Source organism: Ailuropoda melanoleuca, chromosome X, assembly GCF_002007445.2.
Source record: "Ailuropoda melanoleuca isolate Jingjing chromosome X, ASM200744v2, whole genome shotgun sequence".
Lineage (NCBI taxonomy): Eukaryota > Metazoa > Chordata > Mammalia > Carnivora > Ursidae > Ailuropoda > Ailuropoda melanoleuca.
Genome location: NC_048238.1, coordinates 110,405,146 through 110,476,493, shown reverse-complemented (window position 1 = coordinate 110,476,493; position 71,348 = coordinate 110,405,146). Strand labels below are relative to the sequence as shown.

At 44.0% G+C, this 71,348-nt stretch overlaps 2 protein-coding genes across 10 annotated transcripts; one reads left to right on the top strand and one right to left on the bottom strand.

The window, feature by feature from the left end:
• Nucleotides 1-18,208: 18,208 nt before the first annotated feature.
• On the bottom strand, nt 18,209-48,894 carry NSDHL (NAD(P) dependent steroid dehydrogenase-like). 7 transcript variants are annotated; one of them, XM_034648954.1, is made up of 11 exons: nt 48,751-48,879; nt 44,125-44,208; nt 41,091-41,131; nt 40,634-40,757; nt 38,859-38,970; nt 35,269-35,427; nt 27,488-27,634; nt 23,828-23,956; nt 21,505-21,647; nt 20,307-20,409; nt 18,209-19,219 (listed from the first exon to the last, which is right to left on the bottom strand). In XM_034648954.1, exons 5-11 carry the CDS (start codon nt 38,928-38,930, stop codon nt 18,887-18,889), a joined length of 1,086 nt encoding a protein of 361 aa, XP_034504845.1. In that variant the 5' UTR covers nt 38,931-38,970; nt 40,634-40,757; nt 41,091-41,131; nt 44,125-44,208; nt 48,751-48,879; the 3' UTR covers nt 18,209-18,886. The 7 variants fall into 7 exon arrangements, with proteins under 7 accessions (XP_034504845.1, XP_019648451.1, XP_011215106.1 ...); XM_019792892.2 differs by lacking the exon at nt 44,125-44,208 and having other exon boundaries at nt 48,751-48,894; XM_011216804.3 differs by lacking the exon at nt 44,125-44,208 and having other exon boundaries at nt 40,658-40,757; nt 48,751-48,894.
• Nucleotides 48,895-49,003: 109 nt separating this feature from the next.
• On the top strand, nt 49,004-53,114 carry CETN2 (centrin 2). 3 transcript variants are annotated; one of them, XM_011216812.3, is made up of 5 exons: nt 49,004-49,132; nt 50,002-50,160; nt 50,486-50,614; nt 51,945-52,082; nt 52,537-53,114. In XM_011216812.3, the coding sequence occupies exons 1-5, from the start codon at nt 49,130-49,132 to the stop codon at nt 52,624-52,626; spliced, it is 519 nt and encodes a 172-aa protein (XP_011215114.1). In that variant the 5' UTR covers nt 49,004-49,129; the 3' UTR covers nt 52,627-53,114. The 3 variants fall into 3 exon arrangements, with proteins under 3 accessions (XP_011215114.1, XP_011215113.1, XP_011215112.1); XM_011216811.2 differs by lacking the exon at nt 49,004-49,132 and adding an exon at nt 49,139-49,526 and having other exon boundaries at nt 50,020-50,160; XM_011216810.2 differs by lacking the exon at nt 49,004-49,132 and adding an exon at nt 49,139-49,526.
• The last annotated feature ends 18,234 nt before the right edge of the window (nt 53,115-71,348 follow it).

The following is a 71,348-nucleotide window of genomic DNA, read 5'->3' as shown; positions in this document are numbered from 1 at the left end:
GTGTGGGCCAAGTGGGAAGGTACTTTGAGTTTTCTCTTTATTTCATTCTGTACTCTTTGATTTTTATGAGAGTGTATTACTTTCATAATAAAAAAAAACCACTAATAAAAACAAAAAAGAAAAGAGAGTTATTCTTAACACCCAAGCCAGCCCTGCCAGCCCCTGCTGCTGCCAGCACAGCCCAGCCCAGCCCAGCCCACCTAGCTCTGCTGAGGCTCCAAAGACTTCACAAGGAACCCACTTAAATTGTGCCAGACCTCCTCTGGCCAGGGAGCTTTCAAGCTGTGGAGCCAGGGCCAGTCATTGGGCTGCCCAAGAAAGAGTTCCTACTGCTTCTGGGTGCTGCCTTGAGCCAAAAGCAATGTGTCACCCCCATAAAGCCTGTGGCTGTGGGCTCCCCCACCCTTTGTGCTGGAAGGAGAGGCCAGCCCCTTAGAGGGCCCAGAGAGAAACCATTAACACAGCCAAGGAGCTGACTGTCAAAGGTGGGCAAGCTCCAATAATGAAAACCTGTGTCTCTAACAAAGCACTTTTAAGTCTAAAGATCAGAGGTAGGAAGAAATAAATTCTACAAAATCAGAAAGATGTAGAGATGGTGAACATGAACTCATCTATAGCACACTTGGATGGCAGAATCAGAAATCATCCTGAACTGAGAAATAATTAATTTGACCTAAAACAAACAAAGACTTCACACAGGGACTGGATCTACAATGGGACTGTCAACAGTTGCAGTTTCTTGAAAGCCATCAGAAGGGAATGCTTCCTCCTCATGGCAGCCCCTCTGAGCTCTGCGGGACTAGCACGTCAACACATGTAGCTCCGTCCCTCCATGGGGTGTATCATGTGGTCATCGTGTGGTTTTCCTCTGTCTCCGTCACAGCCCACAAGCTCCAGAAGGCAAAGACCAATCCTCTCCTGACTCTTTGTAACAGGCATGGGACCTAGCACACACTAAGCATTCAGTAACTGTTGGGGCAGTGGAACAGGATCATCTCCAATATAGAAAGAAAACAAAGGGTCACCTGGGTGGCTCACTTGGTTAAGCGTCTGACTCTCGATCTCAGCTCATATCTTGATCTCAGGGGTTGTGGGTTCAAGCCCTGTGTTGGGCTCCATGCTGGGTGTGGAGCCTACATTGAAGACGAAGAAGAAGAGGAGGAGGAGGAGGAAGCGGAAGAAGAAGAAGAAAAGAAAGAAAGAAAGAAAACAAAGATGCCATTTTGCAAACACCCAAATTCCAAAACTCCAGGTAGACAAGTCATAGCTGGATACCTCCCAGCATCACTGCCCAATCTGCTATGGCCCAGTATGCCCACCAAGCAGGTAACACAGGGGCTTGTCTCAAACTGCTGCGTTATAGACTGAGACACCTTCCTTCCTTGGACAAGTGGATCCCTCTCCAGGGAGTGGCTTGGAGGAGGCAACACTCTTGAATATATACTTTCTCCTTAATGAAACAGCCATACAAAACAAAAACTGAAATCCAGTGGTTGAACTTTATGGTGAGCCCCCCAACCTCCACCAGCCTTTAGCTGTCCTTCCATGATTACATTTGGCCACTCTTAACATTCGTATGAGGATAATATTTGTTCACAAGTAGGAGCCCAGTAAGTACTCGGTGTGTTTTTAAAACAGGTTCAATTGTGCTTGTAAAAAGTTCTTTTAAAAGTCATACATATTTGCCGTAAAATATCAAAATTATATAGCATTGTATGAAGTCACCCCAGAAGGTGCTCCCTGAGCTCCATCCCTTGCCCCTCTCCGCATGATATAGGACAGAGGGAAATGAATCCAGGGGCAGGTTTCACATGGCCACACATATGTCCTTGAGTGCCTGCTTTGGGCCAGGCCCTGGTCCCAGGTGGCTCTGTCTGGTAGGGGATACAAAAGTGCCTAAGGGGCTTAAAAAGCCACTGAGTCCTGGGGCAAGACTAGGGCAAGGATGTGGTGGGAGTCAGTGGGGAGAGGAGAGAGGGATGTTTGAGGAAAATGGAGAGATGGTGCTAGGAAGAGTAGACTGGAGGGGGAGCCTGGATGTGGCAGGGACCATACCTATTTAGAGCCTTAAGCCTCAAGGGAGGAGGAGGCAGAGGTAGAAGGTGAAGTCATATCTTCCCGGGGTAGCTAAGAGCTCCTTCAGGTCACAGGTCTTAGCCCCAAACTGTGCCCACAGGGGACACAGGTTGCTCTGTCAATGTTTGCAAAAAGAGAGAAAGGAGGGAGGGAGATTGGGAAGGAAGGAGGGAATCTCCTATCAGTGAAATGCCACCCTCAGATCAAGGTTCTTTGCAGCTTATTCCCTACGTGTAAAAGTTGGACTCAACAGCACTTTTTTAAGGATGAATAAATCTTTATTCATTTATTAATTTCCCCAGGGAAAAAGGCAGGGGAGGGAGAGAGGGTCAGCATGGGCTTCAAAATAATAGAAGGAAGAAAAAAATGATAGAATATATAAGAATCTTAAATGCCATAAAACAACCCTAAATGGAGGTGGGTGAGAGAGGGGGCCTCTTGCTCCATGAGCTTGGGAAGGAGAGGAAGGGATCAGGAATGGCACAGGCAGGGCACCTCCCTATGAACTCAGGACTCCACATAAAGCTAAGTAAATGTGGACTCACATTCATCTTCTATTAGTTCATCTGTGGCCACTCTGATGCAGGTTTCTTGCACCAGCAGAAACTTTCCTATATCGTAGTGATGTACTTTCATCTCCCCTTTCCTTGGCTGCCACTCCCAGGTTCGACAAGGGAGTTCCCCACTAGCCCTTTCCTCCCTCGGTTTAGAGGGGTTAAACTGTTAGGCCTATGCACAAAGAGGATGTCTGTTGCTCATTAGAACAAGGAATGGGCTTAACCTGGAGGGAGATTGGGCTACGAATGAGAAAGAGAGAGGGTGTCTACTTGCTTCAGTTATTTGGACTAATATTTTACTTGGAAATTAGATTTATTCATGTGAAATAACTGAGGAAGGGAATGGGGTAAGAATTTAGTCTTCAGGACTTCCGTCCTGAAGGGCACATAATGAAAATGGCTTGGGAGATAGTGAGACTGAAGGGCCCATGTGACAGCCAAGTGGAGAAGATGAGCTGACAGAAGGATATGATGGGGCTGAAGCTCAGAAGGATGGTCCAGGGTGGAGGCCTGATGGGGCAGAGGCAATTTTCAAGGAACTCTGGAGGCCACAGAAGCCATGGCATCACCTAGGCAGTATGATACAAGTAGAGTGCATGTAGAATGACAAGGAAGGTCAGGGAGGAGCCCTGACCAGCTTCACCAAAAGGAATTCTCTATGAGGAAGGAGGCTGAGAAGAAGAGGTCATAGATCAGGCATCAGCAGTCACATTTGCCAAGACACATCTTGTTACAAGGAGCAGAAACTTGATCTGGGAGGGAGTATGGCAGAGAGGGAACAGGATGCCCACTAGGTTTCACCTGCTTGCTCCCAAAATGGCACCAGGAGCCATTCCCAAATGATTTGTTCCCACTAAGAGCCAAGCGCTATTCTAGTCACCAGCTAAAAATGCCCAGGATGTACAAAAGATGGCAATACAGGCCTTGCCATTGTCACTAGCCACTGCTGTAGCCCCTCCCCTCCCACTCCTCAACCCACCAGGGAAGGAAGGAGAGCAGGAGCTGGCTGGTGCATGTAGGGGACTGACAATGGAGCGGCTCCCAAAGAACCCCCCCAAAGAGTTCACAACTCTCCCCTGAGCCAGTGTCCCTTAACTTTCTCAAAGAGGGTGTAGAGGCAAGCGGACCTCAGAGAGGCTGCACTGGGGGAGGGGATAAATTAAATTGAGTATGAGATTGGCATTTGAATATGCTCTCAGTTTTAATAATTGAAAGAGAAGAGAAACTTCTGAAACCTGCTCAAGACGCTGTTAATGGATGGGCAAGTCTTGCTTGACATAGCTCAGTTGAAGAGAGTGATTAGTGGTACACAAATAGCTGACATGCATTTAATGCCTTTTATGTTGGACACTGTGCCCAGAGCTGTACAGAAATCATCTCAGTTCATCCTCACAGCAGCCCTATGAGGTAAACACTACGATTATCCCCATTTTTTATGTGAGGAGACAAAGGCCCAAAGTCACACAGCTAACAAGTGGTGGAGCTGGACTCCTAACCTCCACTTCTATTAGCTCAATTAGCCAGCACATGCAGAACCAGGTTGGGGGCATTTGTGGGAGCTGCACTAGTCATACCAATAGTGATACTAATATTTACTGAAGGGTTACTATGTGCCAGACACAATGCTAAGTGCCTCTGTTACTAGATGTTCTTGGAAAATCCTCTTGAGGGCCTTGGCTTCCCTTTTTTTCTGCAACCTTGTAAGGAGACTTTCTTCCTTTGCTCAAAATTAAATTATTGGAATTGTGTGGGCCTTAAATAGAAGAGAGGCTGATGCACCTTGCTGCTTATACCAGAGTTTAAACATCTGTGCAGAAAGCCACATTTGAAAGAAAGCATGTAATTGGCTTTTAGCAGGATATTTCTAGAAAGATCAGAGGATGATTTACATTTGGTCAGCCCAACCTCGACCATCTGGCTGCTTGCAAGGAAAGAGAGATCTACACGTGGTCCAGATGGGGACACTGAACATCATAGCAATGAGGTCATTTGCCCAAGGCCCCTCCACTCAGGAGTGAGTGAGCCTGGTGAGCAATACAAGGTAGCCAGAGCCCTTCAGAAAAACATCTCTCCTGGGTCCCACTAACTTTCCCCAGGAGACTCAGCTGCCTGGCTCTGAAAGCCCTACAAGGGACAATACACATACATGGATGCATACCTCTTGCATGGGTGGGGTGCCGAGAGACTTTGTGTTTGACAGATTCTTCTTCCTCTGTTAGACTAAAAGTCAAAAGTTATCTTGAGAGGAACCTTTCTGAAGGTGCAGGGCAGGAGGGGCAGGGACAACCTCTGAAACATACACATGTCCAGGCTCTATTCCCAGAGCTCCAAATTCTTTGAGATGAGGTTTGACTGTTACATTTTAAACAAATGTCCCCAGAGACTCAGGCGTACTCCAAAGATTAAGGACTGTTGCTCCTGAGTAAGGCACCAGGGTGGGGTAGGGAGTTTCAGGAGAGTAATGTAGGGGTGGGGCTGGAGCAGTTACAGGGCTGGAAACCTTCCTCAACCCAACTTGTCAGCCTTAAGTCCTGGGGCATGAAGGTGTCAGGGATACCAAGCATATGAAGGTAACTGAAGGATGTTATTTGGGATGCATTTCATTAGAAAGTTTGACTGTTGGTTTGTTATTGTTCTCAAATTGAATTTCATCATTTACATTAACATGAGTTGAACCTGCACAACTTGGTTTGCAATTGCAGGATAATCTAGAAGTTTGAAACAAAAGACAAATTCACAGAAGAAAAATGCAACTTAGAAAGGTCCAAGTAGTTTTATAACCTTTTACAAATTGAATCAGCAATTAAAAGTCCTCTATTCCATAATGGTTGATTTTACATGCCAACTTGACTAGCTTACCTTCCCCAGTTACTCAATCACTCTTCTAGGTGTTGCTGTGAAGGCATTTTATTGATGTGATTAAACCCATAATCAATTGACTTTAAGGGAGATTACACTGGATAATCTGGGTGGGCCTGATTCAATAACATTGAAAGACCTTAGAGCAGAAGCTGGAACTCTCTGGCAGGAGCTGAAGCTGCCATTCCCAAGAGGCCTGCCCTTCTTCACAGCCTGTCCTATGCATTTCAGGCTTCCTAGTCAGCCGCCACCATGATGTAAACCAATTCCTGATAATAAATCTCTTTATATAGCTACTATTGATTCTGTTTCTTTGGTTGAACACTGACTGCTACACCTCCCCTCAAACAAAATATTTATATGCAGTATTTAATGTACTAAATATTCAAAGTATTTTCAACTTTCCATTGTGACTTTTAGTTATTTAGAAGTATGGTTTTTTTTGTTTTTTTTTTTAATGATTTTTTATTATATTATGTTAGTCACCATACAGTACATTCCCGGCTTCTGATGTAAAGCTCGATGATTCATTAGTTGCGTATAAGACCCAGTGCACCATGCAATACGTGCCCTCCTTACTACCCATCACCGGTCTATCCCATTTCCCCCACGCCCCTCCCCTCTGAGGCCCCCAGTTTGTTTCTCATAGTCCATAGCCTCTCATGTTTCATTCCCCCTTCTGATTACCCCCCCTTTCTTTATCCCTTTCTTCCCCTACCGATCATCCTAGTTCTTATGTTCCATAGATGAGAGAAATCATATGATAATTGTCTTTCTCTGCTTGACTTATTTCACTTAGCATTATCTCCTCCAGTGCCGTCCATGTTGCAGCAAATGTTGAGAATTCGTTCTTTCTGATAGCTGAGTAATATTCCATTGTATATATGGACCACAGCTTCTTAATCCAGTCATCTGTTGAAGGGCATCTCGGCTCCTTCCATGATTTGGCTATTGTGGACAATGCAGCTATGAACATTGGGGTGCATATGGCCCTTCTCTTTACTACGTCTGTATCTTTGGGGTAAACACCCAGTAGTGCAATGGCTGGGTCATAGGGTAGTTCAATTTTTAACTTTTTAAGGGACCTCCACACTGTTTTCCAGAGTGGCTGTACCAACTTGCATTCCCACCAACAATGTAGGAGGGATCCCCTTTCTCCACATCCTCTCCAACAATTGTTGTTTCTTGCCTTGTCTATCTTTGCCATTCTAACTGGCGTAAGGTGGTATCTCAGTGTGGTTTTGATTTGAATTTCCCTGATGGCTAATGATTTTGAACATTTTTTCATGTGTCTGTTAGCCATTTGTATGTCTTCATTGGAAAAGTGTCTGTTCATATCTTCTGCCCATTTTATGATTTGTTTATTTGTTTCTCGTGTATTGAGTTTGAGAAGTTCTTTGTAGATCTTGGATACCAGTCCTTTATCTGTGGTGTCCTTTGCAAATATATTCTCCCATTCCGTGGGCTGTCTCTTAGTTTTTTTGACTGTTTCCTTGGCTGTGCAGAAGCTCTTTATCCTGATAAAGTCCCATAAGTTCATTTTATCTTTTATTTCTCTTGCCTTTGGAGATGTGTCGTGAAAAAGGTTGCTCTGGCCGATGTCATAGAAGTTGTTGCCTATGTTCTCCTCTAGAATTTTGATGGATTCCTGTCTCACATTGAGGTCTTTCATCCATTTGGAGTTTATTTTTGTGTATGGTGTGAGAGAGTGGTCAAGTTTCATTCTTTTGCATGTAGCTGTCCAATTTTCCCAGCACCATTTATTGAAGAGACTGTCTTTTTTCCACCGGATGTTTTTTCCTGCTTTATCAAAGATTAGTTGCCCAAAGAGCCGAGGGTCCATTTCTGGGTTCTCTATTCTGTTCCATTGGTCGATGTGTCTGTTTTTGTGCCAGTACCATGCTGTCTTTGTGATCACAGCTTTGTAGTACAGCTCGAAATCCGGCATTGTGATGCCCCCAGCTTTGTTTTTCCTTTTCAACAGTTCCTTGGAGATTCGGGGCCTTTTCTGGTTCCATACAAATTTAAGGACTATTTGTTCCAGTTCTTTGAAAAATGTCCTCGGTATTTTGATCGGGATAGCATTGAAAGTGTAGATTGCTCTGGGTAGTATGGACATTTTAACTATGTTAATTCTTCCAATCCATGAGCATGGAATATTTTNGGCAGAAAATATGAACAGACACTTTTCCATAGAAGTATGTTTTTTAATTTCCAAATGTGCCAAGATTTTCCAGCTATGTTTTTATTATCACTGTGTACCTTATTTGCATTGTTGTCAGAGGGTACACCCTATGTGATTTCAATCCTGTTCCCTGTAGATATCTTTTGAGTTTTTCATTCATTTCCTGAAACATAGTAAATGTAGTTCTTTTATAGTATGTGTCTGATAAGGAATGGTGTCTCAGGTGAGCCTGGGAAAGTGACTGACTGCTGAACGGTGGAGCTAGTGTCTCCCTATGAAGCTAGGACATGTTACCAGCAGGTCAGTATTCCCCACCCATTAGTTACTTGCATGCTATCTTCACCAATTTTTGCCATATCTAAGTACCACATATATAATTATTTACTTAAAATGTGTTAAATTGACTCTCTTTAAAACTTACATATATTTACATAAAAGGCAAAATTTATATTGCTATTGCAAATAGAAAACTAGTTATTTGTCATAAATTGAAGGTAGCCATAAAAAGAAAAATTATAATAAAAAGAAAATATGACACATTATCTAAAATATTGTAGGTTTATGAATACTTTAAGGCTGAGGCCTGCTCTCTTATTGTGATAATAGAAGATTTACCAAGTGTTGGAGGACATAATGAAATGCTAGCACCACAGGAAAAGGATGGACTTTCCAATAAACACTATCTATAAGATGATATTAAAAACACTTTTCTTGTCATTTTGCAGTCATCATTGCAAAAATCATCAATGAATGCTAAATCTAAGGGGAGTGGACACGTTTTGTGAAAATTATTTGCATGGGGGGGAATATAACTATGCAGGGGAGAACTTGGTTATCACTTTGACAGCGTGATCAAAATTAACATCATCTAGATGATACCCTTACAGGGACACAACATCACTTCACTGGGTACTCAAATTGAAAAAATGTCCATGGATCCTGCCACATATCATACAAAAAATTAGTTGCAGGCAGACTGCAGATCTAAATGTGAAAGGTAAAAACCACAGAGCTTTTATTTTATTTATTTATTTATTTACTTACTTACTTACTTAATTTATTTATGTAGGCTCCATACCCAGTGTGGAGCCCAGTGTGGGGCTTGAACTTGAGCTGAGATCAAGAGTTGGATGCTCAACCTCAATCGACTGAGCCACCCAGGCGCCCCAAACAAGATTTTAAAAGAAAAACAGGAGGTTGGTAGGGAGATGGGGTAATTGGGTGATGGGCATTAAGGAGGGCACTTGAAGTGATGAACACTGGGTGTTATATGCAACTGATGAATCACTAAATTCTACCTCTGAAACTAGAAAAAAAGAAAAAGATGCCAGTAGAAGGATGCTTTCTTAAAAAGAAAGAAAGAAAAAGAAAGAAAGAAAGAAAAAAAGAAAGAAAGAAAGAAAGAAAGAAAGAAAGAAAGAAAGAAAGAAAGAAAAAGAAAGGAAAAACAGGAGAACATCTTTGTAAACTTGGCGTGGTCAAAGATTTCTTAACTATGACACAAAAACTGATAAATGTAAAATAAAAATTTGATAAACTGAAGTACATGAAAACAAAGAACTTCTGTTTTTGAAAACACACTCTTGAAATGCAAGGCCACCCCAAATATGAGAGGAAATTTTCACAATATGGAAATTCAACATAACACTCATCCAGAATACATCAAACAAACAAACAAACAACTACTATAAATCAGCACTAAGGGTAGTCAAGCCAATAGGAAAGCAGGTAAAAGATCTGAACAGGTGCTCAGTCTTAGTAGTTCTCAGGAAAATGCACATTAAAGTTATAAGAGCTAACATTTAAAAGACAGAGAATACCAAGTGCTGGCAAGGATATGGGGGCAACTAGAACACTCGCACATTGCCAGAGTACAACCACTTTGGAAGATTGTTTGTTCTTATCTATTAAAGGTAAAGATACGTGTTCTCTGACTTTTCGTAAGGAGAGGAGATTAGGACACAGACACGGATGGAGGGAAGACCATGTGAACCCACAGAAGAAACTGAACCTGCTGACATCTTGATCTTGGACTTCTGGTTTCCAGAACTGTGAAAAACTAAATTTCTGTTGTTTAAGCCCCCAGCCTATGGTACTTTGTCAGAGTAGCCTGAGCAAACTAAAACAGGGATATACTCGACACAATTGCATATATATGTTCGACAAAAGGCATATACAAGGAATATCCATAGCAGCACTATTTATTAAAAAAGAAAAAAAAGCAACCCCAATGCCCATCATGGTAGAAAGAACAAGTCATGGTATCTCCACATATGAATGTGCACATACTGTGTGGTTCTGTTTATGTAAAATGTAAATCTATGTTTCTTGATCCGGGTGCTTTTACACAGACATGTTCTCTTTGTGTCTATTTTGCTTCACTACAAAGTTTAAAAACACAAGAGCACCAGACTTGGAGGGTTCCCCCAGCCCCCCCCATAATCTGCAGGATTGGAAGAGAATTAAACAGGAATGGCCTGTCTTTATTTGTTGTAAGTACCATTGATAATGTTCTAGACTACTTGCTGGGACACAGAGGGTTAGGGCAATGGGCAGCCTTTGCCTGGCATTCAGTGAGAGATGGCAAGAGCAGACTGCCTGGCTCATGGAGCCCCTGGATGCTGGGTGGAGGACAAAGGTGAGCCCAAATAGAGTGAGGGAGACCTGGGACGAGGCTGTTAACATCATCCAGGTAAATCAGGGCATAGTTGAAGGCAGGACTCCAACCCATTCCCCTGATTCTGTACACCACAGCATACCCACTATCTATCCATGGGGGATCCTGGTGTGGTGGGGACAGCCCCAACCCCTGCCCCTCTGCACCATGCCTGGCAGTCCTTGGTCTGAAACTCTCCCCACTCTGACTTGGAACGGGCTCCTGTCTCCAGGCCTTGCAAGCAGCTACTTGCCCAGCTCAAGTACTGTTCTTCTGCTGGGGTCCTGAACATAAAGGGTAAGGGGATTCTTCTCCTTGGTTCTACAAGGAAGGGGGTACACAGGCCCCAGGGGTTAAAGAGCAAGCCCCACAGGGTTATTTTGTGGAATATCTGAAGATACATCTGACTTTTTGTACGCTTTTGTTTAGAACTTCCATTAAGAGAATTTCAGTGCAGGGGTGTGTAGTTCAGACACAGACACAGATAATCACAGAAGCCATTTGTGTCACATGGTCATTTTCTGAAGCCCACGGAGCTGAGGAGGGTAGAGGGCCCTCCCTGATCAGTGTTCTGTGGGACAGCTGTAAAAAGTATAACATGTTAGCACAAGACGAGGCTCACAGCCCAGCAGTCACCAGACTGCCTGTGGCTAGATCTGGGCACAGACTGGAAATGATGTCACTAGAGCTTTACATTATTTCATCCAATTAACTGAGAGTTAATTAGTATGGCCAAAGTGCTTTGAAGCTGAGGAGCACTGTTTGTTCACAATTGGGGTGAGAGCGGCGAGCTCAGAGAAGTAGCACGAGGAGTGCGGACATTAGCATGGGAAGACGGGCAAGGCTTCTGCTCCTGCCTTGCCGTGAGGAGCTCGAAGACATTTGTGCCAGTGCCTGCAGGAGTGGCCTGGGGCTGCCCCAATCAAGTGCCACACACTGGTGGTGATGGAGGGACTAAGACAACAGACGTTTACTGTCCCACAGCTCAGGAGGCCAGAAGTCTGAAATCAAGGTGCCGGCAGGGCCACGCTCCCTCTAAGAGGAGATCCTACCGCGTCCAGCTTCCAGCCTCCAGCCTCCAGCGTTGCCCTGGGCATTCAGTCCTTGGCTCATGGTCACATCACTCCAGTCTTTGCCTCTGTTGTCCACAAAGCTGTCTTCCCTGTGTCTGCGTCTCTATTTCCTCTTCTCATAAGGGCATCATCATATTGCTTTAGGACCCACCTGAATGACCTCACATTAATGTAAATGATAAAAATCAATTTGAGAACAACAGTAGCACACCTAGAATCTTCTGTCCAGCTCCTTCTGGAAGTCTTTGGCCCTCTCAGTCATCCCTAGGTTCCTATGCTGAGGAAAAAGATTGGAGGGAAACTCACAGGCATGAAGCACTCATTGGCCACTAGAGATCAGATGGGCACTGTTATGGGTTACATTATATCCCCCCAAAAGATATGTTGATGTCCTAATTCCCAGTACCTGTGAATGTGACCTGATTTGAAAATGGGTCATTACTGTTTTCTCATTGTTGCTGGGTTCTCTCTGGCTCTGTGAAGCACTCCTGCTGGGGTGGGGACAGGTGGGCTCCAGGGTGCCAGTGTCTGTACTGGTACTGCAGAGGTCACAGGGTGGTCCCAAGCAGGCACTGCCTTGGAGGACTCCTTAGCGTGGAGGGAGGCAGGTACAAGAAGCAGGAATCTTGTGCTAGTGTCATCGGCGGAAGCAGCCCTGGGCAGGCACCAGTGGGAGCCTGGGAGAGCACATCAGGAGCTTCACCCAGTACACGCTTGTAGGAGTCAGCCAGGCAAAGAGGGCGGGAGGCATTCCAGGGAGAAGCCTTCGCATGCTGCCACTAGCAATGGGCTTCCTAGTCCAGTGGGACTCCCTTTAAAGCTCCTGAGCCGACTGCCTGTGGAGCCCCTGACCCAGAGGGGCCCTAGATGTCAAAGGTTATCTTGGGCCCCTCTACACTGAAAGCAGCTTCTTAGCATTCAGTGGTTTGGCCAGAACTGACTTCAGAGAAGAGAGCAATTAGACAATCAACTGTTAACAGGATGAGGACCTCAGGACCCTTGGTTCTGTGGTAGCATGGTGTGCCCACTCCTGTACAGCCTACAGTGACTTGGGGCCTTGCATCTAGTCTCTGCCTCTCTTGCACGTCCTAATCTCTGCAGGCTTGGTCTCAGCACCACCTGGGCTCACATTGGGAGCCCCTTTGATTGGCTATGGCTAGATGGTCTTTGGGTGGCCTTAAGCTTCGTTTCTGAGCTTCATTTTCCTAAACACTAATCCCAGTCCCAAATAGAGCACAAAGAGGCAGGTCTAAATCCTACTTCCTCTCCTACCAGGAAATGAGACCCAGGCCTGGAGGCAGTGTTGGGACTTAACACTTGCTCACCTGGGCCACTAGATTCTCAGGCCTTTCTAAACCCGCCCTGCAGATCCACCCACATTTCTCAGCACCTTCTAAGCCAGCACCATCCTATTAGTGACCTCTGTACAGGTTTTGCAATCATCAGGTGAGCCAAACTAGCCCAGTGAATTATCTGAATAGTATTTAGCAGACAGGGCTGCAGGGATCCAGCAGTTTGCTTAAAGCCCTGGGCCTGTCAGAGATAGGTTGGAGCATTGGCACTTTACCCAGGGGCCTGCTTCTCCCTGCCAGTTTGGTGAGGGGATGCCCCTCCCTAGATTCATGACTGTTGAGCCTATTGGGACTTGCCTGTCCTCTGGCCCCCTTCCAGCTGGAGGCCTGCCTTGTACCCAGGACCCAATACTTTCCATGCAGGCTTCAGACACAATTATATCTGGCCAATGCCTTAGTCATCTCACTACCTTACACGTGGGTTCAGACAGAACCTCACACTTGACTGGTTTTGCTAGGCAAAACTTAGAGGACCAGGAAACTCCAGCCCTGCTGAAAAGCCCTGAGCAGTGCTTTTCTAGATCTCATGTACCTTTTAGCTGCTGTGGTAGACTGAATAATTGTTCCCCAAAATGTCCACCTCTTGAGGAGATGGGCTGATGGAAGTGGAGACTGAAGTGATGCACTCTGAAGATGGAGGAAGGGGCCACAAGCCACGGTTTTATAGTGGTGCCTGCCCCTGGTCCTTCTCCTTGAACTCTTTCCACCATCCAAACACAAAAGCCACCATATCACTCTTCAGAGGGCAATCAAGTCCAACTCCTTAACCCCTACAACCTCATTTCCTACCATTTCCAGTCACAGACCATGGTGGCTCCCTTGGCCTGGAAGCTGGAATGCCATTCCTTATCTTCTCAAGCTGGCCAAATTGGACTCATCCTGTTTTATTCATTCATTTTTTGAAAGTAGCCATCCTCATGAGTATGAAGTGGTGTATTATTATGGTTTTGATGTCTATTTCCCTGATGATGAGTGATGTTGAACATCTTTCATGTGCCTGTTGCCCTATCAGTCACTCTTAAGCAGAGGTTGGCAAACTTTTTCTGTAAGGGGGAAGGTAGTAACTACTTTAAGCTTTGTGGGTTACATGATCTCTGTTCATAACTGGTCAACGCTGCCATTGTAGCATGGATGTAGCCATAGACAATATATAAACCAATGGATGTCGCTGTGTGCCAATAATATTTTATTGACTAAAGAACAGGAAAACAGGATTTGACCAGAAGTTCAGTTCGTGGACCTTTGTTCTTAAGGCAAAGAGCACTTGGGTTATTACTTTCTCTGTGGGACTCTCTGAGGGTAAGTGCTCTATCTTGGTCACTTCTGTATCCCTTTGGACTTAGCAGCTGCTCAGTTAAGATTTTCCGAATTGATGGTCCCCACAGAGAATAAAGCCAGTGGTGTGTGTGTCTCCCAGTACTCACTACAGAAGGTGTCTCATAACAGTTGCAGTACAGGGAAAGGCTGAGAGGCATTCACCCTCTTTCCCCCTTTTCTCTCCTACACAGGTCACTCAAGAAAGCTTTCTGGGCCGAAGGAGCTAATATGAACACACCTCCTGGGGGCTGAATGGGTGAAAGACTGACCTGACAAAGGGAAGGCTCTAATTTGGGTCCACTGTGGTTTGGAGTCTTCCATAATTGACAACTAGGCAGTGCTGGGGAAAAGGGGTACATGTTACTGATGGAAGGTTCTAGTGCCTCTCAACATGCCTCTTTTTTGTCTCTATTCCTAACTCTTCTTTGTGTCCTTTCAGCCCTTTATGTTGCAAAGCCTGAGATTAGAGCCTGTGTCCCTTCCTCCCCAGATGAGCGCCATTGCTGTGAATCTAGATGGGTATGTGCGGTGCACTGGCCTAGGGGATAAGGAGCTTGTGGTTTAGTCCTGGCTCTGCTAATTGTCTGAGTGCCCTTGGTCATGACTTCTTCTCTCTGGGATTCCCCCAGTTGGTCAATGTGGGTGTTAGTCGCTTTGTCCTCTTAATGCCCTTTCAGTCTGGTCACACTTACTAGGTAGAGAAACAAATCAAAAGCCCCTGGCCCTTGAGGAATGTAGTGGCTTGTTGGGAGATCTGGACAGCTAAGCCAGTGACTGACGGCAATGCAGGGTGGGCTCTGCAGGAAGCCAGAAGAGAGAGACCATGGGGGGAAGCTGTGAGGAGGAAATGATGTTGGAGATGAGGTTTGAAAGAAAAGGAGGCTGCAGGCCCAGCAGGACCAGATACCCTGAGGTGAGCTGTGCAGAGGAGAATGCAGCTGAGGAGCCACGGGGAACTTACAGGCTAGCCTGCTGGGGTTAGGTGCAAAGAGGGCAGGCAAGGACCCATAGACAGGACAGCTGGCCACAGCCACCCCTTGGTCCATGACCACATGCAGATGAAGATGCTAATGAAGCCTGGGATCCCTACTCTGGCCTCTTCTCCCTCTGCTTGTCTCCCTTGGACCCTTCCTCAAAAGCAGGCTTCCCTACAGCTGCTGGCGCCCACCCCACTGGCTTGAATTTTGTATTGGGCCGCAGTCATCTTTGAAAAGGTAACCACGGCTCTGTGCCCTCTCCCAACAAAAGATACACATGCATGGATGTCCCCAAGGCTGTGTCCAATTCCTGGGGTTCACAGAACTCCCAAGTCCACACACGAATACCAGGCCTGGAACCTCTGCTCCAACCAGTCCCACTGGCTCTTTCCTTTTGTTGCTGCTGTTACTCTAGGATTTCAGGCCACGCAGGTCGTTACCCATATTTCTTGAGCACCCACTCTGTGGGGACACTGGTTGGCTCTGCCCTCAAGAAGCTCCTGGCCTGTTGAGGGTAGGAAAAAGTACACCAAGGGAACACACTGAATACAGCAAAGACTGAGAGCTACAGCCTGGGAGCCCAGAACAAGAAGATGATTTCCAACTGGGCAGATCAGGCAGACTTTTGTGGGGAAAGGGATCTTGCCATTCTGTATTTGGGGACATAATGAGGAGAGGACACGGCAGGGAGCCAAGGCAACCTGAGTAAGGGGATGTCTGACAGGTCATGAGCAGTTTGGCTGGTGCACAAGTGTGAAGCCCAGTGGAAGAAGCTGGAAAGGTGGGCTGAGACCAGGTTGTGATAAACTGGCTGCAGAAGGTGTTCAAGAGAAAGTTAGGACCTACTGAAGTGTTTTTGACAGAGGAGGGACAGATCTAGGTCTCCTTTAGGAAGGATAACCTGGAGATACATAAAGGCTAGATCAGGGGAGGCAGACAGATCAGTTTGGCTGTTCCAGTACACCTGACCCAGGTGCAGATAGGGCCAAGTGCTGAACTAGGTCAGTATCAATGGGGAGGGGAGAGGGACTGAAATGAGAGACCTCCCCAATGAACATGCAGAACTGAACATGGACTTTCAGCTGTCCTCAAACTGGCAGACAACTGCCGTCCCTCCAGCCCGATTCTACAGATGGATGTGCCACAGGGCGGGGGAGGGAGGTGCAGGCCTAGGTCAGTTCTCCAGGATGTCATTTTAGGGAAGTGTGCTGCAAAGTTATCAGCCATCAGAAAAGGGATGGGTTGGAGTGGCCTGGGGACTTCGGATGGTGAGTGGGACAAGTTCAGTCTTGCAATGGCCGGGGCAAGGTTCTAGATGGACTTGGTGGCCTGGTGGGAGTCCACTTTGGTGGTTTGGAACTATGGGTGGGGCCTGTATACAGAGCGGCAGGCCCACTGAGTCTCTGCTCAATAGGTCTGAGGTGGGGCCCTATCATTTCTAACGAGCTCCCAGGGGGTTGCAGAGGCTATGCCTTCTGGGCAGGCAGACTTTCTCCAAACAGATGGGGGTGACATAGGTCTGAGTCAGGACTGCAGGGCAGAGCAAGGAGCAGCCATAAAAGCTGTCTTGGGTAGGGAGGGTGTTCCCACTGCAATATCAGCTCCAGACTGTGAATAAAACAGGCAGCGCCCAGCAAACGTGGCATACCTGGACAGTCATGGAGCTGGAAGGATAAAGCTGAGGGCACTTTGGTCTGCCAGCCTCACTCTTTCAGGCCTGAGAGTCTCCTCCTAGCAGCTCTGAAAGCAGATCTATCAGTCCTACGCCCTGGCCTCCTCCTCCCTCCCACTCCTCATAGGAAATCAAGCAGCAAGCTCTGAGTCCTTTCCAGGTGCTTCCGCTAAGTCCTCATTTCTATTTCCATGGCTGCACCATCACTCAGACCTTTGTCACTTCCTATCTGATCTCCCAGGCTCCACAAAGGGTGACAACAATAAGTTTCTTGATTTTTGCCCTCCACTGCATAAACTGTCAATGGTTTCCCATGTCTACAGGAGACAGTTTAGCCCTCTTGGCTTGGCATCCTCAGCCCTGCTTATGTCTTCAGCCAACCTGACCTCCCACTACCCCACACCCCCAACCCCAAGCCAGGCTGGTCACTCCTGTACTTCACTGAATCCGAGACAGACAACACACTGCTAATAAAATTATAACAAGCCACTGACTCTGAACCTGACCTTTCAACCTGAAGTGCCACCTACTGACTCTTTATCCATTCCTCAAGTCCAATTCAGTGCTGTCACCTCCTCACTGGAAGCCTCTTTGATGGTCTCCCCTCCTTGAACTTACACCACCTTGTCTCAGGTATGTACATCATTTTCTGTCTGCTTTACAGGGGCTTCTGAACACATCTTGAGCTCCTCCATTCTAAGTACCTTAAGGGCAAAGGCCATGTCTTACTTCTACTTGTGCTCCCCTGCCCCATTAGCTTTGCACAGTCTCCTCGCAAGTTGGCGTGCTGTCCCTAACACACAAACCTCATGGCATGTATAACATCTTCACTTTATTCCAGTGTCCTCGGCTGCCTCTCTACCCCTGGACAAAGGCAGAGAAGAAAACAGAAGTCTTTAACATTACATTTCGACTAGTCTGGGAAAAAACCAGGTTCTGCAAGCAGAACATCACCAGAAAATAGAGAACACTGAATCCTATGTGCTTTGCCTTTTGGAAACTGGCCTGAAGGGTTCTATGAGTGTGAGCTGCAGAGAAATAGCCCTTTCTGCATCATCTCATGGAGTTTCTGCCCAAACTCCAAGCAGATAAAGAATGCTCTTCTCTCTGACCTCTTCAATGGCTTATTGTCAACCAGCCCCGTGTCCCATGTTAGAAGAAGAGCTACATAGCTGAAATGGCAGGCCGCTAGGGCACACTATCACCTTGCAACTAAAAAGGACAACGGGGCTCCACTGATAAAGAGAGAACTGTTGGGGTGGCTGGGTGGCTCAGTTGGTTAAGTGTCTGCCTTTGGCTCAGGTCATGATCCCAGGGTCCTGGGATTGAGTCCTACATCAGGCTCCTTGCTCAGCAGGGAGCCTGCTTCTCCCCCTCCCTCTACCTGCCACTGCCCCTGCTTATACTCTTTCTCTCTCGTGTGCACACACTCTCTGGCAAATAAATGGATAAGATCTTTAAAAAAAAAGAGAGAGAGAGACATGTCCATGAAAGAATGTTTTATGAAAAAACAATACAGGCAGGCACACCAGGTGTACTGAAGAGAGAACGTGGAAACGTGTCAGGCGGTGACCAACCAGAAGTCTTTTCCCTCTAGGGACCCGTGGGGGGAGCGGTGACAATTATTTAAGCTTTTAAAAAGCTTTTGATTTAAATTGTGTCTATTTGAAGTTTCACCATGTGTTTAAAACTTCTGCTTTTCTTCTAGGGTATGTGTAATATGCGGCTCCTTGAATAGTCTGTGGCTTCTACTCTGGTATTGGTTTGCATGGAAGTATAAATCTAGTTTCCCATCATCGATTAGCAAATGGATTGTTTTCTCCCTACAGCTTCCTCGATTATGTAGAAGGACGCTGGAATGATAAGTAAGCCAGGAGACAGGAGGGGTGAGGGTGGGGGGGAGGGAGAGAGAAGAAGAACACAAAACAGTAGGATATGAAGCTGCCTGCTTTAAGAAACTGAAATCTGATCCGACAGATGGGAAAAATGCCTGCTGTTTCCTCCACCCTTGTGGTCATGGAACAGCTGGGTGTGCTCTCATCTAATTGGCAGGAGGAGACCTAAGCCCAGAAGAAACTCACTTGAAGGAGGTTAGTTTGTTGGTCCATAGGGGAGAGTTAGTAGCCCGGGAATGCACTGAGAGGGCCCAGTCTCCGGGTGCATCACTCGACCTTCCGCAGGTAATGAAAACTCTGCACGGTCCTTTCTATGGCGTCATCCATGGTGACCAGTGGCCGGTAGCCCATGACCTTTTTGGCTCTCTCACAGCTGTAATAGTGGAATGTGCCAGCCAGTGCGACACGCATTGGTGTGAAAGTGGGCTGGAGCTGGATGACAGGACTGATCACCATCACCAGGAGGGACAGCAGGAGGGCCAGGTAGTAGGCCACCCAATAGGGGATGTGGTACTTGGGGACCTCGTAGCTGAGGCCTGTCAGGATGCGGGACAGGAATGTCCAGAAAGGGATGGGTTCGTCATTGGTGATGTGAAATGCCTGGAGAGAGAACAAGAAGTTAGAAAATGCTCCCCAGCTGGAGAGGTGGGCAGGCCACACTTCGAACTTGGAGCTCAGGCATAAGCTGCTGGCTCAGCCTGGAACCAATATTCTGGGAAGCTAGTGGCCTCTCCCTGCCTGCCCACCCAGCACCTCCAATCTGCAAATGTCAACCAGTGGCAAAGATGCTTTTTTGATTTGGAGCTATGGGCATCCTTAAGGTGTAGACAGGAAAGGTGAGTTTTATCTATGGGCCAGGATTTTTAAGTGAAGCTTAGATTGCACTCAGGAAGGTATATTCGTTAATTTAATTTAATAATCATGTTAATCATAGTAAAACTCCTTATCTTCAGATGCAACAACAGGTCACATGCCATTTCTCAAATGTGCTGTATTTGGTCTAAAGCAAAAGCCATATACCCACCTGACCCCCACCACCCTAAGTGTTACAGGAGTGTGAAAACAGCAGAGGTCCAGGAGAAAAATGAGACCCAAAGAGGGGGCTCCAAAGGTAGCAGTGAGAAAAAAGGAAGAGGAGGACCTTATGAATGGGAGGAGAGGGTGAGGGGACCCTACTGTGCTCTCCCCTCTCTGCATGAGGGCTCACCTCCCCTGACTTGTCCATCCTGCCCACCAGGTGCCAGATGCCAGGAGACTGAGATACGTCCACCCCTCCAGAGGGGTGAGAGGCATGAGCAAGGGTGGGCAATGGGGGACAAATGGAGGGATTTCCAGAATGACTGGGAGGGAAGATGAGTAGCAAGCACCCCACCAAATGTACATGGGACCCTCTGGGAGCAGTCACGTCCACAGTGGGCATCCAGGTCACGTTACATGGAGAACCAGGTCCTGAATGCTTGGTCAATCCCAGCTCACTGGCTCCAAATTTGGGCTGTCCCAAGGGATTTGGCACTGCAATGTCACCACACTCCTTACCACAGGGGATCAACCTTGGACCAATGGGATCCTAAATCAGATTAGCCAGGACACAGGATCACAAAGGCAATTTGCCGATGAATCCAATCACAAGGACACACAGTCCAAAGACGGGCAAACGTGCACAGGGCAGGAGAAGCAGGTGCCTTACCTTCCCACTCACGGCCGCATCTCGGGAGAGGTGCTCTGCAGCCAGGATGTGTCCGTGCACCACGTTCTCCACAAAGGTGAAGTCCACCAAGTTCTCCCCATTTCTGCAGGCATACGGGGCATGGTTCCACTGTTAAAGACGTGCAGGGGCCAGGATTCCTGGGGCCCTCAGAGGCAGTGGGAGATGTAAGGGCTGAGCGAGGAGTCTGAAAGCCCAGTGCCCTGTCTGCCCCATCCTGGCATGGCCCACACAGGTATGGACTGCTCTAGGCTTCTATTTGAGCAGTAGCTCTTTGACTCCCCATAGGACACTCTGGGCTAAGGGCTTGCTTTGGCCTCACACTTTTCTACCATCTCTTTCCAATCCCTCAAAGCAAGCAGACAGGGTAGTAGGGAGGCAAAGCAATAGGCAGGGAGGCAATGTGGCAAGGTAAAAAAAAAAAAAAGGGAGGCAAATGTGTACTGGGGAAACAGCCACAGGCTGTCACCACCCACAAAGGCCTTGCCACCTGCACTTTCCTTGAGAAGGAATGTGAACACCTCTACCAGCCTTCCTAGATCCAAGGAGAGTTGAAGGTCTGGCCCTTGAACCTGTGCCAGTCTCCCCCCTCCCTGAGCCTATTTCCTCAATTTCCAAAAAGGGACACAAATATTTTCCCAGGCTACGTGATGGTGTACTAAGTTGAACAGTGCCCTACCCAAATTCACGTGTCCCTCGAACTTCTGGATGTGACCTTATTGGAAAATAGGGTCTCTGAAGATGTAATCAAGTTAAGATGAGGTCATACTGGGGTAGGGTAGGCCCTAAATCTAATGGCTGGTATCTTTATAAGAGGGAAATTTGGATATAGACACGCAGAAAAGATGCTCACATGAGGGCGGAGGCAGAGATTAGAGTGACTTGTCTACAACCTAAGGAATACCACCAGAATTGGGGAGAAAGGCCTGGGAACAAGTTCTCCCTTAGTTTCCAGAAGGAACCCCCTTGCCAACACCTTGATTTCGGACCTCTCGCCTCCAGAACTGAGAAAGAATAAATCCCTGTTGTTTTAAGCCCCTTGGTTTGTGGTCATTTGTTGTGGCAGCCCCAGGAAACCAACACATAGGGCAGCAGAGAAGGCGGCATTAGAAAAGAACCAACCAAACAAGACTGATGCTTGTCCGGGGTCAGGGAGAAGACCAACTGTGGGCCAACTTACCCAATCATGAACTTCATCTTGCCTTTCCTGGCTGCCTCAATGAGGATGGGGACCAACTGGGGGTCCCTTGGGCCGAAAATACCATGAGGGCGAATGGCCATGGTTAAGAAATTCCCCTCAGGATCGTTGGCACCCAGGACTGCCTGTAAAAAAGAGCAGAAGGGGCGTGTCAGCAGGGGACACAGAGCCTGACTTCTGCTCTGGTATAACTGGAGGCTACTTCTCTATCCCTTCCGCCCATACCACCCAAATCTGAAGACACACGAGAGGCAGCTGGGTCAAAACCAGTATGATCAGAGGCCCCTGCTGGCTCAGTCAGTAGAGCATATGACTCTTGATCTCAGGGTTGTGAGTTCAAGCCCCACATAGGGCATGGAGCCTACTTACAACCACCACCACCACAACAATATGATCAAAGAGAAAGGCCTGGGTTTGGGTTCAAAGACTAAAATGCACAAAGATGAGCCTTGGCAGCAGTTTGTGGAAAAGATCTGAGGGTTCCAGTTAATGAGTTAGCCATGAGCCTCCTGCCCCTCCTGCCTTAAGCTCCACGTGCTTGTTTCCACCAGTCCTGAGCTGTCCTGATTGGTTCTGAGTACCACCTCCTAGGAAGGGACTCGGACGAACCCAAGTGGGCCAGGAAGAAGGGACGGAGAAGGTAAAGGGCCTAGGAGAAACAGGTCAAGTCTTTAGATGTGTTCTGTGTGTACAAAGTAGAACCTAAGGGCTTAAAGTAAAAACAGGGTTTGCCTCAAAAGTAACAAAACATCCTGAATCATTTGTTATGTTATTGGTAAAAAGGGGAACATGACAGTTCCCACCTGGATGGGGCTGTGCACTGACTAAATGAGATGACTCTGTCAACTGTTTCAGGAAGTATGTGCTTGATAAGTATACTTATTGTATTACCTCACCTAAGGTTTCTACTTTATAGTGGTAAAATTCCTGTATACATTTTGGTCCCAGTGACTTTAAGCTACTTGATGGAGTTTATTATCAGTTGAGAGGTCTGAAAGCCAACAGCAAGTTGTGTGCCAATAGTGGCTGCCAAGGGGCTCCAGGAGAGTTACTGTTGCAGGCATTTACAGGCTTTGCTTAGTCGAGCACCCAAAAGTCAATGCAAGTGAGACATCGATGGTCTGAGCCATGGCTGTCACTTGCAGCTCCTGAGCACAGGAGGTGGGAGTCTCAGTGCCTTGGATGAGGGTACACAGGGCCCAGCTAAAGCACCAGCGCTTCTTGGATTAAGTCCTGGCGGTGGGAGCTCTCGGTGAGGCTGGCTCTCTGTGCTCCAAGGAGCAGGGTGGCAGAACCTGGAAACAGGACTCCAGGTTACAAAAGGCCAGGCTTCCACCCATGGATTGTGTGGGCACTTGTGTGTCCTGCAGACGAGTTCTCTTGGAACTTTCTGACCTGGAGCGATAGCATACAGATGGGAGGCAGCTGGCTCTCAGGCAGCTCAGTAGAACTCACACCAATTCAGCACTAAGCTCTAGTTCAATATGTGCTGACTGCGAAACGCAAGCTCACTGGATGCGACATGCTGCAAACACCTGGGAGAGGTGCTTACAGCTTTCCCAGCTAAGGCAAGCTGTCTGTGGTCAACGAGCATCCATGGCCTTCAAGTGACTATGTCCTTACAGTAATATTCTCCCTGGACATTAGTCCTGGCGCTAGTTGCTGTCAGGGTCCCTAGAGCCCTGGAGTTCAAAGACTTAGCCTGTTAGTCAACACAGACTGCTATTAAAACCAGGTGCTCCCTGGCAAAGTTGGTTTGCCAAGTGGAAATCAGTACCTTATCAAGTACATTTCCTTAAAATAAAGCAAGATCCTTTCACTGTTTAATTTAAATAAGGGAGGGGGGCAAGAGTGCCACTAGGAAGACGTGTTCAAAGGAAAACACTTGTGTGTTAAGCTCGAGTTCTGCCTGTGTGCTTGCGATCACCATAAATTAACTCTGATTTCTATGGCAACTGAGTAACCTTGCATGGCACGGAGGCTGAGTGTTGCACGGCATCAAGAAGAAACTGAATCTCTGTGCATCAACTGTCCTCATCTATAACCTGATGATGATAATAGCATCCACCTTATGGTGTCACTGTGATGTTTAAACGAGGCAGTTCCGTAAAATACTCGGAGCAGAGTCTGGTCACCTTAAGCTATTGTCGTTATTTTTAAAATTGAATTTCAGCACAAATTTTACTTCCCAAGTTAGGTATGCAGGCCTGAGAACACTAACTTCATAAATATTTTTCTTAAAAATCTAAACCATCCAGATATTCATGGAACTTGCTTGTCACTCAACCAGTTCCCAGGTACATACTCTCTCCTGTAAGATTTTTGTCTCCGTGTAATAGTCAATGGGTTTCATGGCATAAGGGAGGTCTTCAGTTCCATTCTTGATGTTGACACCCTCAAAGATGACACTGGCACTACTGGTTAAAATGAGTTTCTGGCAGAGGAGAAAGGAAGATTAAAAAAATACAGGTAAGACATGATCATTGTTTAAACAAGCTAATGGTCATACATAAAAGAAAATCAAATGGCACCTGTTTGCAACCCTCACATGCAAGGCACACTATAAATTATTTACTGCAATGCTTTGCTTTTCAGGCCTTCTTAAAATAATTCAAAGACGGGGCGCCTGGGTGGCTCAGTCGTTAAGCGTCTGCCTTCAGCTCAGGGCATGATCCCAGAGTCCTGGGATGGAGCCCCACATCAGACTCCTCCGCTGGGAGCCTGCTTCTTTTTCTCCCACTCCCCCTGCTTGTGTTCCCTCTCTCGCTGGCTGTCTCTCTCTCTGTCAAATAAATAAATACAATCTTTTAAAAAAAATTCAAAGATCACCATCTTCTGTAGCTATGTGGATTCAAGACACATTCTATTACATTCTAAAACAGTGGATTTCACCTTTTTTCTGTCCTATCACTACTGAGAGATGGAACAAACTTCCATTATTTCTGGTATCTCAGGATGGGAATGATTCCCCAAGGGAGAAGGATAGCCCACAAACTCTAAGCGAGATGTCTGTCTGAAAGAGATGCCTTGTGATCTGAGACCAACCCTGGCATGTCAGAACATGTACACACACCCACTTGAGAAATGCTATTTGAAAGGAAATGCTTTCTTACGAGGGTCCCAGCTTCCAGCCCTCTGGCTAAGGGCAGCACATGCAACACTGAACACCATTAGCTCAAATCATAGCTTTACTTTTTATTCAACATTGTACTGGAAGTCCTAGCAAGCGTGGTGGGTTAAGACAAACAAGAAATAATTTGAAAAGAAATAACAAAACTATCACCATTCACAGATGTTGGAAATGTCTACACAGAAAACATGAATATACAGAAAATATTACAGTTAGGGTTCAGCGGAACTGGCAAGTACAAAATCAATATACAAAAACCAACTGTGTTTCTATGCATTAGCAATTAAAAATGCAATATGAAAGATATTATTTCAATAACCAAAAATTAGGTACATAGGGATAAACTTAACAGAAGATGTACAAAACCTTTCTAAAGTAAAGGATAAAAGTACTGAAAGGCATCCAAGAGAGAGATTATATATCTATGGATACAAAAAAGACTCAATACCGGCAAGGTATCCATGCTCCCAAATTGCCTCTAAATTTGATGCAATTACAAGAACAATTCCAACTGGAACTCGACGAGCTGATTCTAAAATTTAGATGGACGAGCAAAGGGCTAAGAATAGCCAAGCAGATTCTGAAGAACATGGTTGGGGGAGTGACTCGTCCTAGCAGTTACTGAGATTCATCCTAAGGTTTGCTTAGTGAAGGCAGAACACAGTGGCATGGGCACAGGCGGAGGCTGATGGAACGGAAGAGAGAGCTGGGAACAGACCCACGCAAGGCACCAACACCTGAGATGTGCTGGATGGGGCACTGAACAGGAGGGAAAGGGTGGATTACAGATTAAATGGTGATGAACAACAAAAATTTAATAGCTACCTCGGACCATATACAAACACAAATTCCTGGTGGATTAAAGATTTAAATGTGCAAAGTAACATTTTAAACCTTTGGGGAAAAACCCCCACGTTGAATAATCTTTTGATTTCAGTGTTATGAAATGTTTCCTAAATACAACATGAAAACCCATTTTCTTTTTTATTTGAGAGAGAGAGGGAAGGAGGGATAGAGGGAGCGCAAAATGGATAAATCTCAGAAACATAATGTTGGGGGAAAAAAGCAAGTTGCAGGAAGATATATTCAATATATCATTTCTATAAAGTTTTAAACACGCAAACTGGTAACTTACATTGGCGGCACATGGAGCAAACTGCAAAGATAAACCCGAATTCAGAACACGGGTTCCCCGTGGACGGGGAAGGACAGCAATGGCATCGAGAATGGATACACGCAGAACTTCAACTCTACTGGTAATGTTACTTAAATGCTGTGAGTATTTTATAAGTGTTATGTTATTCTTGAATCTTTTCTGGATAATTAGGTTACTCCATTTAAAAAACAGCAGCAGTGAAATTCACAGAGCTCTAGTGATACAAGCATGGAATAGACTAAGGAATCTGGGATTTGGCATCAGAGGGTCTGACTTGAATCCCACCTTTCATTTACTAGCAAAGAGATATCACTTAGCCTTCCAAATCTGTTTCCTCCACCGTTAAGTGACATTAGTAGCTCCTGGTTACCTATCGAGGAGCAAACTAGGTGACAACTACAGGGCAAAGTACCTTGTCATTTGCAAAGCATAAGGGGTGGTTTTGACCATGATCCATCCTTTCCAGGGCACTGAGCCCTGAAGAGCTTCTTCCCCACTTGTTCTTGCTGGGCCAGCCGATGATGCCGAGTGCCCCATAAAGGTGATCCTGAGAACCAGCATTTATAACAAAGCAGGGATCTATGACACGGTGGAAATTTATATCCCCTCAGGTCTGAGTTATAACAGGTTTCTATTGGTGAAAAGTAAATAGTTTATTTTTCTTTGAAAAGAGAGGCAAGGTCTGGAAAATAGAATGGCAGTTCCTTAAAAGGTTAAACATAGAATTATTGTATGATCCGGGAATTCCAGTTCTGGGTATTTATCCAAAAGAACTGAAAGCAGAGACTGGAGCAGATATTTATATACCTATGTTCCTAGCAGCATGATTCACAATACTTTTTCAGAAGTGGAAACAATCGAAGCGTCCACTGATGGATGAATGGCTAAACAAAATGTGGTCTATCCACACGATGTTATTCAGTAGTAAACAAGAAGGAAATTCAGACACATGCTACAACATGGATGAACCTAGAAGACATTATGCTGAGTGAAAGAAGTTAGATATAAAAGTACAGATACCACATGAGTCCACTTCTTTGATGTTTCTAGATTCGTGGAAACAATATAGGATGGTGGGTGCAAAGCGCTTAGAAAGGAGGGGGTGGGGAGCTGTTCCTTAATGGGGATAGAGTTTCAGTTTGGGAAGATGAAAGGTCAGCAATGTGAATGTACTCGAGCCACTGAACTGTAAATTAAAAAATGGCTAAGGGGCACCTGGGTGGCTCAGTTAGTTAAGCGACTGCCTTTGGCTCAGGTCATGACCCCAGGGTCCTGGGATCAAGCCCCACATTGGGCTCCCTGCTCAGTGGGGAGCCTAGTTCTCTCTCTCCCCCTGCCTGTGCTCTCCTGCTCTCTGTCAAATAAATAAAATATTTAAAAAATGGTTAAATTGGCAAATTTTGTGACATTTATTTAACCACAATAAAGAAATATAAGCAATATCGACATTTTATGGCTCTTTAACCAAAGACTAATAAGTCTTAGGGTCCTCAGATGGTCTATCGAGATGCAGCTCAAACTGGCCCAGCAGCAAATGCGATTCAGTTTCTAGGATCTCCACAACACTTTAGGAAGCAAGCCTGGCTAGGCCCAGGAAGAGAAGAAGAATCTTGGCTCCCACACACTTAGAAAGGGCCATGACATGCTCCTGACAGCACTCACTCCAGTTTTCCCCTTACCTGAACCCCAGCCTCTTTGCAAGTTTCAATGACATTCTTGGTGCCAATATAATTCACTCTATAAAAGAGTTCCTTGTTGTTACTGGATGGTGGGGGTGATGCACAGTGGAAAACTGTGCTTACGCCTTTCAGAGCTGGGTACAGATCCTGGAAAAGCAAACAAAGACAAAAAAAAATCACTCCTGCTTTAGACAAGTAAACAGCCTCCTCACATTCCCACTCTCCAATCTGTGCCATGTAGGTGTCTTGCCCTTTTAAAATTCTGTAATTAACATAAAAATCCATCTCATTGTAAAAGTTTCAAAAAATACAGAAGTACCTAGGATGGAAACCATGTTGTCCCTTCAATTGCCCCCCCCCATTGACTTGTACCCAATAAACACTGGGTTAGGGTATGAGAAACCTGTGCGATGCAGAAAACGGCAATATCTGTACCTCTGTGCACCATGCGGGTGGGGGTGTGTGACAATTCAGGGCACCTGGAGGTAAAACTCCTGGGAAAATGAGCTCATAGATATAAATTATGAATCATATGAATTAGTCCCACATCATTAAAGACAGTGAAAATAGCCAACACACAGGAGTATTCCTTTCTGTAAAAATAGATATAGGAGAGCAAGCTGAAAGGGAATGAAAACACGTCCGTTTAATTTACTGCTAAAAGGAACCAGAACTCCTGGGAGCAATGGCTGATTACAGATCTGGCGCAGAAAACAGACAGGAAGAGCCAGGAACACCTTGTCAAACCAGAAAGTAAGGAAGCTAGCCAAGACTCCTGGGGTCCTATTAAAAGGACTCAAGAGTCAACCGGAAGAGGCTCTCACGGTCAAAAAAGGGACAACTTGATCATGAGTAAGAATAAGAATTCATTCTATAAACTAATGAGTAAAGGGAAATGGTCAAGCAAAGAACTGAATTATGAAACAAAGACAGAATGATAGCATGTCATCATTTTACGAAATGTTCACTAAGTAATAAGATCTAGGAATGATCATCAATAGATTAACGTTACCAAAAGAAAGACAATCATGAATTATGTACCTAGATTCACTGATTATTAATATCTTGCCATAATTTTCTTTGTGTAGATACACAGACATATGATTTTTTTCTGAAACTATTCGAGAGTAAGTCGTAGGCAATGTGCCACTTTGCCTCTAAACTCTTCACTGTGTATCTTCTAACAAAGACATCCTCCTAAATCCACTAAACAATGATCATACACAAGGAATGTAACAGGATAGGACACTCTTATCCAATAATTAGTCTATATACAAATTTCCCCCATTGTCCTAATAACGTCCTTTAATGGCATTTTTATATTTGGATCCAGGATCCAATCATGGATCATATTATATTTAGTCCTCATATCTCTTCTGTCTCTTTGAATCTGGAACAGTCAGTGATGATTCTTGCCTGGAACACTTACTAACATACTGGTTGCAAAATAGTAAAATCCTAATTCCAGCATTCTTTTTACTTTTATTAGTTGGCATTCCTCTGTAATGTAGATGTTCCCCTTCCTCTAATTTTTCTTTTTAGCATTTCCACAGACACATGGATTCTTATTTTATTCAATGTATTAAAATCCACTACTATTGTCTTTTGTGAGGCTTAAAATGTCCCAAATTGGCCAGTGGGGGTTCTTGAAGTTGGTTCCTCTGTCCTTTTGACATATTCCCATTAGTTTCTGAACACTTTTTAAGTAGGCTCCATGCTCAGAGTAGAGCTCAACGTGGGACTTGAAATCACAACCCTGAGATCAAGACCTGAGCTGAGATCAAGAGTCAGACGCTTAATGGATAGAACCACCCCTGAGCACTTTCTTAATTTTGTCCTAAGAAAACGTCTCAGGCTCACCTGGACTACCCCTGCTCAGAGTCCTGAATGGAAGCCCTGGTTCCTTTTATGGGCAATGGTGTCTAGAAATCAAAATCTGAGCAGAGTCAGATCCAGCTTTTAGTCCACTAGAAATATACAAGGCACAGATGTAACTTTAAATTTAGTAGTACCCACATCAAAAAAGTAAAACGAAATAGATGAAAATAATTGTAATGTATTTTAATATATTACCCAAAATATTACCACTTTGACATGTAACCAATAGAAAAATTATTAATGAATTATCTATATTCCCTTTTTCTACTCTAAGTCTGCTTTACTGGACAGTCTTAAAGGAAACACTAGAGAACAGAGGGCCATAGCAAACAAACCATGGGCATGCAATCTGCGAAATCCAGTCCATGGGAAATGCTATAGGAGAATAATCCAGTTTTAAATAAACATCAGTTATTCAACAAACAAAATGTGAAGGGGAACTTACAGAAGTGATTAACTAGTTCTTAATGAAGCATCAAACTTTACATCGGAATCTGGGGATGTACTGTATGGTGATTAACATAATATAATAAAATAAAATTAAAAAAAAAGAAGTGATTAACTAGTTCAATCAACTTCAATATCTTAACCTTTTTGTTTCCTTATTTGGAAAGAAATCTACATAAAAATACTTATTAGACATTCAGGGATATTTGAACATAGGCTGGAAATTAAGGAATTGTCGGTATTTTTAGGTATAGTCATGGAATTGTGTTTTTAAAAAGGCTCTTTTAAGTCTTACAAAAAAGGGGGGTGGCACCTGGGTGGCAGAGTCAATTAAGCGTCTGGCTCTTGGTTTGGCTCAGGTCTGATCTTGGGGGTTGCAAGATCAAGCTCCACGTTGGGCTCCATGCTCAACATGGGAGTTGAGTCTGCTTGAGATTCTCTCCCTTTCCCTCTGTCTCTCCCCTGGTTCGTGCTCTCTCTCAAATTAATAAATACATCTTTAAAAAGCTGCCTTATCTTTTAGACACAAATACTGAAATATTTATGGAAAAAAGGATAATGGTGCCTAGGATGGGCTTCAAAATAATCTGAGGGTGGGGTGGGGATATAGGTGAAACAAGACTGTCTGTGAGTGGATATGAAACAGAGGAAATCTATAAAATATTACAAAGACAGAAAGTGAAAGAACACATGAAGGAGAAACTAACAGGCATGTAGATTACAATGAAAGACTCTACTATATGCCTGGTAAGGCTTTCAGAAAGAAAGCAAAGAGAGAATGGAGGTAGAGTCAATATTTGAAGAATTCCAGAAATGAGGAAAGGCATGAATCCTCAGATTTTAAAGGTTCACTAGGTGTTGAGTGGCTTTTAAATACAAAACTAAAACAAAGACCTAGATATATTCTCTACAAAACACACAGGATGAAAAAGAAAATCCTAAAAGGCATGAGAGGAAAACCCAGTTGACCCTCAAAGGAATGATGATCAGATTGAGTGTCAGGAGGAATAATTATGAACCTAAAATTCCGCCCTCCAGCAAATCAGCATTTATGAGAGAAGTGAAATAAAGACATTCTCAGGCATACGAGGACCCAGAAAGTTTAGTGCCCAGATATTCAATGAGGGATGATAAAGGAAATGCTTCGGGAAGAAGAGGAAGGAGGAAGGAACCTGGAAGAAAGAAATGGGAAACAAGAAGTACTGATGAATGAATTTAGGAATATGGCACAAAACCTAAGCAGTGACTTTCAAACCCATTTCTAAATGTCCTTCACCCTCTTCATGTCCTCCTTAGCTTGGACTTCATGATCCATCATAGCAATCTTGGCCTTGCCCATGTCTATCTTTATCAAGCTGGTCTGGCAAACTCCAGCCCTGGTTAAGTGCAACTCTCTCCTTCTTCCTGCTGGTGCCTGAGAACAACGCACCATGGTGGCGGGTCTCACTTTAAGTTTGTTTAAAAAAAAACCTGTAAATAAATACCTGGAACATGGGAGTTAGTAGAGAGTTGGGGGAGCAGTTTGGTGGGAAGCTGAGTTTGCTAAGGAGCCTCATCTCCTTTGAGGGGTCACAGCAATGATCAAAAGAGACAATATCCCTGCCTTCACGGAGCTTACCTTCTATGGGGGTGGTGGGCAGAAAACCAGGAGATACAGAGTACGTCAGTTAGTACCAAATGTTATACAGAAAACTAAGGTAGAATAAAGGAGATCTAGAGAGGCTTGTTGCTTAGCATAAGTTGGCCAGAGACTTAAACAAATTTGGGGAGCAAGCTCTGTGGCTCACAAAGAGCATTCTTGGCAGAAAGAGCAGTGAGTACAAAGGTCCTGAGGCAGAAACTCAGTTGGTGAGTTTGTGGAGTAGTAAAAAGGCCAGCACGCTGGGAGCAGAGCAATGAGAGAGTATAGGAGAGGGTGAGGCCAGAGAGGCAGTGAGGGCAGATCATGCAGGGCCTCGAAGGTGATGATAAGGGCCTACATGTTTGCTCTAAACAGAAGTGGACCACTGGAGGCTTCTGAATCAGAGAGGTATCATGATTTGATTCATGCATTAACAGGGTGGTGGCTTGGACCAGCATGGTAACAAATGAAGGAATGAGAAGTTGCTGGATTGGGGATCTATTCCGAGAGTGCAGTCAACAAAATCTGCTGATGAATGGGATGGAGGGTAAAAGAGAACGGAATCAAAGGTAAATCTAATGTTTTTGGTCCAAGCAATTGGAAGGACAGAGTGGGCCATTTACTGAGATGGACAGGACTTTAGGAGGTTTGATGTAGTCGGGGAGGGGACTTGCAGCAGGGAACCAGGAGCTGAATTTTGGCAAGTCCAAAATGTCTATTATATATCCAAACAGAGATGTCCAGCAGGCAGCTGGGTTTGTCAGCCCCTAGACTGTATTTCATCTGTGAACCAGGGGAAGGAGGGATTTGTTTGGACACTGAGTGTGCCGGGAGAAGTAAAGAGATCTAAGCAATAAGCTCTGGAGCCTGCCACATTTAGAAATTATAGAGATAAGGAGACAGAATGGCAGGAGGACAAATGGGCAAGTGGGGCATCCTAGGCTTGGCCACTGGATCTGGTCGCCTCCAGGTCCCTGGTGGCTGTGACAGGGGCTGTTAGTGACAACCTAGCTGGAGGGCTTGTAAGACACAATGGAATGAAGCAATCAGAGGTGGCAGGTGCAAATGGCTCTTTGAGCTCTCCTGTGACAGCAGAGAGAAGTGGGACCTCACATCAGGGCATTTTGCTTTGTTAAGACGGGTAATCCTGCAACATGTCTGTGTGCTGTTGGCTATGACTGGGTAGAGAAGGATCCACTGCTGATGTGGGAGAAAAAGGCCAGAATCCTTAGTGGAATCACTGAGTAGGAAGAGGGACGGTTCTGGGCGGCTCCTGGAGCATTTGCACGGGTCTGTGAATACGGTGCCAGGAGGTACCATGGGGCCGTCTTGAAGGCCGTGGCTGTGAAGAAAGAAGCAAAAACCTTTTATTTTCTTCTCCAGCCCCGTTCAGCTGCCTGAAGGCTCACAGGGACGAGGGAGGATCACATTTAAACAGGGATGGGGTTATACCTAGGAAGTACAGAAGTTTATGTGTCCACTTGGTGAGGCTCCAGTCCCATTAGTCCATCAAACACTGGTCTAGGTATTGCTGTAAAGGTATCTTACAGCTGTGGTTAACATCTGTAATCAGTTGACTTTAAGGACAGGACATTATCCCCTGTACTATGGGTGGGCTTCATCTAATCACTCAAAAGACCTTAAGAGCAAACCATGGTTTTGCCCTCTTCTTCTCTGTCTACACACACACACACCTTACTGGTTGTTTCTCTGGAGAACCCTGACTGATAGAGACAAGAAGAAAGAGGCAAGGAGGATAAGTTTTATGTAAGAAAGCAAGTCAGTCATGGACTCAAAGGCAGTGAGGACACAAACCGGGTGAGGGGCAATGGCAAAGAGCCAGACGGCTGGGTGTGGCTTCAGAATTGGTACAGTGCAGATATTAAAGGGCCTCAACTAGAAAGACAGGAGGTGGTGCTCAGAGTGGAGGGCCTGCAAGTAAGATCATGGGGAGGACACATTTACGGGTGACAACAAGCTCTGGGGCAGGGGATGACAACAGGCCTTGGAGGCCAAGAGGAGTGAATGAGAGGAGGCCAAGGAGAGGTGAAGTGAGGGTACCGGCAGGGTCATCTATGTGAATACTGAACTCATCAACAATCATGACAAGGCTGACCTCGGCCAGGAACTAAAATCACTAAGAAATGAGATGGAGCCACCTGGGAAAGGCAGGAAAGGGAGCAGGTGCCCATAGAGGACTGTCACAAGGAAGGGCACTGGGGTATGTACAATCTGCTGGTATCCCCTGCACAGCCAGAGGGATCTTAGGGCAGTGAGGAAGTGGCAATGACAAACAAGGAAGACTTCCACCCCATCTCCAGGCTCAGAGGCATGGGCAGTGTGGGAGAGAAAACAGCCTGCAGGGGAAGCTTTGTCCTTAAAATTCAAAGTAACAAAACTATAGTAAACGATGCCAAAGCCAAGAATAAGAGGACACTGACAGGCTGTGGGAAGCTAACTGATACAGCATTCCACATAGGAAGGAATTACAGAGCCATAAGAAAAACAAGGTAAGCCAAACACAATGGACAAAGGTCACCAACAGGCAACTTCACAAAGGATCAACAAAGAGCACAGTGCCTGGAATCCTGAATAGGGAGGGCACATGACTGTAAGCCTCACCAAGGTACCATTCCACACCCTTCAGAATGGCAACACCAAAAAGTCTAACCACATCAAGTATTGGCAAAGACATATAAAAATGGTGATCCTACCCTACTACACTGTTGGTGTGAATGGAAAACTGACATAGCAGCTTTGTTGAGCAATCTGGCAACATCTAATAAAATTCAAAATGTTAATACCCTTATGACACCGGTAAAGCTTGCAAACATGATGTTCATTGAAAGAAGCCAGTCACAAAGGGACAGATATTGCATGATTCCACTTAGATAGGCACACACATAGAAACAGGAGACGGGTGGTTGCCAATGGCTGGGAGGGTAGTAGAGGAAAAGGGGAACAACTGCTAATGGGCCCAGGACTTTCTTCTGGGATGACAAAAATATTCGGGAATGAGATAGAGGTGATGGTCACACAACTTTGTGAATATACTAACAACCACTGAATTGTATATTTAAAAAATGTTAAATTTACAGAATGTGAAGCATATCTCAATTTAAAAAAAAAAACAACCCTGAAACTCAGCAACTGCATTTTGGGTATACAGGTGACCCTTGAACAACATGGGTTTGAACTGTACCACTTACGTGAGGTTTTTACATAATTACAGGATAGTACCATGAATGTATTTTCTCTTCCTTATGGTTTTCTTTTTCAAGTTTTTGTTTAAATTCCATTCCTTATGGTTTTCTTAATAACATTTTCTTTTCTGTAGCTTACTTTATTGTAAGAATATAGTATATAATACATACAATGTACAAAATGCTTGTTAACTGACTGTTTATGCTATCAGAAAGGCTTCTTGGTCAACAGCAGGCTATTAGTAGTCAAGCTTTTGGGGAGTCAAAAGTTGTACACAGATTTTCAACTGCATGGGAGTCCGTGCCCCTGACCCATGTTGTTCCAAGGTCAACTGAATTCTCTGGAACAGTAGTAGGCACACCATAGACTGTGGACAACTTTGTTTGTAAATAAAGTTTTATTGGCACACAGCCACACTCATTCATTTATGTGTGGACCATGGATGCTTTCACACTACCATGGCAGAGTGGAATTGTACTGACTGAATGTGGGTTAAGTTCTTTCCTGCAACTTTAAAATTTTTCAAACACATTTTTTTTTGAAACAATGTGACTGACCTCTGAGCACAGGAAGCCTGGTAGTTTCCTTTTGGGGGCCTATGGAAAACTGGCAAGGCTGGGTAGTCCGTTACCTGTTGGCTGCAGAGGTCTCCCAGAAAGAACTGCACCCGGGGATTGTCAAACCCTTGCCGCATATCAAATACATTGACAATGTAGCCTCTTGCCAGCAACTGCTCCACCATGTGCTGCCCCAGGAATCCAGAACCTCCGATCACTGTGCACTTATTGGCCTGCAGAAAGAAAGGGGTGGTAGGTGGTACATGAGAACTGGAAGCTCCAAAGAGGCTCGACTCACATGTTCACGAGCCACATCCATCTGCTTGCTTGAAATTCTTCTTGCATCCAGTTGGAAGCTTTATATAATTCTGGTGTTCTATCGCCAGTGGCAGCCTCGTCTCTTGGGATCAGTTAAGGAGGAAAGAGAGAGAGCAAATGAGACTGAGATAGATTTTGGCCGGGTTGGATAATCTCGTATGCGCACACCACATGTTTAAGGAAAGGAGCAGGAAATATCTCTGAAAAAAATGAAACTACCAATGATCAAAACTGGACAATCCAAAAAACCCCAAAGTGATAACTTCTCGCTCCTAATAACTGATCCCTGAGCACTTCTAAGGCAAAACAAACAGAAAAAAAACCAAAACACAATACAACATGCCACCCACTCAATTGATACTGTCCACTTAAACTATCAGAGAGAAGAAAGCCGAGTCTCTGTACTCTCAGGAGAGTCAGCTCCCTTTCCTCTTCAACCATTACAGGGCTGGGCTGTGTGACTTTAGGCGTGTCACCTACCCTCTTCCTGCCTTAGTATATCCAAGACTGTTGCTGTCTGATGGAATCTCCCGGGGGGTTGCAGGGAGGATCAGTAAACTGTTAATCAGCCAGGCCCAGGGCTTTGCTTTCCCTTCTGAGTTCTGTGCAAGTTGAGGTATCAGGGAAAAGTTATAGTGCTTACATTTCAGCTTTTGCAACATGCGCACTTTCTTGGCTAAATTCCAATTCTGGTAACTAGGGATAATGGAAGGACAGAGCACCAGATGCAGACACTTCAATATTCTGACATCAGGGAGGCAATGCAAAACTGTGTCTATTGCATACTGATTAAGCTGGCTCTGAGTGTCTCCAAAGGAGGACCTGTGATATCCCTCCTCCCTGGGGTCTTTCTAAAACCATATCTGGGCTTCCTGAAGATGACAAACCCCCATTCTCCCTAAGCTCATGTATAGTCAATCAAAGTTGGGACTGTGGAAACAAAAGATGTTAAAGAAATTCTGCTCCTGATTAGAAAGCAATCAACCAATCCCCTTATTTATTCCTTAAATACCTACACAATTGAGATATGCAGCAGACTCAAGAGGTGCCAGGGCCCCTTCTACAGATTCACCCTTCAACCTGGTGTCCCGTCTAGACTGGCATTTTTACTGGAGCCCACTAGGCCACCTGGAGATGGCTCTGGAGCTTTGACATCATTGGTTCAGGCATGCATAATCTACTGACATAATCAACCTTGCCATTCCACTCCCCCCACCAAATGATCTCTTCAACCCGTTTCTGTCTAGGTTTTGTTTTGATTACTCCCATTTACGTGTAATCATACCATGCTAAATAATTTGCACTTTAACCGAAATTTCTAAGACATTCTCAGGACACAGGCAAATTAAATATGCAAATTCTATCTGATCCTCATTTGGGCTAGCCCTTCTCCTTTCCTCAAGTCAGCTGTACAGGCAAATGCAGTTTTTAAGAATAACTCCAAGACTCCCTGCTCCCCAAACTGATTTTCCATGGTTTGCTAAAATTTTCATGGTTTGCCTGACTCCAAAGAGGTTCAGACGAGACATGTTCTGATAGTACCCCAAAGGATCTCAAATTCTTTTGTTTATATTATCTGGCATCTCTAGTTACAGTTGTTTCAAAGTTTGATAGTCTAATTTTTTTAAAAAATCAAATAACCTTTCTATTATGTCCAGTGTAATTTTATTTCATGATTTTAAATGTAGGCAATTCTTTTTTAAAAAAGATTTATTTATTTATTTGAGAGAGAGGGAGAGCGCACATGTGCGCAAGCAGGGTGGAGAAGGGAGAGAGAGAATCCAAGCAGACTCCCCACTGAGAGCAGAGGCCAACTTGGGGCCCGATCCCAGAACCCTGAGATCATGACCTGAGCTGAAATCAAGAGTTGGAGGCTTAACAAATGCGCCACCCAGGAGCCCCAAATGGGGGCAATCCTTAATTCTTCCCTTTGACAGAGTGGTGTGGATTCCTTTGTTATATTGAAATGCGGCACCAATATTGCTTGGGATAAGCAGGCCAATGGCTATTCCTCAGAGTTTTTTATAATCATGAGAACTTAACTGGCATTCACCCCAGAGAAGTCAGGTATGTGAGAGGATAATGTCTTTAATCACACCTGTAATACTACATGGTTAGAGATCACGTGAAATAACTACTTGCTTTTTATGGCCAGGAAAGATGATGCAGAGAAAGGGGGCACAGCAGACAAGAAGGAATATGTACTAACAAGTAAGAATAAAACTCCAAACTAAAAACAGGTAGTGAGACTCAAGAATGGGTTACTGAGGGGAGTTATAAAATCAACACCTTGGAGAGAGTTTTAAGAATAGAAAAGAAAGCCATCCAAATGATTTCAATTGCACTATGACCTTGAGCTAAGAGAATGGTCTAGGCTCCTGGGTTTCTTTTAACCTGTTCTGTTTTCCTTTGTCTCTAGCAGTGGGCCTCTTTTCAGAGAAGTCTTACACAGAACATATTATAAGGTAAGATGAAAGTGTTCTTTTTATTTTAGTAGTTTAAATTTATAACTTATACTTCTTATAAAGTCAACCAATGAGAAGGAACACCATTGATACAACCATTGAAATCTACATTTTTTTGGCTACTAGACTCTCACATTAACCTTTAACTACAAAGGCACATTAGAGGCTTTATTCTGAGCTACACACAAAGACCAGGATGATCTGGTGGTCCAGAAAACCTCCTGGGCATCTATAATTTATTAACATTTGATATAAACACATTTTACCTTGGTGTGATTTCATTTCTGAAGTGTTAGCATTCATTAAAAGTGAATCAAAGAATCAAACCCAACATTTGCAGATCTACCCAAAGAATGTCCAGGGGGCCTGACAATTCCTTAAAATCCTTTCTGACACCTGCAACACAAGATCATAGGAGTCCTTGCTGGGGAAGCCTTCTACCAAGCCTAGTCTAGCCTGCTGGAGGCCACACGAAGGCAAACTGAGGCACCCAGCTGACAGCCAGCAGTTACTGCCAGGCATGTGAGTGAGGCTGTGTGGAACACACACCTCAGGGGGTCCCCATGACTGCAGGTGTGGGGGTGAGCCCAGATGAGATCAGCAAAGGACCCCCAAGCTGGGCCCAGCTGGAATCACAGAATCATGAACAAAGAAATGGATGTTGTTTTAAACCACTATGTTCTCACATTGTTACACAGCAATAAGTAACTGATACCTTAAATAAATACATGTATCTTACATAAAAAGTCATCACTGATTAATATAATAAACGTACCAAATGCAATTTTTGACCAATAGCTAGTATCAATGGCTTGCCGGTGTATGTGTGCTTGACTTTCCCCTTATCTGTTTTGGTTAACCGTTTTTGTGTCAGTACTCACATTTGGAATGTCTTCTGTCAAATGTGTCCGTGTGACCTGGTCTCTCATTGGCTCATCAAATGCTTGTTCCATTTCAGCTCCAAATACAGTTATGTTTGTGATGAAGTTTTCTCTTCATAAAGACATATTTAGAGACAGACATTTGTGTTATATAAACTGAAACATCTTTTAGGTGTTTGTGTTTTTGTGTGGATGCCACTCCTGGAGAGTTTTCACAAAGAGCCGAACTATAGCTATAGCTGTTAAATGAAGCCCTCCACTTAACACTCCTGTAACAAGCTTCTCTCTGACGCAAGGGTACAACGGGGCCCACAACTCACCATACACTTGGATTAGAGGCAGAGTGGAAAGCGAGTTAAATGATCTCATTCGTCATTTACAACAAAAGGAACATCTATGGCACTGTAGCTTTTTCATGGCACTCACATGCTCCATTGTCCTGTTTCTCTGTGTTATCATTACACTGTGGTAGTACGGTGGGAAAATGCACAGACCTGGGAAGTCCCAGGTTCTGGTGCCAGCCCTACCACAAACTAAGTAAATCTGCTCAAGTCCTGTCTCTTTGCTGCAACCGAGTTTCCCTTAAATGGACTAAGTGCTCATCCCCACGATGCTAGGGCAGGGGCTGCTGGGAGTGCAAGAGTGTAATAGGAGACAGAGCTCTTCTTCTTGGTGAAATTAAAGCCACCCTAACTATGTATGGAAGAACTCAGTGTCTGGGGCCATCAGAAGCCCTCAGGAAGTGATCCCAGTGTGGTGGGGACCGAGCACTTCACAACTAGGAGACAGTGAAGTCTATCGGCTGACAAAGACACACAACGCCAAACAGAAGAGTAGTTTATAAGAGAAGCTTTTGTGACAGCCCTTAGGATATGCTCCTCTCTTCATTCACCCATAATACTGACTCACAAAGAGCAGCGTTCAATTTTGGGTGAGATGTATTTGGTCTTACATCTGTTTTCTTCATAGTGGTCAATGTACTTAAGTCATGGATCTTGTAACATCTGGAGATGGTAAAATCTGTGACAAAGAAAACAGTCTAACTGCTTGCAAAAAGCTAGACTCAGAGAACACTCATTGGCGAGAAGATGGCTGCCAGGCAGCCAAGACTGGGTCTCAAACACCATGACTGCTCCAATCCAATTCCACACCTGTAGTTACACACACACACACACACACACACAATGTCCTTGTAGGAAATGATTTTGTGGGTGGATGGAAAGGCCTTGAAATGGATATTATGAACCTCTAGGTCCCATGGGGACCGTTTTAGGGAAACATATCTCTGAAAGCATAATGGAAGTTATCAGGAAAATGTATTTCAAAATTCACTTTTCACGACCTTTTCAGATACATATTATGAATAAGCAAAGCTGACCTGTACTTGTATGCCTATCCCATCCCTCTATTTCATAATCCTCTTTATGCTGGCAAGAGGCTCTGTCACCTGTTCACTCTAAACATATGTGATTGGTGAGCTTTAACTCATTTGGCTCAATGTGCATCAGATGGGGAATGTGGATTTGGGCACTTTTGGGTACTTGCACCAAGGCTTAGCAAACAGGTCTCAGAATTCTGTCTGTCTTGTTCACCACTGTATTTTGGCGTGAAGTGCAGGGCCTGGTACAAAGTGGGCACTCACATATCCACTGGACTCATGAGTACACGCTCATGCAGACCACCTTCTGCTCTCTACCACACAGACACCCATCTAAAATGCAGGAGTTTCACTGAGGGCCAATGGGTTTATGATATTTTGGCAGTGCTATACTCACAAATACCCATTGCTGGTTTCTTACTCTGTTTCCAGATACTTGAAGAAGCATGAAGAAATGAGAGGGCAGATGGCATTTGGAGTGATGTGGCCATGAGCCAATGAACACCTGGAGCCATGAGAAGCTGGAAGAGGCAAGGAAGTTTCCTGCCTTAGTGCCTTCAGAGGGAGCATGGCTCTGTAAACACTTCATTTCACACTTCTGGCCTCCAGAACGGGGAGAGAAAACATTTCTCCTGTTTTAAGCCTCCACGTTTGTGGTTGGTTGTTACAGCAGCCATAGGAAATCAAAACAAATATTCTTTGCAGTTCTGAAATCCAAATAGCACAGCTGCCAATTCCATAGCCCCCTGTACTACTAGAAAAGCAAAAAGCCTTTAAGCCTATTCCCCACTTGTTCTCTAGGGGAAGATCTGGGAGGTGAAAGAAGAAACCCATTTTGTTGCCATGATCCATACCGTTCAAACAGTGCTCACTCAATCCTCAGCAAACCAGCCTCCTGTAGAAACAAAAACAAAATCAAATCTCCTTTGTCTCAAATTATATACAAATTATTTTGAAGTTGTAATTACTATGAGCCAGTTCAGAATGTTGGTGATACTTTAGTTGTCTCTAGGGACTAGGGTACCCAAGACTACCTCAGGAAATGAGTCAGATTCTACTAGTAACCCCCTCACCCAACCTAAATCCCCCATATGATATACACTCCAATTAAAATGAACACCAAGAATAGCTTTGATTGAATAGACATTTCTTCAAAAAAGATATACTTTACAGATGGCCAACAGACACATGAAAACGTGCTCAACATCACTCATCATGAGGGAAATGCAAATTGAAACCACAACGAGATAGCACCTCACACCCATTAGAATGGCTATTATCCAAAGAAACCCAGAAAACATAAAATGACAAGTGTTGACAAAGCTGTGGAAAAACTGGAACTCTTGTGCACTGCTCCTGGGACTGTGAGAGACAGCATGTAGTTCCTCAAAAAAATGAAACATAAAATCACCACAGGACCAAGGAATTCCATGTCTGGATATATAGCCCAAAAAACTGAAAGCAGGAATTTGAACAGATATTCGTACACCCCTGTTCACTGGCACCACTATTCACAATAGCCAAAAGGTATAAGTAACCCAAGCGTCCACCAATGGATGAATAGATAAACAAAATGCAGTATCATTCTGCCTTAAAAAGGAAGGAAATTCTGGCAACTATGGAATGGAACAAAACATTTGCAAACCATGTATCTAATAAGGGTTTTTAAAAAATGGGCTAAGGACTTGAACAGACATTTCTCCAAAGAAGACATACAAATGGCTAACAGGTACATGAAAAAATGTTCAGTTAGGGAAATGCAAATCAAAACCACAATGAGATATCACTTCACGCCTGTCAGGATGGCTGTTATCAAAAAGTCAAAAGGTTAAGTGTGGGTGAGCATGTGGAGAAACTGGAAGCCTTGCAGTGTTGGATGGAATATAAAATGGTACCGCTCCTATGGAAAACGGTATAAAAGATCCTCAAAAAATTAAAAATAGAACTACCATATGATACAGTAATTCTACTCCTGGATATATATCCAAAATAATTGAAACCAGGATCTCGAAGAGATAGACATTAGCCCTCTTACGCTCATTACAGCACTATTCACAATGGCCAAGATGCAAACATCCTAAATATACATAGACAGATGAATGGATAAAGGAAATGTGGTCTAACCATACACTGGAACACTATTTAGCCTTAAAAGGAAGGAAATTCTATAATATGCAACAACATGGATGAACCTTGAAGACAGTATGCTAAATGAAATCAGCCAGTCACAAAAGGACAAATACTATATGATTCTACTTCTATGAAGTATTTATAGTAGTCAAATTCATACACATAGAAAGTAGAATGGTGGGTGCCAGGGGCTGGGAGGAGGAGGGAATTGGGGAGTTAGTGTATGGTAGGTATAGTTTCAGTTCTACAAGATGAAGAGTTCTGGAGATGGATGTGATAACGGTTGCACAACAATGTGAAATGTACTTGATACCACACACTGTCCTCTTGAAAATGGGCTCAGAATAGCTCTGAATGGGAAAAATAACACCCCAAAGAGCAACACTCAGGGGGCTGGGATTGTTGAGGTTCACATATCAGAAGCCTCAAGTCTTTCTCCTTTACAAAGTTATGTCTTTGAATCCACTAAAAACCAGAATGTACGCCCTCCATACACACTGGGACAAAGCCTTAAACAAAACAAAACAAAATCTTCCTAGAAAGAGACCAAGTGAGCCCAATCTCCTTCCTGCTGGGGCAAGTCCCCAACAACTAAGTCCTGGAGGCAAAAGAAAGGGACAGTGCGTCCACTTTCAACCAGATAGAAAGACAAGTGTTCTCTCCCTTGAAAACATGGGAGATCAGCTTCTTTGTAAAGATGAAATGTAGAGCAATTCAGAGGGGCGTGTTAGGATGTGTGGGGGTGATTGGGGCCCTGCCTGCTGTCTTCCATGAAGTCAGTGCTAGAAACGAACACGCAAACAGGAATGAAGGCAAAATGCACTTCCCCAAAGGACTCAATCAGCTCAATCTTGTCCTTTCATAGATCTGAGGTATCTGGTGTTTCTGTCAGTCATTCGTCTCTCTGCTTGCCTATTTTTAGGACACAGAAAGGCCCTGGCTTTGAATTTGTGGTGGCCCCTGAGAAAACCATCAGCTTGCCTGAAGACTTTACCTTATATTGTTCTCTCCACCTGGAATATCTTCCCTCTCCTTGGTGAGTTCCTCAAACAAGCCCCAAGGGTAAAGGAAGAGCGGCAACTTGTAAAAGAGCACCCAGATATCGGCTCACTCACCGAATGCATAGGGCACAGCACCAACCTCCAGGGAGCCCACCATGCAGTATGGGAGATGGACTTAGCAGAAACTGTGGAAGCACTTCTGAGCTCTGATGAAGGTAAACCCAGAGCAGGGAGGCTGGCCCAAGGTGATCCCTGAGTCAAATTCTCAAGGCCACGGAAGAGTGAGTCAAGCACAGGGTTGGATGTCCCAAAAGACATTCCATGGCCAGGGATGGGAAGGACAAAGTGATGACACAGAGCCAGCATGTTCTGGCAACTGTGACAAGTTGTGTCACAACGAGTGTGAAGCAAGATTGGGAGCAAAGTTGAGAATATGAAGGGGCTGTGTGTCACGTTAAGGGGTTATGCTAAGAGGAGATGGGGGAGCCCCAGGAAGTTGTAAGCAGGGTGAGTGTTAAGATCAGAAGCATCGCTCTGGCTGCAGCGTGGAGAAGGGATTTTACCGAAGTCTAAGGATTTGGGCATGCTGGGTAGGGGAAAGAGCAAATCAAAGAAAAAAATAATATTGCCCGAAAAGCTGCTAAATGTCAAGTCCTTTTAGATCTAAATATATTATACCATTAAGATCCCAAAAGCACCCAGTTAGGTCTCATTCAACAAAGGAGAAACCCAGGCTCAGAGAGGTCAACTGACTCACCGAAAGTCACACAGATATTACGCAGCCAAGGCAGAACTTGTGGCTGTTCTTTCTACTCTGTCAGGCTGCCACCCCGCACGCTGACTGGAAAATAGGGTGTGGAGAGACATGATGTATAAGGACTAGCAGAGGCAAAACTGGGGAGCAGACTCAGATGCCAGGTTGAGTCTGGACTTCACTCAGTAGTCACGGGAAGACTCTGTAGGTTTAAGAGCAGGGGACGGTAACCTGACCAGAGCTGGTCACCAGGAAGATAAACCTGGTGGAGCTGGTAGACTAGACAGGTGAGAAGCAGGCACAGGGAGATTATTCACCAGTCATTCAACTAAGCTTTACTGAGCACCTAATGCATGCCCCTCACTGTTCCAGATACAGGAGTACTAGTGGTGAACAAAACAAAGATGCCTGCCCTCCTAGAGCTTACCTTCTAGTGGATGGGCAATAAGGAACAAAATAAGTAAGTGCCATGGGAAAACAGCAGAGCAAGATGTGGGGCTCAAGCATGTTGGGAGCTACAGTGCTAAACAGGGTGTTTAAGGTGGCTTCCCGAGAAGGTGATAGTGGAGCAAAGACCTGGAGGGAGGAAAGAAGTGCAACAAGCAGGCAGAAGCAGCAGCTGAAGCAAAAGTTCTGAGGTAGGAGTGTGCCTGCATGTTTGAGGCCCAGCAAGGAACCTAGTATCCCAGCTGGAGTGAGCCTGGTGAAAGGAAGGGGCATGTCATGCCAGCCCTGCAGACCATGGTGAGAACTCTGGCTTGTAGTACTTGGGAGGCTGCTGACAAAGGCCTGAATTGGAAGAGGAGCAACAGAGGTGGAAAAGAGAAAAGGAATGGCATTTAAGTGGGAGAACTGATAGAACTTGGAGGATAGTTAATGGGGAGGGGACAGGAAAAGAGTCAAATATGACTGAATGGTTTTGGACCTGGTTCATGTTGAAAGAGGAAGGAAAAAAAGGGCAAAAGTTCAGCCAACACATTCACTTAATGGATGCTAATATATTTCATGCCTTTCTGAGCCTGAGAAACTCATATTCTGTCCCCTGCCTCCCTAAATACTGCCCGATGCCCAAAGGGGAAGCAGGTAAGGGCTCAGAACCCTCTTGCACTGGGTTAGCTGCAGAGGGCAGGTCCTGGATCTCCAGCTCCACTGCTTCAGCCCATACCCTTGCACACACTCCTTGTCATTCTCCAAGCATGCATGAAACCAGGAGCTGGTTCTTTGAAAAGATCAATAAAATTGATAAACCTCTGGCAAGACTCATCAAAAAAAGAGAGGACCCAAAAAAGCAAAATAACTAATGAAAGAGGAGAAATAACAACCAACACCAGAGAAACACAAACAATTGTAACAAAATATTATGAAAACCTATATGCCAACAAACTGGACAACTCAGAAGAAATGGATAAATTCCTAGAAACATATAACCTACCGAAACTAAGCAGGAAGAATTAGAAAATTGGAACAGAACAATTATCAGCAACGAAATTGAATCGGCAATTAAAAAACTCCCAAAAAGCAAAAGTCCAGGACCAGACAGTTTCACAGGTAAATTCTACCTATTCTTCTCAAGTTATTCCAAAAAATATAAGAGGAAGAAAAACTTCCAAATTTCTTCTATGAGGTCAGTATCACCCTGATACCAAAACCCGATAAAGACACCACAGAAAAAGAGAACCACAGGCCAATATCTCTCACGAATATAGATGCAAAAAATCCTAAATAAAACCTTAGCAAACCAAATCGAACAATAAAAAAAATCATACACTATGATCAAGTGGGATTTATTCCTGGGATGCAAGCATGAGTCCCCGTTTGCGAATCAATCAACATGATATATCACATGTATAAGAGAAAGGATAAAAATCACATGATTATTTCAATAGATGCAGAAAAAGCATTTAACAAAGTACAACAGCCATTCATGATAAAAACCCTCAACAAAGTGGGTCTAGAGGAAACATGCCTCAATATAATAAGGGCCTTATATGGAAAAGCCATGGCTAACATCATACTCAATGGGGAAAAACTGAGAGGTTTTCTCCTAAGGTCAGAAACAAGAAGACAAGGATGCCCACTCTCGCCAGTTTATTCAACATACTACTAAAAGTCCTAGCCACAGCAGTTAGACAACATAAAGAAATAAAAGGCATCCAAACTGGTAAGGAAGAAGTGAAACTCTCACTATTTGCAAATGACATACTATATATATAGAAAACTCTAAAGACTCCACCAAAAAATGAGAACTGATAAATGAATTCAGTAAAGTCGCAGGATAAAATATCAATGTACAGAAATCTGTAGCATTCTTATACAGCAATAATGAAGCAGCAGACAGTGAAATTAATAAAACAATCCCATTTACAACTGCACCAACACAATACGATATCTAGGAAGATACTTAACCAAAAAGGTGAAAGACCTGTACTCTGAAAACTATAAAAAGTGATGAAAGAAATTCAAGATGACACAAACAATGGAAAGACATTCCATTCTGATGGGCGGAAAGAACAAATACTGTTAAAATGTCCACACTACCCAAAAGCAATCTACACATTTAAGGCAATCCCTGTCAGAGTACCAACAGCATTTTTCACAGAACTAGAACAAACAATTCTAAAATTTGCATGGAACCATGAAAGACCTCGAATAGCCAGAGCGATTTTGAAAAAGAAAAACAAAACTGGAGATATCGTAATCCCAGATTTCAAGTTATGTTACAAAGCGGTAGTAATTAAAACAGTATTGTACTGGCATTAAAATAGACCACATAGCTCCATTAAACAGAACAGAAAACCCAGAAATAAACCCACAACTATGTGGTCAATTAATTTTCGACAAAGCAGGAAAGGATATCCAATGGGAAAAAGACAGTCTCTTCAACAAAGGGTGTTCGGAACACTGGACAGCCACATGCAGAAGAATGAAACTGGACCACTCACCATACAGTAAAATAAACTCGAAATTTGGATTAAAGACGTAAATATGAGACCTGAAACGCTAAAAATCCTTGAAGAGAGCACAGGCAATGATCTTTCTGACATCGCCTATAACAACATTTTTCTGGATATGTCTCCTGAGGCAAGGGAAATAAAAGCAAAAATAAACTATTGGGACTACACCAAAATAAAAAGGATCTGACCAGCAAAGGAAACAATCAACAAAACTAAAAGGTAACTTATTGAATGGGAGAAGATATTTGCAAATGACATATCTGATTAAGGGTTCGTATCCAAATATATAAAGAACTGATACAACTCAACCTCCAAAAAACAAATAATCTAATTAAAAACTGGGCTGAAGACATGAACAGACATTTCTCCAAAGAAGACATCCAGATGGCCAACAGACACATGAAAATATGCTCAACATCACTCAGCATCGGGAATGCAAATCAAAACTACAATGAGATATCACCTCGGCTGCCAGAATGGCGAAAATCAACAACACAGGTAACAACGAGTATTGGTGAGCATGTGGAGAAAGGGGAACCCTCTTGAACTGTTGGTGGGAATGTAAACTGATGGAGCCACTCTGGAAAACAGTATGGAGGTTCCTCAAAAAATTAAAAATAGAACTACCCTATGATCCAGTAATTTCACTACTGGGTATTTACCCAAAGAACAAAAATAAAAACTCAAAGGAATACATGCACACTGATGTTTATGGCAGCATTATTTACGATAGGCAAGATATGGAAATGGTCTAAGTGTTCATCGACAGATGAATGGATAAAAAAGATGTGGCATATACACACAATGGAATATTACTCAACCATCAAAAAGAATGAAATCTTGTCATTTGCAATGACATGGATGGAGCTAGAGAATATTCTCCTAAGCAAAATAAATGAGAGAAAGACAAATACCATATGATTTCACTTATATGTGGAATTTAAGAAACAAAAGAAACAAGCAAAGGAACGATAAAGAGAGAGAGGCATACGAAGAAAAATTAACTATAGAGAACACACTAACTGTCACCAGAAGGGAAAGTAGGCGAGGGAATGAGTTACATAGGTAATGGGGAGTAAAGACTAAACTTATCATGATTAAAGAAAAAAACAACAACAAATAAATTTAAAATTTAAACTTAAATTTAAAAAATAAATTTAAAAAAAAAGTCTCCAATCACTCCTCACACTTCCAAAACTGTTGTGTGCCTTTGCTCACGACCGTGTCTCGGCCTGAGTGTTTGGGTGTCAAAAAGAATATATTTTGATGACCTCTCCCCTCATGCTCGCTTATATCTCTTTCACTCCCTTCAAAGTCCGTTCCCAAGCCCCATCTCACCTTCCTGGGCTGCTTTTAGCCAGGAGGAGTGATCCTCTCCTAAAATCTGTTCGGGGGAGGGGGCCGTGCTCTAGAATGGACACCCTCAAAGATTCTCAGCTGGATTTGGTTTCTAAGTCCCAGTCGTCCAAACCTCTGTGACATTCCCATTCCCTTCTCTGGGTCTCAGTTGCCCTTCGAGTGCAGTCTCCGCTCTAACACGCAAGGTCACGGTCTTCTCTGGCCCCTCTGGCCCTAATTCACAAAGTCCCCGACTGGAAGGCCCCACCCAGCCCCCTACCCTCCCGCCCAGTAGCCGATAGAAGGCAGCCTCCAAGGGTGAGGACGTGACCCTTACCTGTCCGTAGGTGATCCCCTGGCCAGCCTCAGAGCGCCTTCAGCTTGCACCCAAAGACCTCCGAGCCCAGCGGCCACTCTTTTCTCCCCGCCCGCATGAGCAGAGGATCTGCCGAGGCGCCTCCGCCAAGAGGATTGGCTCAGCTCGGCGCTAGCTCAGCCAATCGGCGCTCAAAACACGATCCTGCCCAATAAAGCCAGGTTTCGGCTGTGAGTACACAGCCCCCAAGCCCTGGGCCTGGCCTTTGTCCGGTTAGCCCCACCCACCACAGCCCTACGCCAATGGGGAGCGGCGCCGCGCGCGCGCGGGGCGGTGGGAACGGCGCAGAGTTCGTGTGTACGTCGGTTGCCGTAACAACGGGCAGCGGAGTCCATCGGCAATGGTGAGTGGGGGCCGCTCTTTGGTGCCCTATGCCCAGAGGCTGAGTTCTTTCCAGGCCTCTTCGGGCCCTGCCAGCTCTCTTGCGCCATTCTCAGCTTTGGAGTGAACCTACTTCCTCTGAGCTCTTTCCCGGAAGAGTAGGGTAGAGACGCCGGCCGCCCAGCTGGGCCTGTGATTCTCCGCTGCCTCCCTTCACCCAGTCTGCGCCCACCCATCCTTCGGGCTCTCCTGGTCTCCGCCTGCCAGCTCCCTCGGTGACCGCCCTTGCTCAACGAAAATTTACCCGCTTGCCCTAACCCTTCAGACCCTGAGCTGCTGGCCGCCTTGTTCTACCAAAGTTTACCCACAGAACCGGGGGGAGATTTATTATGTTTGATTGTTAACGTGCATTCTAAGTAAGTACAGGGACATTCGGGAGAGGTTTTGAGCTTCTTGAAAGAGGCACAGATGTGTCGAGTGGATTGAGTTTTATTATTCCGCATTAGCAGAGTATACACCTTAGCTACGTAGTAATATTTGGCCAAATGTAGAAAAAAATCAGAGTACATAGAGGGAAGCGGAGTCCTGCGACAGGGTGTTGTAAGGATATTTCTAGCATTAGGATCCCCAAATTCAAGGACGGCTGATTGATTATCTGTACAGTTATCCACAGTCACTCCTTGCTTCTAGAAACAATAGGAAAGAAGAGGGAGGGATAGAGGTGCATGAAAAGATTCATTGTTCTTTCCAGCAAAGCGTTACTCTTCCCTGTTAAGCAAAGCTTTGGAATTGCTTGGTGTAAATATTTTAAAAATACTTTGTAACTATTTTATGTAAAATATGGATTGTATTACATAATATTGTGCTTCTGTGTTTGTGAAATATCTAAAGGCCTCTAACTTTAAAAAGGCAAGCATGGCATCATCTGCCCAGCGAAAAAGGATGAGTCCTAAGCCAGAGCTTACTGAAGAGCAGAAACAGGAAATCCGGGAAGCTTTTGATCTCTTTGATGCTGATGGAACTGGGACCATAGATGTTAAGGAACTTAAGGCAAGCCATTTACATTTCCACTCTGCTGCCTTGCCTTTCCTCTACTTCTTTTAATTCTTCCCCTATCACTGCTCTACCCCTTTTGCACTCTTCTCCCTGCAAAAAGTAACAGTAGATGGTGTACAGTGCTCTGTTTTCCTGTCTTTATTTACCTCAAGTGCTATAAAATAAAAGTGAGCACAAATATCAATCTGTGTAATGTTATAGTGTTTCCCAGTCATTTAACATGATTGTGTCAGATGCTGGCTTAATGTTCTGAATGCTGTCATTTTTGCTCCTACTAGGTTTGGATGTGCATATTGAGATGATCCTGTTTTCATTGTAGGTGGCAATGAGGGCACTGGGCTTTGAACCCAAGAAAGAAGAGATCAAGAAAATGATAAGCGAAATCGATAAGGAAGGCACAGGAAAAATGAATTTTAGTGACTTTTTGACTGTGATGACTCAAAAAATGGTAAGTTAGCTAGGATAACCAGCATATTTTCCACCCATAATGGTGAATAAATTTGAATCTAAATATAAAAATGCTTCCACTGAAGAAAAGTTAATACAAACTGGAGGGTTCAGCTGAAAAAGGACAGGATGCTTAGGTTCTACTTGGCTTTCTTCAAGGCCACAGAATCACAGGAAAAGTCAGTTTACCCTCTGCAAATTCATAAAAGTACTACCGCCGTCACTCTTGTGATTATTTTTCTCCAAATGATATGTCAATGTGATGACCACAAGCAGTAAAACCTGTAAACACCAGCAATATTGCACTGCCTGACAAGATGAAATGCCTATACGTTAGAGGTCAAAATTCTTTTCTCTCTCATTTGTTATTCTGGGAATCTTTAGCCTGAGGGCAGGTTACTTCAACAGCTGTGTTTTTCACTGCACTGGGAATTTGGCCTTTCAGCACTTTGAAGGTTGAAGTCACCCATTGTCTAGTCCCTCAGGTGTCACCGTTTTAAAGGATCCAGAGGGTCAAGAAAGACTATGTCACCTGAACAATCCACCTGACTCCCCTGCATGTCATCCCATCTAGGATGTATATTTATGTTCCCCTTGGGCCTTTGCTCTTTCTTTGGCTTTCTGGTTCCTCTTTTGTGTGGCTCATCTATGCTCGACTGGCCTGTGGAAAAGTAACTCCATGTGTGTCTCAGGTCATGGGTCTATTCCTACTCTGGTAATTCTGTTGCTTTGAAAACATCTAATCATACTTATATTTTTTGTGTGTACCAATTTAAGAGATAAGGAAGCTTAACATTCTGTAACTATCTAGTAAAGCCATCCCACATTGAGGGTTGGTTCCCAAATTGATCTTAGAGGGGTTCTCTCTATCTTTAGCTGCCTTTCAGGAATTTCTGGAGTTTGAGTTCCTGGGGATTATCCTCTCTTCCTCTTTTAGAGTACTTGGGATCCCAATAACTCTCTGTGATCCTATAACAAGTTAAATAGCCCTCTCTTTCCTCCTTGCAACTCCCTACCCCCTCCAAGAGGATCCCTCTTCCACCAGCTTAAGCAGTGTATTTCCCCTAGCTTTAACTTTACCCTCTACTCCTATTTTTCTTTGGTTTGTACAGAAAGAATGTTTTAAGTTAATCCTTTATATTTCCTTTTCAGCCTCTGTGTTTATAGTAATGTCACTGAGTTTGTCCTCTTCTACCCTGGATGATGTTTGATTTCCTGTGAGCTAGGACTTATATCATGAAGGCCAACATCAAGGCCATGTAGAGGGGTTCGGTGCTAGTGGGGCTGCTGCGCGAATAATTGCTCTTGTGTTTTCTCTTTTACTTGTTAAGTCTGAGAAAGATACCAAAGAAGAAATTCTGAAAGCTTTCAAGCTCTTCGATGATGATGAAACTGGAAAGATATCATTCAAAAATCTGAAGCGCGTGGCCAAGGAGTTGGGTGAGAACCTCACTGATGAGGAGCTGCAGGTTTGTAAGGCATCAGACCAGAGCTCAGTTCCTGCTTGGAGCCCCTGTGTGACTTTTCTGAGTTGCATTTTCTCTGATGTGAGCCCCACTGTGAAGGGGAAAAGAGGGACAAGCGAACCTCTGTTGACCACTTAATTTCTCCTTTGATAGAGTGACAAACCTATGGACCCTGCTCCCAGAAAAATGCACACATGTACAATTTTACTTACTATTTTAGGCTTTAGGAATTCCCCTGGTCAGGACTATCTTCAAGTTGCCTTCTAGATGATATGTGTGACAAAGTATTGCTGGATTTTTAAGTAACTTTTTGGGAACCAAGCTGTTATAAAAAGTGCGTATTTGCATTGGGTGGACCACAACTGTCTATTCATGTAACATTATAAAGACCTATTGCTCAGTCATATTTTAGTTTCATTTATGAATTAATCTGAGCTGAATCTTTATTATCCTGCAGGAAATGATTGATGAGGCTGATCGAGATGGAGATGGAGAAGTCAATGAGCAGGAGTTCCTGCGCATCATGAAAAAGACCAGCCTTTACTAAGATCAGTCTCTTCTTTCCATATTGGGTGAAACCTGGGTTTTGAGAACATAAACTGTTTTCTCCTACTGACCTCCCTGCATAACTTTAGTAACAATCTTGAATCTCTTTTGGGTATTTGAAAGTGTTCTTTGACGTTTAAGTTCTTTGTAAGGTGACCTTCTGATTGCTTTAGTTCCCCAGAGCAAAACAAGAGAACATCAGGGTGGCGAAAAGTGACTTAAAGCTTTCACCCACCTGCATTTCTGCCTGTATCACCTCACTCTTGTCATGCATTTCCACATTGATGCCACCACAGAATGACTTCTTAGACAAGCACATGTACTCATGCCACCAGAAGCAGGGGGCATCTCATTGATGTTTCTGGTTATAACTGACACCCGAGTGTAGCTTTCTCTTTTATAAAACCCAGTGAACTTACTCATGTGCATTTGGATGTGTGTTTGTGCTATTTGTTTTGTCTTAAAAATAAAGCCTTTATTATTTTAAAATTTTGTTCTCTAAGGATGAGTTCCTTGGCCTTGATTATGAGTTCATCTTCTAAACCACTGTGTTGAAGGCAGGCTGGTTGATCCCCAACTCCTTCCCAGCCCGTGGACCGAAAAGGAAATCATCCTTTACTATTGACTTGAATTGTTTCTTGCCTTGGGAATCTGTCAGGGTTAAAACTAGAAGAATTTCCATTTTACCTACACCTAAATGCTGCCTTAAAAATAGTTTGGGCAAAGTATAAAGCTGAGAGTCCTATTGGTAATTTGTGCTTTGACAAATTGGGGAAAGGCAAGTTACTATGACAGTAGGTTGAATTCAGCCAACCTCTGGTCAGTGTCTCAGAACTCAGTGTAAGGTTGGGCTGAGTGACCTTGTCCAGCCCCCTCTTGGCCCTACATGGGAAGACCTATAAGAGAAGCCCTGGCAGATAAAATTAAATTCTCTGCCCCAGGCTGAGGGTGGGGAACAAGAAAGGCCAAGGGGAAATGGAAAACCTGGAGATGGAGAGAATAGGTTTCAAACTTCTGGGGGCATCCTAATCCCAAGGATGGGGTTGCCTGATTTAGAATGCAAAGAGAACACCTCAGTCAATTTGAATTTCAGATCATTTTTTAGTACAAGTATATCTCATTTGGACTTTTTGTTATTTATCCATTGTTGATCCAAAATTTAACTTTACTTGGATTTCCTTTATTTCAAGTGGTACCCCCCACAGGGGGAGCAGGCAAAGAGGCATGACCCTGGGCCTCATCCGTGGACACTGGCATCCTGAAGGACTTGGGCACCCTCCAGATAGGTCTCCTGCAGAGGGATCATTTCCTGAAAAACACTGGGGTGTGGTAGGAGAGCCCAGAGTAGCCTCAGATCTGGGTTCCCTCATGGGCTCCACCACTTCCTGGCTGGGTAACTGGGGACAAGTTCCTTCTCCAAGTGCCTCGGGTTCCTTGTCTGCATAGTGGGGAGAAGAGTTGTGTTTAAGTCAGAGTCACTGAGGACCCAAGGCAGACTCACACAAAGGGCCAAAAAGGCATTTCAGAAGTGTTTGTTCTCAATCTCATTTCTTTGGTGTGATTGTCACATAGCTTTGTTGTTAGATGTGGATCCGTGAAGCTTTTATGTTTACTGTCCCCCAAAGCCGAGTTGACAGCATTTACCGGAAGGGTTTGACCTTTGTCATATTGCTATTTTCTAATAAGAGGCATATGATCTGATAAAAGACATACAATATTGGAAAGGAGTGAGAAGACTGGGCCCTACTTTCCGTTTTACTGCTGTCACCCTGGAAACATTCTTATCTCCTCCTCCTTAATGTTCTCATAAATGAGATGGAGTAGGAATACTGGAGGAAGGAAGTAACATGTTATAAGTAACATGTTATAAGTAACATGTTATCCTCAAGGAGAAAAACAAGCATAAAGTACTCATCATATTGGTGCCTGACAGCCGCCTTAAAATAGGTTTGCCATTGCTCAGTGGAAGGGATGGGGACAGAGGGAGCAGCACAGATCAGTGGGTGCGGGACTAGAACAGAGAGTCATGTGGGGGTCAAGAATATGGGGACAGAAAGGCAGCTGGGACTGCTTCATGTGGAGGCAGAAAAGAGAGCTGCAAGGGGGTGGGGGAATGTGGATGGTGAGGGGGCTGGGGTCAGTTTATGAAGAGCTGGACCAGATAGCTGAAGGGAATGGAGGGGATGGGGAAGAAATGGTAGGAGAGTTCATTGCAGGTGCAGATGATGCAGAGGGTTGTAGAGCGGGTGCAGAGCGATGGGGAGGGAGGGGGCAGAGTCAGCTCAGGTGGGCATGGACCAAGAGGTGTAAGGGAGATGGCAGGGGGTGGGGTTAGAGAAGTGGAAGTTTCTGTGAGTCTGGATCAGGGAAATGTAGGAGTAGTTAGGTAAAGTGTGGAGGGTGGAGGGTGGAGGGTGGACAGGGAGAGAGAGGCAGACTACTCTGCTTACTCAGTTCACAGGGAGGGTCTACAGAGCTGGAGGGGAATGGAGGACGATGGGAAGGGAGAAAGAGGGAAAAGCAGTGTAGTAGAGAGATGTGTGGAGAGTAGGGTAGGGTGGAGAGGGAGGTAGGAGAGGTCAGTTCAACTGGGAAAGAATTAGAAAGATCCTGGAGCGTGAGAAGGGGTTGGGAAGGAGAGGACCCAAGGCCAGTCCATGAGGGCAGGAAAGAGGGATTCAGGTGGAGGGAGAAAGGGCCGAGAAAGGGAGCAAGGGTTAGTTTCTTTATAGATGGCCCAGCACTGTAGGGGCTTGGAGAGGGATCATGGGGAAGTGGGGTGAGCAGAGATAGGCGGTTCACATGGGGGTGGACCAGGGAGCTGGAGGGGACTGGGGGTGGGATTTGACATAGCCCAGAGATTGGTTCATGAGAGTGGGGGGAGGATGGGAAGTGGAAGGCGGAAGAGATTCCTTCATGTAGAGTTGAGGGGAACGAGAGCAGAGGTTAGTTCATGTGTGAGTGGAGTAGAGAAGTGCAGGCGTGTTGTAGGATGGAGAACAAGAGAAGGCACTTCATTCTGAGTTGGATATTAGGTGGGAGAGGCAACTGAGGTTGGTTGATGTACGATGGACCAAAGAGAGTCATAGGGAGGTGGCAGGGACAGGGACAGAAAGGAAGCAGAAGTGCCTGCATATGGAGCTGGGACAGAGAGGTGGACGGGGTGGAGGGGTGGGGATGGAGAGGGAGCTGGGGTCACCTTCCTATGAGCATGCAGCAGAGAGATCCAGGGAGGTGGTGGGAATGGGGGCTTTAGGGGAGGGGTGGAAAAAGAGAAATCAGTTCCTGTTGAGCCTTGTGGGCCTCCCTAGTAACTCAGGGATGTAGTGAACTTCCTTGAAAGAACTCTCCAGTGGAATAGTCATTTCTTTGCTCCAAAGTGTTCCAACTGTTAGGAACAGCTGCTTTAATTGATAGCCATACTCAGGCTTGATATAAATAAAATCTATCTCAGAAAGTTGTTTAAAGAAAGGAGGTAGCTCAAGCCCTGTCTTTCAGACATGGAATTGATGCTGGACCCAGGATGGTGATAGGGCATTAAAGGGCAGTCGTGTACATTGGCTGCCCTGGGGCCCCTCTTGGGTTCTGTTCACCTTCTATCAGATTTCATTTCATTTTATTTTTTTTTAAGATTTTATTTGTTTGTCAGAGAGAGAGCACACTAGCAGGGGCAGAGGCAGGCAGAGGGAGAAGCAGGCTCCCTGCTGAGCAAGGACCCCCCCCCCGCCCATGCAGGACTCGATCCCAGAACCCTGGGATCATGACCTGAGCCTAAGGCAGATGCTTAACCGATTGAGCCACCCAGGTGCCCGTTCTATCAGATTTTAAATGCTTGTTTTCTCACACTTTCAAATACTGAGAGTTTGGGGAGCACGATCAAAGGGAGTAATACACTCAAAGCAGCACTTTACCAACAATTACAACTCAGTCACACCTCTAAGTCATCTCACTACACACTGAAATGTCCCTTTAACTAGAACTGCTTGCTCCCTCACAAAGCCAAGTTCCTCTGCAGTCCAGATACTACCTTGTTTTTGAGCCCTCCATGGCCATTGTGATAAGTGTCTTGTAGCAAGTGGCTCTCTCCTCCACTCCAGGTCTCGGGACTTGCTCAGCTCAACATCCTATATTCTAGAGGTCACTGGAGCATATTGCACATCTTCAGCTGTAGCAAAAGTAGTCAGTCTGCATTGATCGTAGCTGTGAAGCAATAACACCATTCTAGTGGGCCATGCTGTGACATAATGGACACATTTAGTGACCCAAATCTCCATCAGGGGCCCCTAAAATTCTCACAGAGGCTCCATCACCACCAGAACTTGTCTTCTCTAGCTTTTCCCTACTGATCCCCAGTCTTCTCTTCTAAGCTTCCCGGTAAACCCTGCCTTTCCCCTTTTGCTTTCTGATTGCTACCATTTAGAGGCTTGTAACTTTCATTTCTTTTATCCTCTTTGCCCAGAACATCTAGTAATGTCACCAAGATTACCCTACAGCAGTCACTCTGATCCACCCCTTCCTTTTTCATTTCTGAAGCTACCACCTCAATCCAAATCTGGATCGGTATAATGTCCTTCCTTCCTTGCCATCATGGGACCTGGGATCTCTACAATGCTGTGTCTGCCTCTGTCTAGACTTCCTGGCAACTATTCACTCCTTGGAGCCCCTGGGATCCAGCAACCTCACCACTCGCTTGGATTTCCTGCCATCTCGCCTCTCCTCCCTCCAGCCTTTTCGAGCTTGAAAAATCAGTCTTCCTGAAGGAATATGCCAACAAAAGAAGATTTATATTCTTTCAGAAAATTGCTCTTTTTTTTCCTTGCACTGACTAAAAGGCTTTTTACTTATCTGTCTTCAGCAGTTTTTGAAAGCTTCCATCCATTTTCAGCTTTAGCTTCCTTGAGATTTTTCTTTGGGATCCACATCGTTGCTTTTTAAAAAAATGCATTATTAGATGTGTTCTCTCCTTCTACCTTTTACATTTATTTATTCATTCATTCAGCAAATACTTAACAAGCACCCAGGCCTTGACCCAGGCCCTGAAGTGAAAGAAATACACAGTTGCTAGCTTCATAGGATTTATACTCTAGTGAATGATTGAGGGGGTGCTATTTTAGACAGGGTGGTGAGGGAAGATCTCTCTTTACAGATGACATTCTAGCAAAGACCTGAAGCTGTGTGGAGATCTGGCGAAAGAGTACCAGACAGAGAAAACACCAAGTGCAAAGTCCCTGAGGCAGCAGCGAGCTTAGTGTAAGTGAGGAACAATGAGGAGGCTTGCGCAGCTGCAGCAAAGTAAGCAAAGTGCAAAATGACAAGTTGCAGAAGGAGGCAGGGTTAAGTTAAGGCCTTATAAACCCAAAAAGTAAGGGTTATGTTGTGTGGATGATGGGGAATATATATCTTTTCACAGTATGATCTCATTTAGAGGTCTCCCTGCATAGCTACATGGCTAACTTAGAATTTCTTAAAAATATTTTGTTTATCAGAGCTAGAGGGAACACAAGCAGGGGAAGCAGCAGACAGAGGAGCAAGGAGCCCAATGCGGGACTCAATCCCAGGGCCCTGGGATCACGACCTGAGCCGAAGGCAGACGCTTAACTGACTGAGCCATCCAGGTTCCCCATGACTTAGAATTTTTTTTAATTTGGATTATTTGAGATTGAGAAATTTCTGGGACAAATTTGCTCTGAAATGTGAAGTGATAGAGGCAGATTTTTCCTTTTTAGAATCTCCATCTCTCAGCAGCCACATTCCCTTCTAGAGTCTCTAGCAGTGGGATCACAAATTATGCTCTGTGCTATTTTGCTTCCTGTCTTTTTCCCAGGTCCTCAAAAAGTCATTATTATTGTTTTCTCCCAAGTTCTGGTTATTTTCTCACCCCACAGCCAGTTCTCTCTTGCTGGTCAGTTTTAATAGATCATTCTAGGGACAGTGGCTTATTGACTCCCAGACCTAAGGTTTCCCAAACTCCTTATGGTTTAGAAAGGACTTGATTCTTGCATTATGAGTGTTGGGCTTGGATAATTATTACCCCATTTTACATCTGAAGCAACTGAAGCTCAGGAATGTTAAGCATGGAAGCCAAGACTCAAGCTCAGATTTTCTGACTCTAAAGCTTTCTTCTCTCTAAGTAAGACAATTTGCTTCTTATTTCAATGAGTTTAAATACTTTTAAGTGGAAACTGGTTGGTTTATCCTATTCTCTTTCTCTCTGGTTTGGCTTACATGATATCTGTCTTAATTTCTCACTTAGAATTTTGATCGTCTACCACACCCATCAGGATAATTACTTAAATGCACCACAGCTTCCTGCTATGGGTTTAGGCTCCCAAAGAGGTTCACATGATCAGTGCGATGATTAAGTTTATGTATCAACTTGACTGGGCTACGGGGTGTCAAACATTATTTTAGGCGTTTCTCTGATGGTGTTTTGGATGAGAGTAACATTTAAATCTATAAACTGAGGAAAGCAGATTCCTCTTTCTAATGTGGGTGGGCCTCAACCAATCAGTAGAAGATATGAATTTAACTAAAAGGTTGACCCTTCCCCCAGTAACAGAGAAAGAGTTCCTCCTTTGACCTGGAACATTGGCTTTTTCCTGCCTTCTAACTCAAACTGAAACATCAACTCTTCTTGGCTCTTGAGCCTGCCAGATTAAAACTGCACCGTTTTTTCTGCTGTTCTTAGACCTTCACGCTCAGACTGAAACTTACACCATTGGCTTTCTTGGGCCTCCAACTTGATGATTTACCCTGCAGATCTCCATAATCATAACCTTGTAATCCATCCATCCATCCATCCATCCATCCATCCATCCATCCGCCCATCCATCCACCTCTCTCTCTCTCTGTCTGATAGATAGATATAATATAGATAGATATAATAATATAATTATATGTATATGTATAATCTATTGGTTCAGTTTCTCTGGAGAACCCCAACTAATACAGCCAGCAGAGGGCAATCTCCTATCAAACACTGCCTGTTTCCAATTTGGAACTCTTAGACAATTGTTCCCTCCAAAGGGACGAAAATCTTTCTAATTCTTTTTTCCCCCTCCAGACAAAAGAAGGTAACTCCAGAGATAGAAAGGAGCATAAAGAGCTGTTGGTATATGTGATAGGTCTGAGGCCTCCTGGGAAATGCATTCTGCATGAAATAGACACCAAAGTTCTGCTGGAAATCAAAGACCACATTATAATCAGTGGGATAAGCTACAGGGCAAGATTTCACAGATGGAACTTCTCTAACAGAAAGAACAATGAAATGAGTGGGAAGAAGGATGGAAACTGATATTACTGACATAGTTTATGTGTATACATTGTGTATAATCTTGCATTCATACCTACATAAGAGTATAAATGCAGAAAACGAGGTCTGGAAGGAGCCACACCAAACTTTTAACAATGGTTTTCTCTGGAGAGAGGAAGGTGCTTGGAGGGGGCTAGAGTGAAGTGGATTTCTTCCTTTTATTGTGTTCTGGGTTCGAATTTCTTCAAGATTGTATTGATGTATGACTTATATTTTTAAGATGTTATTAAATAACACTTCACACAAGTTAGGGTGGCCATAGTAAAAAAAAGCCAGAAAAAAACAAGTGTTGGTGAGGATGTAGAGACATGGGAATTGCTGGTGGGAATATAACATGGTACAGCCACTTTGGGAAACAGTTTGGTGGTTTCTCAGATTAAACATTGAACTATCATATGACCCAACAATTTCACTCTTAGATATATTACCAAAATTAGAAGTAGGGACTTGAAAAGGTACTTGCACACCCACGTTCACAATAACATTATTCATAGTGGTCAAAAGGTGGAAACTCAAGTGTCCATACACAGATGAATTGATAAACACAATGTGGTATATATACACAATGGAATATTATTCAGTTATAAAGAAGAATTAAATTTTTATATGTGCTCGGGCTCCTGGGTGGCTCAGTTGGTGAAGTGTCTGCCTTCGGCTCAGGTCGTGATCTCTGGGTCCTGGGATTGAGCCCCATATCAGGCTCTCTGCTCAGAGGCCAGTCTGCTTCTCCCTCTTCCTCTCCCTCTGTGATCTCTCTTGCTCTCACTCTCTCTCAAATAAATAAATAAATAAAATCTTTAAAAAATTTTATATATGCTATAGCATGGATGGATCCTTGAAAGATTATGCTTAGTGAAAAAGGCCAGACACAGAGAGACAAGTATTATTTAGTTCCATTTATATGATACACTTAGAATAGGCAAATTTATAGAGACAGAAAGTAGAGATTACCAGAGTTTGGAGGAAGGGGGAAAGAGGAGCTGTTATTTAGAGTACAGAGTTTTGCTGAGAATGATGAAAAATTTGAGTATAAATAGTGGTAATGGCTATACAACAGTGTGAATATATTTAATGTCATTGAGTTTACACTTATGAATGATTAAAATAATAAGTATCATGTATATTTTTTTAAGTGGCAAGTGAAATCACTTTATTTATTTTTTAAATTTTTTATTATGTTATGTTAGTCATCATACAGTACATCCTTAGTTTTTGATGTAGTGTTCCGTGATTCATTGTTTGCATATAACACCCAGTGCTCCATGCAATACGTGCCCTCCTTAATACCCATCACTGGCTTAGCCTAATCCCTCACCCCCCTTCCCTCTGAAACCCTCAGTTAGGTATATTTTAACCACAATAAAAAACCTGAACAATTCTTTTTCTTTTTAAAAACACTTTATTTTATTTTAATTCAAGAGTTCAGTCATTCATCAGTTGCTTATCACACCCAGTGCTCATTACATCACGTAACCTCCTTATTGCCCAAGTCACCTAATTATCTGTCCCCCGCCTACCTCCCCTCCTGCAACCTTCAGTTTGTTTCCTAGAGTTGAGTCTCTTGTAAAACCTGAACAATTCTTAACAGAAAGGGGTGTTGCACTATTTAGATCTAGTTGTACCCTTTCACAAAGGAGAAAAGAGTGGCCTCTAGGGACCGCAGAGGGGTGGCCTCAGTTTTGTGGATGATGTATTTGGGTGAAGCAACAAGTGCTAAGGAAGTTTCTGACAGTTGGAACATAATGAGATGTGAGAATTCACTGTTATCCACTTAACACTGAACTCCATGAGAGTAAGGACCGGATTTATCTTTGCTTATCATTGCAACCTTAGGGCCTAGCACAGTGTTTGGTGCACTATAGGCACTCAATAAATATCTGTTGAACAAATGAATGAATTTCTGTGACTTGCTAATAATCTACTTTAAAAAACAATTTCTTAGTTTTTGATGTAATGTTCCATGATTCATTATTTGCGTATAACACCCAGTGCGCCATGCAATATGTGCCCTCCTTAATCTTATCATTTTGGGCACCATGGTCAATTCCTTGATGCACAATGAGAAGTACAAGCCTGGAATTCACACACTTGGTTATCATTAGCATAGAGATAGTGTATCAGTCAGGGCATACTAACTGCTATATCAAACAATCTCTGTATCTCAGTGAGCTGACTCAAGAAAGGATTATTTTTCACTCATGTTGTAGTTCAAAATCAGTGGGGGTAGGCTGGAGTGGGGGTTGGGTTCTACTCCACATGGACTATTAGGGGTCCAGTTTCCTTCTGTCTAGTTCACAGGCCCTAGGCACTCCAAGACTTCCACTGGCTTCTTTGTACTTGGCTGGCAGACGAGTGAAGACAGAGATCTTCGAGGACCATGTGTGAGGTTTGAGTGGCCAGACCTGCAAATGTCATATATCTCTTTTTCCTATACCCATTGGTCAGAACTCAGTCATATGACTACACTGAAAACAAGGGATTCTGGGAAATGCAGTCTAGCTCCAAGTAAAGGAGGAAAAGGAAATGGTGTTTGATGAACATGTAGCATCACCATGTTATAAATAATATAGATGTAGAGAGCACTCCTGGGGTAACTGTATATCATGCATGCTAAGGGAAAGTTGCCAGAGCTTCAGTGTTTAAGAAATGGGAAGAGGAGGAGAGGCAAAGCAAAAAGACTGAAAATAAGGAAAGTGGCTGCAAGAACGTCACTAAGCAAGGGGAAAGTGTCTTAAGAGACAGATCTTAGAAAGAGCAATGTCTGTGGAAATCAGACTGTGGTGGCTTAGGAGTAGAATGTGGGTGAGAAAGTAGACTACTATAAAAGGGTAAGAAGAGAAGGGTAGTGGCTAGTGATCATGCAGAAGTGGCATGGGGGAGAATTGTTTTGCTTTGTTTGTTGTTTAGTGGGAGAGACTTGAGAATGTTTGAATGTTTAAAGGGAAGGAAACACAGTAAATAAAGACAGTGTGGTATAGGGCAAGGAACAAATATATGACTACTGGAACAGAAGAAATGGTCTCAAATCAGACTTCAGTGTATATGGTGATTTGGTTTATGTCAGGGAAGGTGTGAAATGACAGACTGTCTCTGATGTACCTATGTATGTGGTCATCTATGTGTATACTTTTATTTTTTCAAGAAGGACTTAAGGCAGCTTGAAAAGATACATTCTGATGACAAAATAAAACAAATGTTTAAAGAAGAAGAAAATGACATGTTGGGACAATGACATGAAACATGCCTTTAGGTTTTATAGCTGAATATCTCTTTAATACTGACTGCTTTAAATATCAGTGCTAAGCTGATTTGAGGTGACTTGATCAATTTGTGCTGTGAACCATTAGATAATTCCATTTATGTAACTTGCTCTGCAATGTCACTTTTCAGGCAGAGACTCAAATTTATTCTGGATGTTGCTAAGAGAATCAGGCAGTCCCTGCTCTTTGCCCCGTGTATTGTGCAACAGCCTTTGACCACAAGCAATAAAACCTGACATGAATGTTAGACAGGCACTGACTGTTCTGGCCTCAAAAACAGCTTCTAAGTCAGACAAGAAGCTCATTTTCATTTCTCTATAATCATATCTTGCTCCTGATCCCAGTGGCACCCTATAAGCCATCCCATTTACTCTGAACTCTTTCTCCTAAGCTGTTTGATACTGCTAAAGCTTCATACATCCTTTTGTCTACAATGTCCTCTTATTTCTCCTCTCCCCACAGCAGACTCACTCTTAGCCTACAAGATCCAGCTTATCTGCCACATGCTTTAGGGTAATTTTTTTGTGACCGGCCCGGGCTGGATCTGTACTCCCCTCGGTGACACCCCCCACCAAGCCCATGTCCTCTCCGTCATAGCTCTGGTTCTGCTAGATAGCAAGATCACCCACTCCACAGACCTTGTGCTTCAACTCTGCATCCTTGGGGCCCAATACCTAGCATGATCAGAGCTGGCATACTAAGTATGGGTAGACATTGTAGCAGAGAGGTAGGGATTTCTATTTAAAATCAAAACTACCATTTTGACCTTGGTGATGCTTACATGGGAGTGTACCCTTGTCAAATTTCTCATCAAGCTTTACACTTATGATCTGTGCAGTTTATTGGATGTAAATTATACCTTGACAAAACACTGTTAATCTAGAAAAAATTTTTAAAGACTTTATTTATTTATTTGACACAGAGAGAGAGCACACACACAAGCAGGGCGAGTGGCAGGCAGAGGCAGAGGGAGAAGCAGGCTCCCTGCTGAGCAAGGAGCCTGATGCAGGACTCAATCCCAGGACCCTGGAATCATGACCTGAGCTGAAGGCAGATGCTTCACTGACTGAGCCACCCAGGTACACCTAGAAAAAATTTTTAAAAAGAAAAAAGAAGAAAAATCTCCTTAACTATCTACAGTTGATTTTCCTTTCCAGGGGAGTGACACAGTTTTCTCTGAGTAGATAGTTCTTTGCTTAGGGAGATACTTGGCTGCCTTGGGGATGAAAGGAGAAAGTCAAAGAGAGAACTTAATTGCTCCCCACATGAAGGCAGCAGAATCTGAGATTTCCTGGTGCAGCCACTTTAACACTAAAGAAAGATGTCCCCCTGGTGATGAAGGGCTTGGGGACTTTGCTTCGTAACACCTATCAAAGGCCTTACATATCCACTCTTTTGTTTGGTTTTCAGGACCAATGTCAATATGGCTTCAGAGTCTTTCTGTGAAAGAAACCAAGCAGGGTGATCCCCTCAGCCTGGGGCATGGATGCCAACCACCAAGAAGCTTTGAGACATTGGAACCCTAGGCAGAAATATGCTGGTCATGGGCACCAGGGCAGGAGAACTGCAATAGGAAGCAGGCATACTCTTCAGGGCTTTCTTAGACATGAGCAGAACCAGTGCTGCTACCACCTCCCCCCCTCAGACTTGCCACCACCTCAAACCTTATCCCAATTGTATCTCTTTAATGCTGGCAGTCTCCTCTACTAGACTGGAGCTCCCTAAAGCTCTGTTTTCTCTAGTTCTCTGTTCTACCCCCAGAACAACTGAGGGGACCATGACTCTAGCTATTCCTATGTTCCTGCCAAGTGAATCTCAGGAATACCTTCCCATTCTGAAGGCCTTTTTGGGTTAAGTCCCTCCAGCTGCTGGTGTCTGAAAGGAGCTAAGGGCAAATACAATGGCCCCTAAGGTGTGCTTTCTGACACATGAACTTGGGGTCATTATATCTGCTCCCTATTGGTCAATTTTCTCCTTTGTAAAATGAGGGTTACAATTACGACTGGCTACATAATTTGTGGAGCCCAGTACAAAACAAAAATCCAGGGCTTCTTGTTCAAAAATTGAATTTCAAGGTGACAACAGAGCATTATATCAACCATTCAGAGCCCTTCTAAGCATGGGGCTCTGTGAGACTGCCTAGGTTACACACCCGTGAGGGAGGCTGGTGTTAGTTCTAACCTTGGGCTTTCTCTTGAAACTAGACAGGTATGTGTTGCGTGATAATCTTAGGAAAAGAGCTTTACAAATGCCAAGTGCTGGACTTGAAGACCAAAAATCTTCCCAAAGCCCAGATCCTTTCACTTTCTGACATTTGTTGGGCTCATGTGGACTTTTCTAATTAGATTGCTTACTGCACAGCACTTCCTCCTTATCCCCCTCTTAAGACCTCTCACCCAGTGTGCACCCCCTTTCACTTGGCTATGGACCAGGATGACCTAAAATGATTAGAATCGAGGGAAACCATCCATTCCTTAGGATTCAGATCCACAGCTGTTCTCACACCTCTGCCCTTGGTTTAGAGAAGTCTTGCTTATGGGGCAGCCTAGGAAATCCCAGCGTTCCCTAGCAACAAGGGCGAACCAGAGCTGTTGCTAGGGAAACCCTGGGATTTCCATAGCTACCAAGAGTGCAGTGAGCATCTTTTCTTCCACAGCTGAATATATCTGGTGTCAGCAGAAGGGGGGGGGAGGGGAGCTAATGTTCTGCTGCCAAGGGAGGCAGGGCTGGTTCCTCTGAATTTCATTATCTGCACAAAGGGGTGTGAACACATCACAAAGGGCAGGACCTCCTCTAGGCCGACAAGTGGATGGTCTCTCCTAATACAAATAGACCTCTGAGAAATGGCTGGTCAACTTTTGTGTAGAGTTGTGTAGTCTGCTGGGCTTCAACAATGCCTGGTGTCCCTGGCACAGAAATCACCATACTACGTTATATCTACACATTTGTGTGCCCTCCTAATCCCAGCATCTGAGATCTTTCCAAGGCTGTGTCAGGGGCTGCTGTGTCTCCAGTGGCCAACATAGGGTAGGATTTCCTAAACTGTTTGCTCATCTGGGGAAGTCTGTGGGGCTCTTCTCAGAATGTTTTTGAATGCATATAAACAAAATTGGTAGGATTACAAAGGAAAGCAATTTTATTGAAATACAGTTATTAAAACATCTTTTAAATCACAGTCATGGTATTATAAAACATATATGCATCTTCATTGATGCATTAAATAATAAGATTGAATGGCAGGTCTAATAATTACTGTAATTTGAAAGTAGTGACAAGTGTAAAGGATATTTGAAGAGACCTGCTGCCACCGTAACATGATATGAAAATATCAGGGATTTCTCTTAGTGACAAAGTTAGAGGTACCGCCAATCTTCCTGTGGTTGGTCGCCTGCATTCATTATCAATAATGCTAAATTTCAGTGAGAGATTAGTGAAAATAAAGAATATTCTTCCTCCTTCTAAGTTCTATGTGGGTTGTGGGCTTTGTGTTTGGACATTGCACACTCTATGAATGAATGGGAAATAAATGAATGAATGAAGGAATGATGAAAGAATAGGAGCTGAATAACTTGCCCAGGTTCCTTGAACAAGTTAGTATCTCATCAAGGGGAAGGGCCTTGTTCAGTCACCCTATTCCTTGTTGCTTCTTTTTTTAAGAGCTGAGGAATTTCAACAAGTGGTCTTGTAATAAGAGGGTATCTATATGCAAAAGAATGAAATTGGATCCTCATCTTATACCATATACAAAAATTAACTCAAAATGGATCAAAGACCTAAACATTTATGCTTAAATCATAAAAATTTTTGAAGAAAACATGGGGGAGAAACTTCATGATATTGTATGTGAGAACAATTTCTTGGATATGACATCAAAAGCAAAGGCAACAAAAGGACAAGTAGATAAATTGGACCACATCAAAATTAAAAAAAAAAACTTCTGTGCATCAAAGGACACAACTAACAGAGTGAACAGGCAACCCATTGAATGGGAGAGAATATATTTGAAAATCATATATCTGATTAGGGGTTAATATTCAGAATATATAAAGAACTCTTACAACCAAACAACAACAAAACAAACAACCTGGTTAAAAAATGGGCAAAGGACTTGCATAGATATTTCTCCAAGGCAGATATAGAAATGGCCAATAAACACAGGAAAAGGTGCTCAAAGTCACTAATGGTTAGGGAAATGCAAATCAAAACCACAATGAGTACCACCTCACACCCACTAGGATGGCTTCTATAAAAAAATAAACAGAAAATAATAAGTGTTGGCAATAATGTGGAGAACTATCATATTGATCCAGCAATTACACTTCGAGTATATACCCCAAAGAATTGAAAGTAGGGTCTTGAATGGATATCTGCCCACCCATGTTCTTAGCACTATTCACAATAGTCAAGAGGTGAAAACAAACCAAATGTCCATTGATGGATGAATGGATAAACAAAATGTGATATATACATATACAATGGAATATTATTCAGTCTCAAAAAAGAAGGGAATTCTGACACATGCTACAACATGAGGACATTATGATAAGTTAAATAAATCAGTCATAGGAAGACAAATACTGTATGATTCCACTTATATGAGGTCGTTAGAGGAGTCAAATTATACAAAGTAGACTGGAAGTTTCCGGGGGCTGGAGGAGAAGAGGGAAATGGGGAATTAGTGTTTATGGGAATAAAATTTTAGTTTTCAAGGTGAAAAAGAGTTCTGAAGATAAATGGTGGTGATGACTGCACAACAACGTGAACGCACTTAATGCCACTCAACTGTACACTCAAAAATGATTAAGATGGCAAATTTTATGTTATGTGTATTTTATTATAATTAAAAAGATCTGAGGGAAAGGAGGAGGCAGCCTCTTGGCTTTAAAATGCCTTGTATGGGAAAAAGCTGCCCATGAATCCTGACGGGGGCCTAGCAGGGAATCAACTACCTTCCTGCATGGCCCTGCAGCCTGAGGATGGGTGAGCTAGTATTTGGGATAAATGAACTGCACAACCCAACTGCTTTGTGGGATATTGGAGAAGGATGCCTGCTACAAGGGATTCTGCCACAAGGACTCTTTGGGGGTCCCTGAGGGATGTACTGACAGCTCTCAGGCCTTTCAGCCTTCTCACTTTCCAGTTCCTCATGTCCTACAGGTAGGGCTAAGACCCATGCAGCCACAGTGGCTTCTTAGCCAAACACCTGGGGAAAGCAAAGGTAGAGGAAGTGTTGCTCCACATTCCCATTATTGAGTCATCAGAGGGGTGGGGGCCTGGTAAGCCTGAATCCTGCACAGGGTGGCCCTCATAAGCCATAGAAGCTCAAGGGCACAAAGACAGTGTCCATTGGGGCCCCCAGAATGGCAGATAAGAGCTCCATTTGAGGGGTGTGAGGAAACTGGGCCTGAGATTACAGCCAAGTGGAGAGAGTGGCGGGAGGCAAGGCTGGAGAGAGGGCTAGCATCCTTGTTGTGAAGGACTCTGTGGGCCATGGAAAAGAGTTTGGACTTTATTCAGAGGGAAGTAGGGAGCCACTGGAGGGTTTAAGCAGGGGAGAAATATGATCTAATTTATTTTTTAATTAAGATCTTTCTGATAACTGTGCTGACCAGCACACAGTGATGCAGGCTGCAAGTGCTGGGCTCTCAGAGAGTTCTCCCCACTAGTAGCAGCTCAAAGAGCCAGGGCCCCAGCCCTGTGTCCTTTCCTTGCAACTGCTGAAGCGCAGTGGTGAGAGGTTGGGGCTTGCTGTCCCCTTCCTATGTTGGGTTTGCTAGTGCTCCCGGATATGGAAGTCCAGACTTTGGGTCCAGGCGCCAGTTGTAAACTAGTAAAGTTAGTGAGGGCAAGGGGCCCCCACTGGGTTTGGGGAAGCAGGAGCAGATGGAGGGTTGGTTGGAAAAGCAGTCAGCAAGGGCTCCTCTTTGGGATTCCCTCCTTGGCTAGACCGCAGGAGGCAATCAGTACTCTAAAAGTGTGGAAGTGGCAGTGGCAGTGGCAGTGGCAGTACTTCTCTCTGCTAAACTGCCTTCACTCTCAGGTGAAGGCTCCCTCTTCCTAGGACTTTTGTCTCATGTGTTTTCCCAGGCTCCACTGCCAGAAACCCTGCTTCCTACCTCCAGCACTGCAGGCTCAAATCATGGAGCAAATTGTGCATTCTATGGACACTATCTGCCAAATTTGGTGATTTTGATTTCTTACCATCAACATTGTCACATTCTGCAGTTATCCATGGAGGAAAAGACCACAAACTATCCATTGTATTTAGCAACACAGAGACAGTGGAGATGGAGGTTACATTCATTCGTTTATTCAACTAAATGTATTGAATATCTGCTATGTTACAGGTACTGTGTTAAGGGAAACAGAAAATAAAGAACAACAACAGCAACAAAACCAGGAAGGATCCAGGTTTCAAGGAAAAGAGAAAGTTCAGGGCCAAACCTGTGTCCCTTCTGCCTTCTCAATTCCTAAAAGAGGTTCTGGTGGCCATGAACTCTACTAATGGGCCCATATGACCCAATCTACAAACCTTCTCATTTGTGGGCTTGGCCAGGTGGCAAGACCCCAAGAGATCGTGGGCCCCAGCAGGCTGAGCCAGGAGCTGGGTGGAGGGATACTCTCCTACCTCCTGTTGCTGGCAGGAGTGTGGGTAGGATTTGAGGCAGCTTCAGAGATCAGACCCCATAGCCTGGCCTTTCCATCACAGATACCTGCAGAACATGCAGCAGTGTCCACGGATCTTGACCTGGGATTTATAGCACTAGAAGATGATAGACTAGGGCTGGGGTGACATGGGCTTTGCCCAGGGAGAACCCACTGCTTCCTGCTTTCCTTCTGTTTCCATTTATTTTAATTATTGTTATATTTGGATTTATTTCTACTATCTTATTTTGTGCTTTCTGTTTCTGTGCTTCTTTCTTCACCTTCCCTGCCATGTAATACATCAATCAAGTTTTGTTTTGTTTTTATATTGAAGTTTTTTCCTCTCCACTGGATTGGAAGTTATACATTCTATCTTTTTAGTGTTTTACCTTTGAGTATTTTATATGTACAATTAACTAAATGAATCTAAAATTGACCACTATGTCTACAGTCCTCTCAAACTGCATGACGATCTTAGAACATTTTAATTTTTGCTGCCCTTTCCCATCTTACATGTTATTGTTGTCCAGTTATTTTTCCTTGTTTCTATTCTCCTCAAATTTAGCATTTTCTTGATCATCATTGTCATCATCTTCACTTTGGTTTCATATATATAAAATAAATTATATTACAAATATAATATTTTAATTTATAATATAAGTATGATGTGTGTAAGCTTATAAATATATTTTATAATATAACTGTAGTTTATATCAATATAAATATATAAGCACCTTGGTGAACCCATCATCACTGCTGTGTGAGGAATTACAGGTGGTGACAGTAGTGAAAAGCTGTCCCTGCCTGGCTTCCCTGGACATGGAAGTACATAGTGGTGGCAGATATGGTAAAGGAAGAACATACTTTGTGTACCAGGCTAAGCATAGGTGAGGGACTTGCCTGTGAGCTCCTGTGCTACCGCACTCTGGAAATTCCCTGGTCCCTGGGTGAAGCTTTGATGTTATCTGTTAGAGGCCAATCAAGGGTATGGATTCAACGTATCTTATCTCAGTTGTCAGATTCTGTACGTCTTGTAATATTTACCAAAAATTATATGTTAGAGGGGCGCCTGGGTGGCATAGCGGTTAAGCGTCTGGCTTCGGCTCAGGGCGTGATCCCGGCGTTATGGGATCGAGCCCCACATCAGGCTCCTCTGCAATGAGCCTGCTTCTTCATCTCCCACTCCCCCTGCTTGTGTTCCCTCTCTCGCTGGCTGTCTCTATCTCTGTCAAATAAATAAATAAATAAAATCTTTAAAAAAAATTATATGTTAGAACTAAGAAATGTATAACCCAAGTCCATCACCTCACAAAAGAAAAATAGGCCCAGAAATGGGCAGTGGCCTGACCAGAATCACACCAGAAAGTCAGGACTATAACCCAGGTTTGCTGCCTTTTATCTCCATGCTCTTTCCACTACAACATGCCATTCTCCTCCAGTCATTTGTAGCTTCCAATTCTGCTCTACCTCCAATGTTCTGTATCTCTGTTATTCACATCACCAACC

What these genes read in the sequence shown, in the direction of transcription:
- NSDHL (XM_019792892.2), bottom strand. Translation starts at nt 38,930, where the DNA reads ATGGAACAAGCATTTGATGAGCCAATGAGAGACCAGGTCACACGGACA. An exon ending in TGACAGAAGACATTCCAAAT is followed by an intron (nt 35,428 to 38,858) that starts GTGAGTACTGAC and finishes TTCTTTCTGCAG; the next exon opens with GCCAATAAGTGCACAGTGAT. An exon ending in AAGATGAAGTTCATGATTGG is followed by an intron (nt 20,410 to 21,504) that starts GTAAGTTGGCCC and finishes GTATGCCTGCAG; the next exon opens with AAATGGGGAGAACTTGGTGG.
- CETN2 (XM_011216812.3), top strand. An exon ending in TAGATGTTAAGGAACTTAAG is followed by an intron (nt 50,161 to 50,485) that starts GCAAGCCATTTA and finishes TTTTCATTGTAG; the next exon opens with GTGGCAATGAGGGCACTGGG. An exon ending in CTGTGATGACTCAAAAAATG is followed by an intron (nt 50,615 to 51,944) that starts GTAAGTTAGCTA and finishes TTACTTGTTAAG; the next exon opens with TCTGAGAAAGATACCAAAGA.